This window comes from Eretmochelys imbricata, chromosome 9 (assembly GCF_965152235.1).
Source record: "Eretmochelys imbricata isolate rEreImb1 chromosome 9, rEreImb1.hap1, whole genome shotgun sequence".
Lineage (NCBI taxonomy): Eukaryota > Metazoa > Chordata > Testudines > Cheloniidae > Eretmochelys > Eretmochelys imbricata.
In genome coordinates, this window is record NC_135580.1 from 100608546 (window position 1) to 100680634 (window position 72089).

The following is a 72089-nucleotide window of genomic DNA, read 5'->3' on the forward strand; positions in this document are numbered from 1 at the left end:
GCTCAAAGCAGGACCAATTCCCAGTTAAATCATCCCAGCCAGGGCTTTGTCAAGCCTGACCTTAAAAACCTCTAAGGAAGGAGATTTCACCACCTCCCTAGGTAACGCATTCCAGTGTTTCACCACCCTCTTAGTGAAAAAGTTTTTCCTAATATCCAATCTAAACCTCCCCCACTGCAACTTGAGACCATTACTCCTCGTTCTGTCATCTGCTACCATTGAGAACAGTCTAGAGCCATCCTCTATGGAACCCCCCTTTCAGGTAGTTGAAAGCAGCTATCAAATCCCCCCTCATTCTTCTCTTCTGCAGGCTAAACAATCCCAGCTCCCTCAGCCTCTCCTCATAAGTCATGTGTTCTAGACCCCTAATCATTTTTGTTGCCCTTCGCTGGACTCTCTCCAATTTATCCACATCCTTCTTGTAGTGTGGGGCCCAAAACTGGACACAGTACTCCAGATGAGGCCTCACCAATGTCGAATAGAGGGGAACGATCACGTCCCTCGATCTGCTCGCTATGCCCCTACTTATACATCCCAAAATGCCATTGGCCTTCTTGGCAACAAGGGCACACTGCTGACTCATATCCAGCTTCTCGTCCACTGTCACCCCTAGGTCCTTTTCCGCAGAACTGCTGCCGAGCCATTCGGTCCCTAGTCTGTAGCGGTGCATTGGATTCTTCCATCCTAAGTGCAGGACCCTGCACTTATCCTTGTTGAACCTCATCAGATTTCTTTTGGCCCAATCCTCCAATTTGTCTAGGTCCTTCTGTATCCTATCCCTCCCCTCCAGCGTATCTACCACTCCTCCCAGTTTAGTATCATCCGCAAATTTGCTGAGAGTGCAATCCACACCATCCTCCAGATCATTTATGAAGATATTGAACAAAACCGGCCCCAGGACCGACCCCTGGGGCACTCCACTTGATACCGGCTGCCAACTAGACATGGAGCCATTGATCACTACCCGTTGAGCCCGACAATCTAGCCAGCTTTCTACCCACCTTATAGTGCATTCATCCAGCCCATACTTCCTTAACTTGCTGACAAGAATACTGTGGGAGACCGTGTCAAAAGCTTTGCTAAAGTCAAGAAACAATACATCCACTGCTTTCCCTTCATCCACAGAACCAGTAATCTCATCATAAAAGGCGATTAGATTAGTCAGGCATGACCTTCCCTTGGTGAATCCATGCTGGCTGTTCCTGATCACTTTCCTCTCATGCAAGTGCTTCAGGATTGATTCTTTGAGGACCTGCTCCATGATTTTTCCAGGGACTGAGGTGAGGCTGACTGGCCTGTAGTTCCCAGGATCCTCCTTCTTCCCTTTTTTAAAGATTGGCACTACATTAGCCTTTTTCCAGTCATCCAGGACTTCCCCGGTTCGCCACTGGCCCAATCCTTGGCCCAGCCTTGTTGGGGTTACGAGGACTCTGCCAGACAGGAGAGAGGAAGGGGAGTCTTCAAGGGCAGGGAGGCCACTGGGTAAAGGAAGTGGGAGCGAGGACTCAGATCCTTTTGCTAGGCCACTTCAGCGAGGAAGTGCAGAAGCCAGGAAAGTTCCCCACAAGAGCGGGACTATTCCCCCGCTTACACATAGGTGACAGGGTGTATTACGGTGTATAGGCTGGGTTTGCTGCACTGCCCATTATGTCGCATTTGTTTGTAATTTCCCATCTGTCTGTACCTATCAGCTGTCTCTTGTCTGCTTGGATGGTAAGCTTTTAGGGGAAGAGCCTTTGTACTGTGTTTATACAGCACGTAACACAGGGGGGTCCTGGTCCGTGCCTGGGGCCCCTAGATGCTGCAGTGATATAAATAAATAATGATCGTAATAACGTGTGAGGCAGGGAGGTTGTGTTTGACTGAAGCATCAAGTCTTGGCCACACCTGGTTAAAGGTGATCAGGCACAGGGCAGTGGTTAGCCCAGGGCATTACCTCCCGAGTACCTACGTAAACCAACATTTACTCCTCTGACAATAACAATGAGTCCAGTCTAGCAAAACGTGTCCCTGGGCTGCCCAAGTCGCGTAAACACACATATGAAGCCACCGCAAAGGCTGGTTTATCTAAGGAAAAGCTTGGTTTGTCTGCCGGAAAGTAAAAGACTCAGCTTCCTGGACTGGACCCATCTGCCTCTGTTCATCCACCCCAAAGCAATGCAGTGTGCCTTGGAGTAGGTGAGGGGATTTCCCCAGCTATGTCTGCTAAGAGAGCACACATTACAACCTCCCTGGGCAGCCCCCATGCTTTGCCAGCCTCCTGAAGTATTGCTGAGGAGGGCTTTAACTTTTCTTTGCATCTGCGTTGTCATCACTGTTTATAAAACAAGTTTCCAAGGGAAGCTAAATTAGGAGCTGAGAAAAATAATAAAGAACAATGTAATCAGATGTAAGAGGGAGATCGTTTCATTACCTGAACCAAGGCTCATTATTCACCATTTCTCTGGGAAGAGCTGATAAACTCAAACTAATGAGTCTTAGCCCAAAGAACCAAAGAGGGACTATCTACTTCAATACTGTAGCATACCAAGCAGGGAGCAGATTTTGTGGGTAGTGTAGCTTCCCGTACAAAGTGAAACAGCAGTGAAAAAAGCCGAACCAATATTATCTTCTGTTACTAGAGTAATACAGTGAAATTATAGAAGTATCTTACAGATACAGTAGTTACCCTTACAGAATCCCCATTCACCAACAGGTAGTAGACATGGGGGTGAGTTGCTATCAGGGCACTTCACCTTCCTGTTTTAAAGTTGTGTAGTGACAAAACCACAAGGAGGGGGATGATTTCATACTTTTTTTTGGGAGTCCAGAGCATCTGGTAAGATTACATCTGTATAAATATCCAAAATATAATAGATACACTCACTGTCATATTTTCTATATAGTCCTTCTGCCAGATGTCGGCAGTAGCAATAAGGAGCAGTTTCAAATATTGAGGGGGACCCTCTTCAAACCACAAACACCTCTAGCCTGAGCCCCACTCAGCATTTCTAGGATGACTAAATACCTTCCCTACGCACCCTGTAGAGACAATACTTCCCCACTCTCAATCATTGTACAAAACACGGCTAACTTCACTGGAGGACTGGTTACTCAATATCAGCTTGGGAAAACACAGCAACAGTCTAAGAGAATGACAAGTAAATCACTCCTCCATGGTAACTTGTACAGTTATTGGTTGACTCTGTTCCCCATCCACCAGTTTAACCATCCAAGAAACAAAATGCCCTTTACAGTGTCATTTCCCCTTCCCCGTTCCCAGCCCCTTCCCCTTAACTCCACTCGCGGTTAGGTGTCAATGATAGCATAGGCCCTGAGATCACTCAGGCAGGCCTATCTCCAGTTTTCTAGATAGTGCAGCTTGGTCCTGGCCTGAGGCTTCACCACCTTTTATGGCTGTATAGTTGAAGCTTTATTTGGATGCTGGCTAGAAAGGACTCTGGTGTTGTCTCCCATCAAAGAGTCTTCCCCGTGATGCAGGGCCCTTGTTAAATGGAAACCAGTACCATCTAGGACCCTTGTACAAAATCTTTGCCACAAGCTAGGAGCTCTTTTTTCTAACCAATTCTGAGTTTTGTGCACAGTTATGGTGACTCCCAAAGCATCAATGGAGGAATTCTGGGTGGGAGGCTTATGCAAATGAAGCTCTCTCTGTAGCTGTACTTCTCCCTTTTCACCAATAGATGGAGGCAGAGCACGCCTTTCCCTCTGGAGCTTCTGTTCCTCTGGAGTTCTGGGTAAATAGCTTATGCAGATGAACCAGCTCTGTGGCCATCCTTACCCCTGTTCAGCAACAGATGGACAGGACCTCTCTGCTCCCATCCCTCTAGAGCTTCTGGCTCCAGGGCTTACCCCTATACTGTTCCCATTCTCATTTTCACTGAAGACAGCAGTGTACAATCCCCAACATCACTTAATTAGCCCCCAGAATGTTTGCAGAAGTTGCAGAATGTCAGGCCCCTTTCAGCTGCACTGGTGTGCACCGAAAAAATACAAAGAGTGCTTAAGGCTTTACTCTACTGATCCACTCACCCTTATTTTTTTCCTTCTCCAAAGCATTTGCTCATGCAGGATATTCTCCAGTGACAGATTCCCAGGAATCCCTCAGAAAGTTCACATCGTATTTCCCCACTGGATTAGAATGAAATGAGAAACCCTAGAATCATAGAATGTCAGGGTTGGAAGGGACCTCAGGAGGTCATCTAGTCCAACCCCCTGCTCAAAGCAGGACCAATCCCCAACTAAATCATCCCAGCCAGGGCTTTGTCAAGCCAGGCCTTTAAAACCTCTAAGGAAGGAGATTCCCCCACCTCCCTAGGTAACGCATTCCAGTGTTTCAGCACCCTCCTAGTGAAAAAGTTTTTCCTAATATCCAACCTAAACCTCTCCCTCGACAACTTGAGACCATTGCTCCTCGTTCTGTCATCTGCTACCACTGAGAACCATCTAGATCCATCCTCTTTGGAACCCCCTTTCAGGTAGTTGAAAGCAGCTATCAAATTCCCCCTCATTCTTCTCTTCTGCAGACTAAACAATCCCAGTTCCCTCAGCCTCTCCTTATAAGTCATGTGTTCCAGCCCCCTGATCATTTTTGTTGCCCTCTGCTGCACTCTTTCCAATTTTTCCACATCCTTCTTGCAGTGTGGGGCCCAAAACTGGACCCAGTATTCCAGATGAGGCCTCACCAATGTCGAATAGAGGGGAACAATCACGTCCCTCGATCTGCTGGCAATGCTCCGACTTACACAGCCCTAAGTGCTCTTAGCCTTCTTGGCAACAAGGGCACACTGTTGACTCATATCCAGCTTCTCGTTCACTGTAACCCCTAGGTCCTTTTCTGCAGAACAGCTGTCTAGCCATTCGGTCCCTAGTCTGTAGCGGTGCATGGGATTCTTCCGTCCTAAGAATAGAGTAGAGGAAAAACTTAGTGGATTCCACAGCCCAGCAAAGGTTTCAGTAGCATTAGCAGGAGGTAGCACTGCCAAATGCATAGTCTGCATGAAATTCTCTTCTCGTGCAAGTGGAGGCAGTTTCACTGGCTTCCGTGGCGTTTTGCACACCGGCTCTGGCATGGCAGTCTTCTTTGCACTGACCCACTGGCGAAATCCCATTGTTCTCAATGGAAGGGCTGAAAAACAGAGCCCAAAATGTCTGAATTCTCAAAGTGGAATTTAATATTAGAAATGTCTTGGTTGAATAAAAAAAGGGAAACTGAATGAGCAGATGGTGGTTTAGCCCAGATGGAAATGATGGTTTATTCTACTAAACTATACTCGTAAATTAATTTAGAAAATAAAGACAATATAAGGGAGACAAAAAATCCTAACCTCCAGGATAGCAAGAGTGGAACTCAGCAGCTGGAACTGTGGAGACAGCCTGGACATAGACTGACTTCCAAGCACGAGAGCTGGGAACCAAGAAGTTCAGTTCAAGCCACCTTCTTCATGAGAGTAGTTCTATTGTCATCAGGGGCTCTGTTTGCATGATTAAAGTTGGGCAGAGTTCAACCCTGTTTCCTAGCTCCTTTCTTGACAGGGACCAGGATTCTGTCCTGGTAGAATTCCAACACCAGGGGGAGTGAAGGCAAATGTTTGACGTCTAGGACAATAAAAGGAGAAATAAAGATACATCCATTTCACTAAAAATAGGCTTTTCAAGTGAAAACGTTACAGTGAGTTGAGAACGTAGACTATTTGCAGATGTAACCCTTCTGCCAGGTGGAGCCAGCAGCAACCAGGGCGGGTTCAATATCTAGGGGTTCCTTTTCAACAACACAACACAGAACCGGCTCAAGCCCCCGTCCAGTCACCTGGAAAAATTACACCCCATCCCTGGGAATCTCTGAGAGGCAATACTTCCCTACTCACAAGCGCAGAGTCTGAGTGTAGAACAGAAACTTTTAATGAAAGGAGGGAAGTCACCCAACATTAATTAGGGAAAATGCCACAAGCGGGATTCATAATCATAGAACTGTGATCAGGACACCCACCCTCCAGGGCGTGGGGCAGAGCCTTCTGCCCCCTGTTCTTGAGTTCTACAACCGAAAATTCCTTTTCTGTGCCCCTCTGCTCCCTCTCCACACCCAACTCACAGGGGTTGTCCTGGGTCAGAGAGGATCCAGGGTTCAGAGACGCATCTGTGTGAGTTCCCCTCCCACCCGGGGAAGAAGACCACTTGCTTGCTTTGCCATCTGAGCGCTTGTTTTGGCTGGGTGTCCCGCCAGCCGCTGCTCCTCACCGCCCAGCCATCTTGCCAACCACTGTTCCTCCCTGCCTGGCCGCGCTGCCAGCCGCTGCTCCTCGCTGCCTGGCCGCTGCTCCTTGCTGCCTCACCAACCACTTGTTCACCAGACATCAGTCACCTTCTGCTGCTGTGACCACTACACATCCGTCTCTTAGTCATTTTCAGCTCTTTGCAGGCTGGGTAGAAACACAGCCCCACCACAACGGAATTCCGCTCTGATTGAGCATTCAGCATAACAAAGAGGCTCCGAATGAAGCCTGTGTAGTTCTTTCTGTGAGCAGTTGGGAGGAACAGGTTAAACCAGACCAGTAGGGAGAGTCCATGTCATCTGGCTAGGATACGTATCCCTATTTATTGTCACAGGGCTCTGATATTCAAGCCCCTGGTTTAACTAGGTCCTTTCAGCTAAGGGTGACCCCCTATTTTGGGACAGGTTGAGCACAGTTTTGCCCCCCTTTATTCATACAATAAAGACAACAACATTGATAACAGCATTCCACTACCCTGGCATTCAGTACTAAAGTGATTTGTAACCCAACACCAGCCAAAGTTGATCACTTTGAGCAACAGGGCTCTATCTGCTGGATATCTAAGCAGAGTAGGTGTGTTCAGGTAAATACAGTTTGCTCCTGAAGTCTCTCCCCCTCCCAGCTAACTGTCAGGTAATAGTTCATTCTAGGGTGACCAGATGTCCGGATTTTATAGGGACAGTCTCAATTTTGGGGTCTTTTTCTTATATGGGCTCCTATTTATCTCCCACTCTCTGTCCCGATTTTTCACACCCTAGTTCATTCAGACCCTGCTTACACAGATTTTGTTTGTGATACAGAAGGAACTTCTATTACTTCTCCACGAGACAATGCTGACAACGAAGTGAGATCTGCAGAAAGTATTTTGGCTGACGGAAGTACAGAGCACAGAACGTCTCCGTTCACGTTTTTCAAAACTCCGGGGGCAGCACTGCTCTCGGAGCAGATGGAAATGCTACTTTATCCAGGGCTGGGCCTGCCAGCTCTTTCGATGAGGTTAGTGTCGCTGCGTCTCAGAGTGAGGGGGTGGAAAGCAGGATTTTGCTGATTCCCAGTATGCTGACACCTGTGATGGGCTGTGTCTTCCCCCCCGCCCCCAGGCTCCCATTCTGTTTGACTGTATTTAGTAAACCCCAGATTTAATCTGCCTCTCCAACGTTGAAAGCACAGTTGCGAGTGACTGGCATTTTGAGAGTCATGCCAGCATGTTGAACTCTGAATCCTCTAACTCATAAATCCAACATACAGGGATATTTTTCAAAAGATGCTTTTCATCCATCTGAAATCCCGAGAAGAGCAAATACAGATATGTCTGGTCTTATACTGTGTCAAACTAGCGCACTGGAGACTATAGACAAGGGTTCAGAACATGCTTTGGCTTTAGGGTACAGACCTGTCCCCTGGGGGAAAGTGGAAGGATGTATTCTGCTCCCCGCCAGCTGATGGCATTGGCCCATCTTGCTAGATGGGTCACTATTGGCCAGTCACCACCCAGCTTCATTAGGAGCAGGGACTGGCCAAGATGGCCTGCACCCTGACCTGCTTGCGGGCAGATGTAGCTAACGTCTCCTCCACCTGCTACTTAGAAACCTCTACTTCTCCCCACCACACCACAAGTCACCTAGCGTCATAGGGTTGTGGCCACTATCTTAGGACAACTGCTACATCACCCCCTAGCTCTGACCCCAGAGTGCTGGCAAGAGCTGTTACTTCTTCCCACACTTGGACAAAACTCAAACAGGAGCTGCAGGCTTTGACCGACAGGAAATCCTGGTAACTGGGAGTCTGTCCCATCCATCCAGTAGTCCCATGATACCAGGACCTAGAACCTTGGTGACGGGCCAGGACTATGGCTCTGGGGCTAATGGTAGGTCCTAGCAGCATCCTGCCCAGCACAGAAACTCCTGGGGGCCAACCTACTGCTCTCAGACAGCTGCACTTAGCCGCTGCCATTCTAGGCACATGCCCTATCCTAACCACTGTATGAAAGGAAAGAAAGAAAGAAAGAAAGATGTCACTTCCAACTTGTTGACAGAAACAAACAAAAGATTCCACCAATAAAACTAAATATTCATGGAAATTCTCCATAGTGAATAAAATACCCATTTCCTGAGCGGCTCTAAGAGGGGAGAGTCTCTCTGACTGATGCCAGGAGCCCAGTTTGACTAGTTTAGTCACCGAAGCCATGTCTAATACTGACACCTTCCTTATCAGGTGATCCCGTGCCCTTCCCAGTGTCATGTCTCCACCCTCGTTTCTGCCACTTCACGTGATCTGGAGTCTGATCCATACCCCAATAATCACCGCAAGGCCCTTCTGAATGATTTTTTAATTTGTTTAATCATTTCACACTCTAGTCGTTCACTTTAGTCAGGTGCATTACAACAGATTCCTCTAATTAGTTTAGTCTTCGTAATAACTCTGTAATATTCTACATAGTTACTAATTTCTCCCCAAACAACTCCTTCTTTGCTAATATTGCTATATCTTCCCCTTCTATATTTCTGTCTTCCCTACATAATCCATAGCTGTGACTATTTGTCCCTGACTAGCCTTTTCATTTCTTTATGTTTGTTTTTAAAGCCTTTGGATGAAATTTGACTAAAGAAAAACACTGTAGACTAAAATTCAGAAGCAAGGTAGTTAAAAGAGCTGTAGTTAGCTGAAGAGCTCTGGGTGGCTGGAGAGCTTGTCTCTCTCAGCAACAGAAGTTGGTCCAATAAAAGATATTACCTCCCCCACCTTGTGTCTCTAATGAGCAAGGTAGTAATTCACCCACGTCTAATCATGCTAGTCGTTTAACAGATGGAGGAAATCTTTCTTTTTCATGTTCTTAATGTTTTATTTCTACCTTTTTAATAAGCACCAGATACAAGTTAACTTGCAGGGCTTTGAATATTCGTGAGTGCAATAAGATATCAGCTTTTTCTGCTCACTGCAAATGGGTGTGCATACTATGGTACGTACTATGGCACTATGGTGCATACTATGGCACATGCCATATTCAAAGTTGAATTCCAACTCCTATTGTAAATGTTTTCCCAGTCTTCCAGCAAGCAATATCTCAAGTGTTGTCCAGACGTGAATTGTTTTTACAAATGTTGAGCAACAGTAGTTCAGCCATTTGCCCATGTCTGTGTGTGCAGACACATATATATTCATTGGGCATGTGTAATTTGAACTGCTGGACTGATTTTTGTTCAAACTTGACTTACTTTGTAGATCTCATTCACACAATTTGAGTTAAACACTGGCATTGGTGTCATACATCTGAAATCTACACGACACGTAGAACTGATGAGAATCAGACATTTCCCTGGGAACAGAATTGCGCTATCCTGTTAAGTGCTTTTATGAGCAAAAGAATGTCTCCACTTTGCCCACCCAGCAGAATCCTTGCCCTGCTTACCCAGAATTCTGAGTATCCTGGAGGCTGAACGCAGGGGGAACCTGGACTAATATTTTAAAAAATAATCTATAAATATGTCTGTGGTTTTAGCACAGTGTAACCAGCACAGGAGAGGCCTGAGAAATCTGGGAGTTTGAATGGGAATCTCAGGAGAAATCATGAGCTAAGGAAAGGTATAATAGAAAAAAATACCGGTGCCCCAAAATAGACTGCATGTTTGGGCTCAAACCTGTGCTGTCTGCTGCTGTCCAAATGCAGGCGGCCAAAAAAATGACTGATTGAAATTCCCAGGTTTGATTATGCTCCTTTTCCCCGCCACCTCCCAGACCATCTGGTGGCTTGCTGCGGATCCAATCCCAGGAGTGAATGTCAACAGAGCAAAGAAACAGACAAGGAAATCAATTATCAGGTCCCTTCTCCCTGCTAGGCCTGATTGCTTTTTGCCATGCACAGCCTCCAGTGCAGAAAGACAGCAGCATCTGCCTATCACCTTTTATTAGCCAGCAAACTTTAGCAGCCATTGTTGCAGGGCAATATCATATATAGTGCACCCTTTCCCTTTCTGAAGCATTGATCTTTTGGGCCATGCTTTAAGCTTCCTGTACTCGTATTTCCCCTGGAATGTTTAATACCCTTTTTTAAAAAATGCCCATGTTTACTTCCCCCTGCCTTTTGTCTCATTACTTAGAGATCATAGAATCATAGAAAAGTAGGGTTGGAAGAGACCTCAGGAGGTCATCTAGTCCAACGCCCTGCTCAAAGCAGGACCAACCCCAACTAAATCATCCCAGCCAGGCCTTGTCAAGCTGGGCCTTCAAAACCTCGAAGGATGGAGATTCCACCACCTCCCTAGGGAACCCATTCCAGTACTTCACCACTCTCCTTATGAAATAGTGTTTTCTAATATCCAACCTAGACCTCCCCCACTGCAACTTGAGACCATTACTCCTTGTCCTGTCATCTGCCACCACTGAGAACAGCCGAGCTCCATCCTCATTCGAACCCCCCTTGAGGTAGTTGAAAGATGCTATCAAATCCTCCCTCACTTTTCTCTTCTGCAGACTAAGTAAGCGCAGTTCCCTCAGCCTCTCCTCATAAATCATGTTCCCCAGCCCCCTGATCATTTTTGTTGCCCTCCACTGAACTCTCCCCAATTTGTCCACATCTTTTCTGTAGTCGGGGGCCCAAAACGGGACACAATAGTCCAAATGTGGCCTCACCAGAGCCGAATAGAGGGGAATAATCACTTCCCTCAATCTGCTGGCAGTGCTCCTACTAATACAGCCCAATATGCCATTAGCTTTCATGGCAACAAGAGCACACTGTTGACTCATATCCAGCTTCTTGTCCACTGTAACCCCTAGGTCCTTTTCTGCAGAACTGCTGCCGAGCCACTCGGTCCCTAATCTGTAGTGGTGCATGGGATTCTTCCATCCCAAGTGCAGGACTCTGCACTTGTCCATGTTGAATTTCATCAGATTTCTTTTGGCCCAATCTTCCAATTTGTCTAGGTCACTCTGGACACTATCTCTACCCTCCATCATATCTACCTCTCCCCCCAGCTTAGTGTCATCCGCGAACTTGCTGAGGGTGCAATCCAGCCCCTCATCCAGATCATTACTGAAGATGTGGAACAAAACCGGCCACAGGACAGACCCCTGGGGCATCCACTTGATACCAGCTGGCAACTAGACATTGAGCCATTGATCACTACCCCCTGAGCCCAACGATCTAGCCAGTTTTCTATCCACCTTATAGTCCGTTCATGCAATCCATATTTCTTTAACTTGCTGGCAAGAATACTGTGGGAGACTGTATCAAAAGCTTTGCTAAAGTCAAGATATATCACATCCACCGCTTTCCCCATACCACAGAGCCAGTTATCTCATCATAGAAGGCAATCATGTTGGTCAGGCATGACTTGCCCTTGGTGAATCCATGTTGACTGTTCCTGATCACCTTCCTCTCCTCCAAGTGCTTCAAAATGGATTCCACTCCATGATTTTTCCAGGGACTGAGGTGAGGCTGACTGGTCTGTAGTTCCCCAGATTCTTCTTCTTCCCTCTTTTGAAGATGGGCACTATATTTGCCTTTTTGCAATTATCTGGGACCTCCCCCAATTGCCATGAGTTTTCAGAGATAATGGCCAATGGCTCTGCAATTACATCAGCCAACTCCCTCAGCACCCTCGGATGTGTTAAATCTAGTCCCAAGGACTCGTGCATGTCCAGCTTTTCTAAATAGTCCTTAACCTGTTCTTTCACCACTGAGGGCTGCTCACCTCCAGGGCAGCAATCTGGGAGCTAATCTTGCCTGTGAAGACCAAGACAAAAAAAGCATTGAGTACTTCAGCTTTTTCCACAACATCTGTCACTAGGTTGCCTCCCCCATTCAGTAGGGGTCCCACACTTTCGCTGACCTTCTACTTGTTGCTAACATACCTTTCTTGTTACCCTTTACATTCCTTGCTAGCTATAATTCCAATTATGCTTTGGCCTTCTTGATTACACCCCTGCATGCTCGAGCAATATTTTTTTACTCCTCCCTCGTCATCTGTCCAACTTTCCACTTGGATTCCCCTCTTTCAATTTCTTGTTTTCTCTTTACCTTCCCTTCCTGGTGCTGTTATTTTATTTTGGTAGAGAGTCCCACTATATAAATCCATGATATGCCCACACCTTGAGTACTGTGTGCACTCCCGGTTGCCCCGTCTCAAAAAAAGATGTATTAGAAATGGAAAAAATACAGAGAAAGGCCACAGAAATGATGAGGGGTCTGGAACAGCTTCCACATGAGGCGAGATTAGAAAGACTGGGCCTGTTCAGCTTGGAAAAGAGACGACGAAGGGGGATTGAGAGAGGTCTATACAATCATGCCGGGTGTGGAGAATGTGAATCAGGAAGTGTTATTTACTCCTTCTCATAACACATGAACCAGGGGTCACACACTGAAAGTAATTGGCAGCAGGTTTAAAACAAACAGAAGGAAGTCCTTCACACAACACAGTCAACCTGTGGAACTCATTGCCAGCGGATGCTGTGAAGGCCAAAAGTATAACTGGGTTCAAAAAAGAATTAGATAAGTTCCTAGAGGACAGGTTCATCAATGGCTATTAGCCAGGGGTCAGGGCTCTGGGTCTCCCTAAACCTCTGACTGCCAGAAGCTGGGAGTGGAAGACAGGGGATGGATCACTTGAAAATTGCCCTGTTCCATTCACTCCCTTTGCAGTGCCTGGCACCAGCCACTGTTGGAAGACAGGATACTGGGCTAGATGGACCATTGGTCTGACCCAGTCTGGCTGTTCTTAATCCACGGGAGGGGGAAGTGAAAACCTCACAAGCTGGCACTCCCTGACGCTACGTCTATCCTGCAATCATTGGTTCAAATGGTGCTCAAGTGGCTTTATAGATTCATAGATACGAAGGTCAGAAGGGACCATTATGATCATCTAGTCTGACCTCCTGCACAACGCAGGCCACAGAATCTCACCCACCCACTTCTGCGATAAACCTCTCACCTATGTCTGAGCTATTGAAGTCCTCAACTCGTGGTTTAAAGACTTCAAGGAGCAGAGAATCCTCCAGCAAGTGACCCATGCCCCATGCTACAGAGGAAGGCGAAAAACCTCCAGGGCCTCTTCCAATCTGCCCTGGAGGAAAATTCCTTCCCGACCCCAAATATGGCAATCAGCTAAACCTTGAGCATGTGGGCAAGATTCACCAGCCAGATACTACAGAAAATTCTTTCCTGGGTAACTCAGATCCCACCCATTTAACATCCCATCACAGGCCATTAGGCCTATTTACCATGAATATTTAAAGATCAATTAATTGCCAAAATCATGTTATCCCATCATACCATCTCCTCCATAAACTTACCGAGTTTAATCTTAAAGCCAGATAGATCTTTTGCCCCCACTGCTTCCCTTGGAAGGCTGTTCCAAAATTTCACTCCTCTGATGGTTAGAAACCGTCGTCTAATTTCAAGTATAAACTTCCTTTACTCTAGCTAGCTTGGGCAGCGGAGCAGCGAAGCTCATGGCAGCGCAGAATTCAGCATGGGCTTGCACCGCAAGAGCTCCCTGGGGCTCCAGGCAGACCTGTACAGCCTGCCCTGACGTGCCAGCTGCCACGGCTTCACTGCTCTGGGACCTGAGCTGGCTCGATTCACTGCAATCACAGCCCACATTTCAGGCTAGACGTACCCTGTATTCTCCTGATTCGTCCTTTGGAGAAGGGGTTGGAGACACCTCTTACCTGCTCTCAGGACATCCACTGGAGGCCAGGGTTATCTATATGGGGCCTCCTTGTTTCCATATGCTGACCCTGGTCCTTGGCTCCCCTGGGCAATATGGTTTCTGCAGGATTTTGTTGGGTGTCCTCAAGCTGAAAGTACTACCGGTGACCCCCTCCTTGCATTCCCCTCCCCAGTTCTCTCATGCCAGAAGGTCAGGCAACGTATCCTGAGACAACAATGGCAGCTGCCCAAGGAACTCCCTGAGAGGCGGTTGCAAAGCAAGAGGGGAAAGTGACGAAGGTCCCTGCAGACCCTGGGGCTGATGCACTGCTCCCCGTGTAGGCCCGTCATAGTGGCACACGTGTGTTCCCTGTTCCCGCCAGCCTGGCTCGGCCGTGGCAGGAGAACGCTGCTCGGGATACAGCACTGATACCGCGTGATCAGGAGCTGGCCCCTCAGGGGCCTCTTGGGTAGAGCTGGTCAAAACCATGGAAAGACACCAGCTGGCCATCAGACAACGCAGGGATGTCCAAGCTGAAGCGTTCGGCGGGCGCCTTGACTTCGACAAAAGTTTATACAGAAAAAAGCTGAAATGAAACATTGCAACTTTCTCGTTTTGTTGTCAAAACGTCTCCTTTCGACAGGGCAAAACCCTCTTGTTTTGCCTTGAGCATTTCAGTTCATTTTGTTTTAACTTTCTTATGCTATTGACCTATTAACTTAAATATCACATCACACTTAGATGGCTGTTATACAATAGATGGCTTCACGTTGCGTTACGCTGTCATGACACAAAGAAAATGAAGAATACGAAACATTTCAGCGTTCCTGACTCAAAGCTGGGCCGGGGGGGGAGGGGGATTGGCACTCCGCAGGACACCGCAGCTTCTCACTCAGGTTCAGATGGAAACCAGAGCTCAAACTGGAGGAATTCCTCACTGAACGGCTAATCCATTTTCTGAGCAGCCCTATCCTGGGCACCTGGTGTCCACACTCCCAGGGCTTTAGCGCGCCTCATGTGGCTGTGAGCTCTGCTGAGCAGTGCGTGTGAGGCTGGGGGGGAGCCAGTCCCATTGGCAAGAGGAATGAGCTGTCCCCTTACTCCCAGGAGTGCTCTGACCCACGCTGCACAAGGAGCAGGGCAAAGGGCTCTGCACACTCGCTCCCCCCTGCTCCCCACTGCACACTTGTGCAAAGGCCGGGGGGGATTCCAGCCCTTCTGGTGCAGGCTGGAGAACAGCAGCGACCATTGGGACTGTACCGTTGCAACCAGATACTGGTTTCTTGCCCCAAAAGCCGCAGACAAAACTAATGTGTTCCAGCCCGAGCTGCTGAAGAGCCCATTTGCCTGCACCTAGTTGACAAATGCAGTGCAGGGAGCACAGAGCACCAGTGCAGAGAGGCCCATGGACATCAATGCATTCTGCGTAGCAGTGCGTGCAGCTCCCATCAGCGTGTCTCCATGTGCCGAACTACGCAGCTTCCCTGCAACGCCCTTTAAGCTGCCAGGAGTGTTGTGGTAGGAGACACCCCCCGCCCCCCAGAAATGGATGAGACAACTGGGGAGCTGAACACGTATTTGCTTGAATCGCTCTGCCACAAAAATGCGGCAGTTGGTGCCAGCCCCTTAGGAATGCACAGGGGCCACGCTGCCAGGTGTAGCAGCTAAAGCAAAAGCAAATGTCTGTCCATTGATCACAAGGGAAAATACCTTTGTGCCGCAGTGTATCCGGAGGGGTGGTCGGGGGCCTGCCAGCTGAGAGGGGTGCCGGGGAAGCCATTGTTTTTCGATGGCATGTTTTGCGGTAATTGCTGCCTCGTTTGCACTGAGCATTCTGCAAGGCCAGCGGGAGGGGGGCATTGCTTCGGTTTCCCTTTATTCATTGCTCCTTCCTTCTGCCCATGACTGTGTCGGGGCGGTGGGTCTCATGGCCCGGGAAGCAACGCCCCCACACACCCGTAGTAAGGTTACGTTCTAGTCACGGGCATTTTTAGTAAAAGTCAGGGACAGGTCACAGGCAGCAAACAAAAATTCAAAGCTGGTGACCTGTCCATGACTTTTACTAAAAACACCTGTGACTAAAACTTGGGCGGGGAGGATCATGGCGAATTTTCATGCATCACCCAAGTGTGAAGAAGAGCAATAGATACCATGAATCTGATTCCGGTCTCAGTGACACGAATGTAAATCGGGAGTAATGGCAATGAGGTAAAACTGCTGTGAAATGGGTGTGAGGCCAGAATCAGACCAAGAAATTTAGCTACAAGCATTTCTGCTTTCAAATGAAATCCTCAGTGAAGCCTCTCATGAACACAAAGAAGAGCGTAAGCTAGGGGCCACCTCTGAGTCTAACAGTCCGTATTAGGCGTGGCGGCAGACTCTGGAATACAACAAACAGCGTGCGTACCTTGCCATCTCTTCCCCAGCGCTGTGCCATGACACTGCATCTTAGGAGTGCACCTGAGCGAGAGAGGAAAGAGAAAAAACAGCAAACCCACACTGTCCCCTACTGGCCAAACACCAACCTGCACTGTGACTAGAGAGTAAAACACCCCACCCAAGGGCATTCCGTAGACATTAATTAGGGAAGGAAGGAAGGGGTTTTGGTCAAAAGAGGGGGGAAGGGATTTGACAAAAAATAGCTATTGACCTTATGAAAATGTTCACATCAGTCAAAAGCTTCTCACTCTACTACCAACAATCAAAACTCACATTTTCATTTGGATTCAAACCAAATGGAATCGAAGTGATGGTTCTGTTTGGTTTTTCTGCCCTTTCCCTCCCCCCTGCCCCAAAGGGAGAGAAAGAGGGGAAAGGAATTTAAAAAAAAAAACATAAAAGTATTTGGTTCAATTCAATTCAGTTTGCATCAAGAGGAAATTGTTTGTTTTCAATGATTTCTTCCAAAAGGGGGAAAAAAGATTTTGAACAAAACAAACCATTTCCTTTCTGTTTGGAATATTTTGCAAAGGAGAATTCCCATTGTTTGACCACCCCTGATGCGAGCAGGGTGCTGAGCCCAGCTTTAATGGACTGTGCCGTCCCGCAGGAGCTGTGCTGGAGATCAGCTCAATCGACTCCCGAAGAACGAGGACTGAATGGGTGAGGAGACAGCACCTGTCTCAGCTGTTAGGCCAAGGGCTGTGGTGGGGGAATCTTGGCTCCTAAAGACACGGAAGGAATTGTGCCCCACCAGGAGTGGCAGCAAGGGGCCATGCCAGCCACCAGGGCTCTGTAGTCTCGGGAGTGATTTCCCAAGAGTCCTACCTGTGAGTGGGTTTGGCCCATATGGCTTGGCCTGATTCCCCAGGCTCTAGGGAAGCTGCTTGCTGTCTCGTTTATGGGCCGCACATGGGAGGCCGAGCTGCGATAGGATCATGAAAGTGATTCAGGGAGTTCCAGCCAGGGAAGCGCTGCACGAAGAGGGTGAGGAGAGATGTCCTGGCTGCTGCAGCTGGTGGAGATCCCAGCAGTATGGCACGTTTGCGGTACACGGAGAGGGGTGTATTATCCACTTTCTCCAAAGCCCCTGTTTACCCTCTGCTGAGCCTCTGGGTCATGTTTTGGGCTGGATTCACTTTCCCCCCATTTGGGGTATGAAATTCTATTTATAGCTTAACCTCTGGATTCTTTCTCTGCTCTTTCCCTTGCCCTCCCTTTGCCAGGCACAGATCACTGCCCCTCCTCACACCTTGCCAGCTCTTCTGCTTGGTGCAAGGCAAGCTGGAGCCAGGGAGATTCTCACTCCCAGCCTCTCTCTCTGTCCCCAGCCTCCCACTGGAGAGCAGCTCCCGGACCATGGGGTTGGTGCCATGAAAACCCTGGCCCCAGAGCCTAGAGGCTGCTCTAACATATTCAAGCTAATAGCTTCCAAGGGGGCTGTTTGCCAGCCCAGGAGCAACAGTGCACTCCAGCCAAGCCTCCAGCTTGCCCCATCTCCCCAGGGCAGCTGGGATCAGGTGACACAGGACCTGACTACATGGGCTCAGTGATAGCCGTACACTTCTCCATGCTGGAGGAATTGCCAGCTAGGGAAACCAGGCTGCTATCTGGGCCCTCTGCGCTGGGTCTGGATTGCAGCTCATGACCAGGTCTGTTATGTCTGTTCCTGGCTTCCACAGTAAAACACTTCCAGGATGGGGCTTCCCTCATCCCTGCTTCAGGACACCGCAGTCTTGCTGCACTACAAAGCTGCTCTGACAATCTCAGGTAAGAACTGCTGGTGCTTTCTTCAGGTGATTTTCTACCCAGTGGGAGACAAGAGAGACCAGTTGGATCATCTGGTTCCAAAAGTTGTAAAAACTCTACATTTTATTTGCTAAAAACAGTAACACGATAGTTAATTTATCATAAAAATGCCAGTTCAAAATGTAGGTCTGTGTATACAGCACAGCCAGCCCTCAGCTCTCCGGCCCCCCTCCAGCCCAGAATTAGTAAGATACCACTGAGCGGAACCGGTACTTGATCACCCTGCCATGTTGTTTCAAAAAAAACCCCTACAGTTAACATGCGGGAAAAATAAATCCCACCCAACTTTTTAAATAATGCAAAATAGAAATCCTCTATTCTACAGGCACAAGTTTCAATTGTTCATTTAATATGATTTCTGTGTGGGGCTGGGCTTTCCAGGCAATGTCTGCATGGTCAGCATCCCTTAGCCAGACCACCCATTCCATATTTGGCAGCAAATGAATGAACAAATTCAATGCTCCGAAATCTCACGAGATTTGGTGTTTGTTCTTAAAGATACAGCTCCTGGAGTCATGTGATTATGTGCAAACCTCAGCTTTCATTTAAAAAGCAAGTAAGTTTCTAGCCCCATCAATGCCAAGAAGAGCTGAAAACTGTGAACCCTAAAGCCACAAACACCAGAAGGCAAATAAAAGAACCCAACTCTCATGGTTTTTAAGCCAATCCCATGATTTTGGGGGTCCCCACTCATGATTTTGGAGTGGTTGAGGCTGGTGTCATTGCAAATGCTGAATGGCAATTATAACCTACACTCAGGGTGAAATTCTGCTCTCCTGTGCAGATCACCAGCACAAGGTCTGGGCAACACTTAAGTCCCACCTGTGCTCTTTGTTGAAGGCTTAAGTAGCATGCAGGCCTGGTGCGGCGCCCCTGGCCAGGCGGAGCTTTGCCTTGAGTGTGGGCTCCAGAGAAGGGAAGGATGGGTAAAGCCGTGCGTGGTGCAGGAAAAACAGAAGAACCAAAAGCTGCAGGGTGAAAGTTTCTACTGCAGTGTCAGTGCTAAGGAAGCTGGGGTTGCGAGGACCAGACAAGTGAATGCTGACCGTATTTACACCATACCAAAAGGTGACCCCGGAGGAATTCCCGTGGAAACAATGATAACTCTATGGGAACTTCCCTCGCCACTTTCTATCCTCATCAGCAAGGCAGCTTGTCACCCCTCAATGTCGAGAGACACAAATGACACAGATGCACGTTTTTCTCAGCACCAATAAGGGGGAGGGATAGCTCAGTGGTTTGAGCATTGACCTGCTAAACCCAGGGTTGCGAGTTCAATCCTTGAGGGGGGCCATTTAGGGATCTGGGGCAAAAATTGGGGATGAGTCCTGCTTTGAGCAGGGGGTTGGACTAGATGACCTCCTGAGGTCCCTTCCAACCCTGATATTCTATGAAAAGCCCTGAGAAACCTGAGGAAGGCCCAGACAGCAGCAATTATTCACTTCCCCTGGGCTGCTGAGCCAGAGAGCAGCAACCTATCAGCCTGAGCTGTGCGCCAGCTCCGGAAAACAGAGCGCGCAGGGAGGTGCCTTGGGATCCTGGCTTGTTGGTACGTGCCCAGCACAGAGCCCCGCGGCCCAAGCCCTGTGCAACACATCCTCCCTTAGCAGCATCTGCAGGCCAGCTGCACTACAGACTGCTCCCAGTCCCTACGTTCTGAGAGGCTGGAGTGTATTTTCCTGCCCTCCCAGCCCGTGGGCTTGGGCTTTCCTCTCTACTTCATGCCCTGCTCCTCCCTGTACAGGCAGAGCTAACAATAAATAGTATGGCTTTCAATATTTTGAATCACTATTTTCCAACATTAAACAAAAAGAAAATACATTTGTGTTAAAAAATAATGCAGCCCAGGGCAGGCGTCTCATTGCAGCTTGTGCACGAAGCCATCCACAGTGGGGATCTCCTGGTCTCTTTCCTTGTGGGGATCTACCATGTGGCTGTACCTTTCTCCTCGGTGACATTCCAGGAAGGGTCCCCAGTTAGCAGCTGGCCGGCAGCAGCTCACAATACGCTGGGAAGCAAAAAATACAGTCCCCAAAGGGGATTTAATTTCTTTGTTGTTTCTGCTGATATTTCCTTGCAGGTTTTTATTCTCTGCACCATGCTTTATTTGGTACATTTTGCTGAACAGTGGGGAGAAATCGAAACACTGACCTCCCCGCGCCCCAAAACCCACCTCAGGTACAAAATCAAAGCAATCCAAACATTTGGTTACAAATCACAAGTGCCCAGTAAGTTCAGCTGCATTTAAAGCTCGTTCTGCAAGAGTGCCTGGGCTGATGGACTTGTGCTAGTGTAATGCCGACAGACCCCGGTCGTCAGCGGTGGGGGGCGGGGTCTCTGGAGCTTAGTGCATGAGCTAAAAGCCAGCCGGCTGCTAGCTAAGGCTACAGAGAGAGAAAATGAGTCTGCTCTAAGTGATCTCGGTGCCACTACCGAACACCACCCCCAGGAGGTGCGTGGGTTACACTAGCAGAGGTCCCTCCCCTACACATCTTGTTTGCTCTCCGCTGCTTCCCTTGCAGCTGCCCCGTGCTCACTCCATGGTGAAAGGTGACATCCGAAATAGGTGACCGTTTCCCCGTTCCTCCTCTTCCCTGTCTCCATCTTTTGTCCTGCAGCTCAATTCATCTGCATACTGCAATCCTATTTGCTGAAATTAAATGAGCTGAAGAACAAAGGGATATAAACTGGCCATCGACAAGTTTAGGCTTGAAATTAGACGAAGGTTTCTACCATCAGAGGAGTGAAGTTCTGGAGCAGCCTTCCAAGGGAAGCAGTGGGGGCAAAAAACCTAACCAGTTTCAAGCCCGAGCTCGATAAATTTGTGGAGGGATGGTATGATGAGACTGCTCGCAATGGCGTGTAGCCGACCTGCTACACACAGCAAATCTCTCCAATGGCTGGTGATGGGACACTAGATGGGGAGGGCTCCGAGTTACTCCAGAGAATTCGTTCCCAGGTATCTTGCTGCTGGGTCTCACCCACATGCGCATGGTCTCACTGATCGCCATATTTGAGATCGGGAAGGAATTTTCCCCCGGGTCAGATTGTCAGAGACCCTGGGGGCAGAGTTCCCCCTAATTTTTCCCCACTCATGTGAGGAATGAATTTTATGTGCACCAATATGGAGGCGATGTGTGACACATGACCTTCATATCGATGTGCACATAACAAAATTCACGTGGTGGGGGTGGGGCCACGGGGTTCGGAGTGTGGCGGGGGCTCAGGCCTGGGGCAGAGGGTTGGGGTGCAGCGGTGTGAGGGCTCCAGCTGGGGGTGCGGGCTCTGGGTTGGGGCCAGGGATGAGGGGCTCAGGCGTGGGGCCAGGGACGAGGGATTTGGGGTGCAGGAGGGTGCTCTGGGGCGACAGTGGGGAGAGAGGATTCTCCCCCCCGCAGAAGCACCTGGGTTGAGGGGGGAGAGGCGCCTCTTCCCGCAGAAGTAGTTCTGGGGTTGGGCTGCAGGATAGGCATCCCTTCCCCAGCCCCAGCAGGTCCGGGCCAGGGGAGGGCTGCCCTGGCCGCACCTGGGGCCGGGCCACCCCAGCTGCACCTGGGGCCACTCTGGCCACGCCTGGGTCCGGGCCGAGCGCCCCGACCGCCAGTCTGGGCCGCAGCAGAGTTGGGGCTGGGGGAGGGGCGCTGCAGCAGGTTGGGGGCCGGGCTAGGTGGGGGCCAAGGGAGGGGTGCCCCGCGCCCAGCCGCGGCAGGTCCCCAGGAGGGTTCCCTGAGCACCTGTGTGGCACTAGGTAGGCTGCTCTGTGGCCCCGCAGCTTACAGGGAACTTAGCCGGGGCGGGGGCAGGGTTTGCCTTCCTCTGCAGCCTGGGGCACAGGGTCTCTTGCAGGCTTAAACTCGTGTAAATGGTGGGTTCTCTGTCCCTTGACGTCTTTAAACCATGCTTTGAGGACGTCAGTTACTCAGCCTGAGGCTAGGGGGTCGATTACAGGAGTGGGTGGGTGAAGCTCTGTGGCCTGCAAGATGATCATGATGGTACCTTCTGGCCTTAGAGTCTAGGAGCTGGCAAATACGCCCGGGCCTGGGCACACTGCCAGCCGGACCAGGCTATTATCCAGGCACTATCCGATATATGAGAGGTACATCGATGATATTTTCATCCTCTGCACAGATGACTTAAACTCCCTCATCAATTTTCACCACAACTTCAACCACCACCAGCCGTCCACTGAACTCTTTCCAGAGCACTTCCACACTGGCATCAACTTCCTGAACATCGTGATCAGCTTCAACAATGGAACCCTTCAGACAAGTGTATACAAGACACCCACAGATCACCACACCTACTTTTGCAGATCCAGTAACCACTCCAAACACACCAAGAGATCTGTTATCTACAGCCAGGTACTCAGATACCACAGAATATTCTTCCAGGAGAAAGTCTGGAATATACACCTTAAAACATTTAAAACTGCCTTCACTATACAAGGACACTCTACCTGAGAAGTAGATCACATCATGGAACAGGTCACCAAAATCCCCAGAAAGAAACTTTCAATACAGAAATAAGACCCCCCTCCAACCGCACACCCCTCGTTGTCCCCTACCATCTCACACTGGAACCCATATGGGGTAACATCAAACAATTATACCCCCACTCAATGGGAACCCTATTTGGAAAGAAATATTTCCTGAACCCCCTCTTCTGGCCATCAAACCACCCCCCAGCCTCTCCAAGCTCATCATCACAAGCAAGCACCTCACAGACCAGAACACACCAATTAGTTGGAGCTTGGTCCTGCTTTGAGCAGGGGGTTGGACTACGTGACGTCCTGAGGTCCCTTCCAACCCTGATATTCTATGAAAGCAGCACCAGACCCTGCCAGAACAACTGATGCGAAACCTGCAGACATAGCTCCACGATACGATGATCATCACCCCCACAACACACCTTTCAAGATCCACGGTCCTACACAAGCCTATCACAACGTGTGGTGTACCTCATCCAGTGCATTAAATGCCCAATTACACCTGTGTGTGTGAAACCCGACAATCACTATGCTCTTGAATGAGCTCACACAGGAAAATGATAAAAGGCAAAAACACTCTGTCACCTGTGGGTGAGCACTTTTCCCAAAGCAATCACTCTACATCTGACCTCTTGGTCCTCGTCCTCCAGGGAAATCTGCACAACACCTTCAAAAGACGAGCCTAGGAGCTTAAATTAATCACTTTGCTAGACACTAAAAAACATGGTCTTAATAAAGACACTGGATTTATGGCTTATTACAACAATCTATACCCACTACTCCCCTCCCCTTTTTGTCCTGTGACTACAAGGGTGTTAATGGGCCATTTTACCTTGAATGGTCCCTCAGAATATGTGCTAATTACTTATGCTAAACTATCGGTTTGACCCTGTATTTAGCTCTGACACTCTCAGAACCTTTCCCAGGCCTGAAGAGCTCTGTGTATTTTGAAAGCTTGTCTCTCTCACCAAGAGAAGTTGGTCACCCACTTTGTCTCTTCCTCAATCCGAACCCTCATTAACTACAGTGGGATGGGGCCCAAGTGAAGATGCGAGCGTGACTGTAGATTTGAAATTGCATAGTTCAGCACTGGAATAACAATGGAAACAGTAAATGAGACCATGAAGATCAGGACGGACTGCATGTCTTTACCACAGGGAAACACTGACCACTGCCAAATGACTATGAAATTCCAAGGGAATTACTGATTGCCTTCGTATGACAGCCAATCGGGCCAAATTCATCTCTGCCAATGCCAGGGATTTGTTTTGATCCAACAAGTTTATCTGATTAATGTGAGAAGTCAGGGTCTGATCCTGCCCCCAGTGAAGTCACTGTAAGTGTCCCCATTAACTTCCATCAGGGCAGCGGACTCTGTGGCCCTATTGCAGATGTTCTCTTAGGCCCTCACCTGCCACAGGTTTCCTTGAGCTTTCACTATTTTTACAATTGCAACAATGGGAATCCAGATGATGCAGAAGACAATCATACACCAGCCCACAGCAGTTCCCCATGCAGGGTATTCGACTGAGCCATACTTGGGAGGTGAAAATGCGACCAAAGACCAGCATAAAATCACCTGTTAAAAAAAAGAAGAGGGAGAAAACTTGACTAAAGCTCAGACTGATTTGTACTGATTACAGAACACACAATTTACCAGTTTATCTCCAAGTGAACCTCTGCTGCTTTGACAGCAATCTAAGGTGCTTTCTGTAGACAGTCTCTGGCTTGCAGTTCAGGGTTTTGTTTCCAAATGTGGTCAGGCAATAAGCATCATCATGCATCGCCCCCTACTGACCTATAAGTATCCATTGACATGCATGCATACGCTTTCCGTATTTTTTTATATCTAAACACCCGTGTTGCTCGGAAATCCGCATAGCTCGGCAGGCACATTTCTCACACATTCGGTTTGCATGCACAGCCATGCTCTGAGGATGTGGAAGGGATGGCTCACTATACCTCTATGCGCTAGTCGAATGTTTACAGGATTGGGGCAAAGAATGCTGAGTTAAGTTCTGGAGAACATTCCTGCACAGGTAAGATATTTATATTAGGCATTTCCTCACGGGTATCCTAGAGAGATTAGAGATAATGTTGTTGCTAGAAAGGGATATGCAACAGTTGCAGGTGTGGGTTGTTGTTGTTGTTTTACATAGTGCACATATTAAAGATCAGAAGCACACGAGAGCACAAAGTAGCAATGATCTGAAAGAACCTGAAGAGTAAGGGATGTGCCGAATGTGCATTCCTTAACTCTTGAGTTGCTAGGCACTGGCCCAGTGCAGAGGAGCCACCCCGGGCTGTTTTAAATTTCAGCCCCAGTTGCAATGGCCCGGCACTGCCAGAGCACAGGGCACCAGTCACGTGTCCTGTGCCCAGGGCGGGACGCTTCGCAGGGATGGCATCTGAGTTGCCACAATGGCTCACCACCACCCATGTTTCTTCCACGTGTGGAGACTCCTCAGCTGGCCTGTTACACTGGCTTTAAAACAGGCTCAAAGGGGCCAAAGATGCAGCCCCAAATCTCTACATGGAAACTGTTCAACCTGGAATGAATATGTTCTTGGCCAAAAACTCAAAAGTAGTTCAACCGTGGTACTTACACATAAGAGAACAGGGGTAATGAAGAACCAGCATGCTCTCCACCACAGCCAGAACCACCAGCTCTTCTTTCCAATCATCATTTCAATGTCTTGGATAAATCTGTTTCCTCCTGTTGAAAGATGGCCAAAGAGTGCACTGTAAGATTGGGGTCTAGAACATGGGTTTTATGATGTACAGAAAGCAAGTATAAGGAGCTTTACAAAGCATGGATGCATTGCTCCTTATAATTATCAGTTCATGGAGGATAGGTCCAGAAATGGCTATTTGCCAGGATGGGCAGTGATGAAACCCCATGCTCTGAGCGTCCCTAGCCTCTGAGTGCCAGAAGCCGGGAGTGGACAACAGGGTATGGATCACTCAGTGATTGCCCTGTTCTGTTCATTCCCTTTGAAGCATCTGGCATTAGCCACTTCAGAAGACAGGATACTGGATGGACCTTTGATCTGACCCAGTATGGCCATTCTTATGCTCTAATGATTTGGAACAGGAGATATTTTTAACCATTGAGATATTATGCAAATTTTTCTGTAGCATGTTTTGTTTTTATGACTGTGATATGACCAGGATTATTTGCATTGCCACAGCTTGATTTTCCAGTGTCAGTGATTTACCATAAATCCAGCTAATGCCCATTATTTCCAGGACCGCTGCAAAAAGGATCCCCCATCCAGCACAGAAATGATCCACTAGGTTAACCCAGTAAATTCCTGCCTGCAAAACAAACAATAAAGAGCTAGCTTTTCACCCAGTGCTAGTAACCTTTTGCATGGCAATACGAGGAATTCATGCCAGCTGAATTCAACCTCAGTCTGGGTTTTTGTTTAAAACCCCCATTTTCCAGGGGTAGATCTCATTCATTGCACATTACTTCATTTCAATATTTATATTTACACAGACAAGTGCATTTTATGGCATACTACTGATCACTATTGTAATAACAAAGCACATGTAAAAACACACATGAGGGGACAGCAGGGTTTGAACCTGAGACCCTGAGTGCCATAACATCAGCTTTTCTGGATGGAGCTAAAGGAGTAACACTAGCAATATGCTGAATATGCTGCTGAAGTTGACTTTTATCCTCTGTTATGCACCAGCCACTAGAGGGGGACAAAGACCCAGAAGTTCCTCGTGTGGGCTACACACAAATATGAACACACCTATAAAATAGTATGATAGGAAATAAGTGGAGGGGGAATTACTGAATATTATCCCATAGCTCTAGCCACGGGTTCATTAGGGTTAACTTCTTTTGGGGCAGCAATTTTCTCATTGTAATTACATATGTAAAACTATCTTTTTGGATATGGCCCTTAAAAATCACTCTTGACATCTTAAAAAGCAATCATCCCAAGGAAGTACATTCAGTGAACTGAAAAAATACAATCACTATATTTTAGGGGCTAACCTGACTAGCTGAAGAAGCTTTTTAGCTACTGATTTTCTGTGAGCTGAATATACCAGTTCTAGAGAGCTGCCGTCTTCGGTAATCAATTCTGAATGATAAAACTATCAATATCCACTTGCAGTTCCTACGCTGCTGCAGGCATGGTGGATAAATGTTCAAGATTACACAAATTAATCTCCTGAACTGAAGAAAAAAATTAAATCAACGGCTGAGACACTAAAAGAACAGCTCACAAATTATCAGCTGACAAAGACTCCCATTTAAAAAATTATAGTCATTTCAGAGGACTGGATTCTGCAAATACTGCCATTAGGACTTCTTGTATGCATAAATTAAGCATGTCCATAGGTGTTTGCAGAACTGGGGGCATGGAGGTCACCTCTCTCAGAACAAACACACACAGGACTATGCTGCTAGCAGGGATTTTCTTGTCACACTGGGAAATGGTGTATTGTCTTGTACAAATCCTCCCACCAGCTGAATCATAATTAAACCCATTGCCAACAAAGAGTTAATGTTATACCTGAGTGACACAGAGGAGACCAAGAAAAAACAGAAGCGTGCACAATCCCAAGGTTACAGGAACCCTCATCTTTTTCATCACCTTGGGGTACATATCTTGTATGGTGGTTGTCACTGTTTCTGCAGAGGAAGAAAGAATTTTACTTGTTGGACATGGGCAGCAAAATGAAGAAATGCAGCTAACTCTATCCGGGAAGCATTTTGTTATTTTAAGAGGAACGGTGTGAATACCTGATTTTTTCGTTCACTGGCTGTTCTGAAAATAAATAGCTAAATAAATTAAAAATTGTCGACTTGAATCCACTTGAAATGAAAATTTTTCAACATGTTCAGCAAATTGAAAAGTTGGAAAAAATCATTCTGCATTGAACAAAACATTTTGTTCAACCTGAAATGTTCAAGCATTTTTTAAATTTCTTCAAAATAAAATTGAAGGAAATTTCTAAATAACATGTAATTGAAAATTGAAAAATTAAAATGTTTCATCTGGAAAATGTCAAAGTGAAATATTTGATTTTTGGAAGGGTTTGTGTGGGGGATGTCACTGAAACAATTCAATTAAATTAACACAAATTCTTTAAATGTTTTGGTTAATCCAAATCTGCGGGTTTTTTTGGGTGGAAAAATCAGCTGACAAATTTGACTCAGCTCTAATGTCACGTCTTACTCACCTATGGAAGCAAACTGAGAGTCAAGCCCCAACAGTAAAAGCATGAAGAAAAATAAAAAGGACCAAAGAGGGGCAACTGGTAACTTGGAGAGAGCCGATGGATAGGCAACAAATGCCAAATCAAACCCTGAAATAGGGGAGGAGAAGATACGTTATCATCGTGACCCGCTCAGTGCAAAATTGACTCATTTCTCTTAAACTTAAATAATGGGAAATTATATCAGAATTTGGAATACAAAAAGTGAGGTGTTAAAGTCAATGGAAGTTTTGCTATTGGCTATAACCAAAGCAGGATGTAGCCTGAAATTGTTGAACCAAACTCCGCCAAAGCTTTTAGCTGTGGCTGAATAGGATTGCGGAAATACGAACCACATTTCATTACTTTCATTCAGATTTGAATAGGCTAATATTTCAGGCAGATCCTGAACGAGAAAGAATTCAAATAGCCAAATGGGAAGGTTTAGGTTCTTAAATAGATGAGAGGTGAAATTCCCCCTGGTGAGAAGGTCTGGTCTTCCCAAAGGCCTGTGTGCTACTTTAGAACCACTTAAGCCCTATTTTGAGCATTAAACTGTGCAAAGGCCTTGTGTATGGGGTGAATTTCATCTATAATTTGGAAGATTTACTAACATGTTTGATACAACAGGACAAATAGAATCAATATCAAGCCTGTATTTTCATTTTTTAAAATGTCCTCTTCTATTACCTTACGTATCAATCTGTGACTGCTCCTGCCCGTCAGCTGAGATACACTTGATACATAGGGTGGGATTTTCAATAGCACCTGAGTGACTTAGGAGCAGAAGTTCCATTGACTTATGGTGGACAGCATGAAGTCAACTAGTGATGGAAAACGAGGACAAAACGTCCTCCTTCTTTCTGAAAGTGCTTGGCACCAATAAACGACGGTCAGAGCAGCTGAGATTAAACAGGTTTAGAAAACAACTCAAGAGTGTGACAGACAAGAAGTCTTTGTGATGAATACTGAGACTATCAAACAAACCTGAGTCTACAACTTCAGAGACGGGTCTGTCTGCCAGGAAAGCCATATGTCCCAAAACGGAGAATATCGCAAATCCCGCAAACACGCTGGTGATGCAGTTTACTAAACAAACAGCAATGGCATCGGAATAGCAGTTGTTATGGAACTTATTGTAAGAGGAGAGAGCGACCAGGCCCCCCCAGGCCACTGACAGGGAGAAGAATATCTGAGTAGCTGCATCTTTCCAAACCTAAACCAGAAATAATTTGGAGGTAGGTTATTATATTATTTACCCCCAAATACTTGTTCTAACCCATTAGGAGTGTCCTGTAAGGGATGCTGCATTTTTAAAAAAATGTTATGAGAATTTTAGTGAGAAGTGCCATATATCAATGAACCCAGGGAGTGAAGTTTCCTATCCAAAGGGCATGAAGGCTGGTCTTGTGCTTAAGGCACTAGACCAGAACCCAGGAGATCTTGATTCAATTCTTACCTCGGCCATTGACCTCCTGTGTGACCTTGGGCAAAGTCACCTAAATGTTCTGCATCTCAGTTTCCCAATAGGTAAGACCGGTGGGGATAGTACTTTCCTACTGCACAGGAGCGAGGAGAGATTAAATTCACTGAGGTGTCTGGGAGATGCTGAGATATGAACGCCATAGAAATACCAATGTAGAAATAAAACAGACAGCAGAGGCTGGCAACGGTGGAAGCTCCCACACACGTTGTCCCACCCATGCTCCTCAGACTGGGACCTGGGAGAATTGCCTCTATGACTGGGGAGGTAGTCCCTGGTTACACCAATGTTTCAGGTGATGTGCAGCAGACACCCATCCACTGAGAACCAAACTGCACTGGACACCAACCCGCAATAACATGGCAACAGCCATCACTGTGACAGAGGTGAGATCTGAATGGACAGCCAAGTGTGAAAGGCTCTAAGTGCTGTTCCCAGCCCTGGCCAGCCTTTATTATAGCACGCTAGGAAGAACCACACCTGAGCTTTGGTCTTAAAATAGGAGCTGAGGTTGGAGAGAACCTCACAGAAGATCCATGCTAGGAGCAAGTCTCCTCCCTTGCTCCCCACCCCCTATTCTGTCCTGATCTAACTTCCAGTGGAAGGCATAGTTTTAGGTGACCAGTCTAAAATTGAAGCTCAAACACTCATGAAACCTGCAGATAAAATGCCCTGAAATTCATGCCAACCAAAGCAGGCGGCCCTAATACTCACTCTCACGGTGAGACCTTTATCACCAGGCCACAGGGTATGTCCATGTTTAGCGAGTAAAGTTACACACTCCAGAAAAACAGAGGATGGTAACACAGAAACCTCAGCTGTAGCTGTGATAGCAGGCAACCCTACCCAGACCCCTCTTTATTCAAATGATGCAGTGGACTTGCCCTTCTTCTGGATAAATGAGCTCTAGGTGGGATAGAGGGTTTCACTGTAATTGTGGGTTTCTGGAAGGCATGATCCAATTTTAGATAATCCCTGGAAGGGAGGGATAAGAGGAGTCTGGCTGGTTAAGAAGGAAGCTATTGTATTCTGGAAACCAAGTCACATGCAAGCCTTTATAGGCTTTGAGATTGTGTAATTACCCGCAAGCAAATATTTTATGCATTCAGAACCACCCCTGAGCCTCACCTCTCCCTCCATCAGCTTTGTGATATTGGACTGTGTTCCAATGTAATACTCAATGCCGTCCCGAGCCCCTTCCAAGGTGGCACCTCTGACAAGCAGGATAACGAGGACCACATAGGGAAAGACAGCTGTAAAATAAACCACCTGCCAAGAGAAATGGAGGGAGAGGCATTAGGCTTGGGGGGAAATGCTACGTAAAAATGACCTGGGCCTGAGCCAAACAAACCATTTACTGGATTCAGCTTGGGGCTGGGAAAGTCGGGATTCAAGTCTGGACGTGACCCTTCCCTCATTCTTCTCTACAAATTACCAGTCTGGATTCACAAACTGGGCACAACAGGGGCAAACAAACCTCGTCCAACCTGTCCCGGTGAGCACCTCAGGACCTGCCCAAGCCAGCTGGCTGGCAGCGGCGTATTTACTGAAAACGTTGAACGAAACCATGGGAGCAGATTCAGTTACTGAGCAAAGGGAGCTGTACGCTCTTTGGGGCAGGGACTATCTGTTTTCCTGCAGTTGTACAGCGCATGGCACAATGGGGTGACAGGCTGTAAAGGGGGGCTCCTATGCGCTAGCATAGTACAAACAAACAAAACAAACAACCAACAACTCCGGAGGTGGTGCTCATTGCAGGTTTCACTGTCGTTTACGTCCGTAATTGAGCCAGGTTGGCTGGTTCCGCCTTGCTCCAGCATTGCATCATGCTGTAGGATTGCACCCCAACACACTGGCTGCACTGGCATCAAGAGCCTCCTTCTAATGGCCCAAGGGACACTCCTGCTCTCCCGCTGGCAGAGAAGGGCCTATAGGCCAAAAGACCCCTAGGAATAGGGAGGAACTAGAGTCTGGAATGGAAGCCGCTGTGGCCTAAAGAGACAGGAGAAGGGGACAGAAAATTGTGTTGCGGAGAAGAGTTAGAGGCAGAGAAAAGTGATGGGGGAGCAAGGAGAGAAGGAGACAGACATCATGGGAGGAAAGGAAAGAACATCGAGTTAGCTAGGAGCAGGAAGGCAGAGATCCAGGGGGGCAGACGGAGACAGATATGGGGGCAAGGAACCGGAGGAGCCAGGGAGACGAAGAAACATATGGGAGCAAAGAGAAGAATGAGAGCAGAATCGGGAGTTAAGAAACTGGGCAAGGGGGCCAGGCCGCACGTAGAAAAATGAGTTAACAGTCGCCCCCTGCCTGAAAGCGGGAGAGGAGCCCTCTTTAGCTGCAGCGGATCCGCCGGCGATCATGGCCTGGGGAGAGGGGGATTTTCAGGCTGGTCAGGGAGCCTGGCTGGATGGGAGGACTTGGGGTTACGAAGGAAAGATCTGTGTGCACTGGTCAGAGGCATGCCTGCAGCATGCCCCACGCTAGCTTTCAGCAAGCCTGCTCGAATAATACCGGCAGAGACGCTGCGGCAGGCCGGGCTAGCCGCTTGAGTGCATACCCACGGCCATGGGGGCTTGTACAGCCCAGGCTGCTGCGGCTTCTCTGTTATGTTACAGGAGCGAGCTAGCTCAAAGCCAGCATCTGCAGGTACTGCTGTCACACCTCTAACTACAGTGTAGACATCGCCTGAGGACTAACGAGGCCGATCCAGCAGGCTTTTCCCCTCTGGCTGGAGCACTGATGTGCGGTGATGTGTCTCTGTCCAGAAGAGCTGCAGGGCCTGGACTCACAGCCCGAGTCACAAGAGACTGGGGGCTTTCCCAGGACTTCAGTGGGCCTCACGCCTAGTCCCTGACTACAGCATAGGGGGTTCCCACTGACAGAGACAGGACTTGATAGTGCAGCAGCAAGCGGCGTGTGCATAACTATCCACAGGATCGGGCCCATGCGTTCAGGCTAAACATCATGCATGTGCATACTGTGTGTGCTCAGTGTGTGCGTGCTCAGTGTGTGCGTGCTCAGTGTGTGCGTGCTCAGTGTGTGCACCGTGCATGCTTCACAAAAGACCAGGCTATAACAGGAACTCAACCGATGTCTCTCACACGATCATAAAAAGCCCCAATAGCATCATTCCTGGTGGAATAAGGGACCACTGAGCTTAGGTCAGGGTGGCAGAATCGGGCCCCATGTGCTTTATATGTGTCATGTAAAATATGAGCAAACAGCAGCAGCAAAGTCAGAAATCGCCTGTGTTCTGGGCCAGAGAATCAGGGCCTACCCCACCAGGTGCTGAGCTGCCATTGAAGTTGGGATCATCTCCCGGCAGGATCAGTCCCAGAAATCTAGCATGGGTTCCTCCTGACTTACCTTTCCTGAAGATTTTATCCCTTTAAATAATGCAGCTCCGACTATCACCCAGGACAGGAGCAGGCAGAGGGCCAAGTACCAGACAATTTCACCCGTCTCACCCAGCCCGCTGGAGCGGCGAAGGGCCACTTTACTGAAAGCACAGAACATCGTGATCAGCATCGCGTCACTTGCAACAGGGCGTGGCAGCTGCTAGCATGAAGAGTCCCACTGATTATCCAGAGCTACTCTGGAGAGGGGATGCTCATGTCTGTCTAGCTGGTGATGTCACACCCATGCGTCAACTTCCATTGGTGCACAGCCTGTCAGCCCCACTCTGCCCCCGCCTCCTAGCAGGGCTCTTAAATGTATCCTTTTAAACATCTGCTGATTTCAAGCAAGTACTTAAATTCCATTGACTTCCTGGGTAGCAGGCCAGGCTGGGAGTGATGGGAAAGCTGGTTTCTTTGCAGGCTTCAAAGAGAAACCAGTGCTTTCCTTTCAACCCTGCCTCGGATTGACGCTCAGTAGGTGTATAGACACGACTGTGCTGTTTTTAAAACGATAACTTTACCGCACCGAGCCAGCTCGGGCTATGAACTAAAAGGACGAGCCCAGCACTGGCTGACAGGAGTTGGAGGAAAACACCTCTCCAATGAACTGACTAGTCTTTCCACCCATTGCCAGCTCAAATACCATTATAAAAGTGGAAGTAGGTAGATTCCAATTTAGGGCCAGATTTTCTTCATCAGAGTTACTGTCCTTAGCTGATATAAATAACTGTAAAGAAAGTGAAGGTGCAAGTGGCCAGTGGGGTAATGCTAGGAGAAAAACACTTTTGTGTTATGGGCTTTTAGTACAGCTCCAGGTGCCTGGTTGACAGACACCATAGAAAAACCTGAAATAGCGAAGGCAAGAGTGGTTCTGAAAGATTTGTATTGTAACAGCAACAAACCAAGCTAAGGTGAGCACTAATTCACTAGTGATACTCTTCCAGGGTGTCTGGAGCCGTACAGCTTCTGCCCCCACCCACACACAAGGCATGAACTGAAGGCATGCTAATGCATACTCCGGCAAGGCTTATTACTCTAGTAATCATCAGACAGCAGTGAATCATACACCTAAGTGTGTGGTATGCAGGTGAAACACCTGCACATTATGAACACTAACCTGCCTTGGAAAGTGTTCTGTAATGACAGGTATATGAAAGGATGAATATTTTCAACATCGTAAAGAACATGCCTTTTGTTTGGGAGTTTAAGGGGAGAAAACTTCCTTAATTTTATTATTTATTTCTTAGTTATCAATTTGTTCTTATGCTTCTCTGTGACTTGTGTTACATTTGTCACCCTGATTCAGTATTTAATGTTTTCCTGGACAGAACTGCTCACTTCAGTTTGCAGTCCCATGAGCTTGGCCCAAAGCAGTTTCTGGAAAGTGGTATGAGTTCCCGAGAGGGCTCCTCCAAACCCCATCCAGTGCATACTGATTTTGGCAATATGGCAGTGGTATACTTACTTCCAGTACTGCTCACTGGGAGGCTGCACTTCTTTATACGTTGAGGTGCCATTGAGACAGGTTAGATTGTTGCTGGCGACAAACGAGTAGTTTGTGTGAATGACTGTCCCGTCTGCTAAGGTCGTATTGCAATCACGCACTAAAAGAGACAGGGTTGTTAATGTGCAGTGGTGAAATTAGAAACAGACTTTGATTACAGTGAGGGCCTTTTTCGAGCTGTTATCGCTACAGTTTGTATTCTTGTGGTAACTACAAACAGGCCCCCGCCACCACTTTCAGATGTGGATTTGGCTCCATATCCAAACACTCCCAGGTCTGATGTGTTCAGCTCTGGGAACCTGGCTGGCCTAATGTAAAGATAGGAAATGTTTGCAAAAATCAGATCTAGGTACAGTTAGGATTTCAAACTCTTTGATAATCTAAGGGCCAGATCCAGTATTTCAGTTCACACTCATCTATAGCAATCCCATATCATACTGATCAGGACAGACTGGCATTATTCCTAATTCTCTTTAAAATGTACTGCAAATCTCTTGGCTACAATTTAAGCCAAACAAGAGTTGATCAAAGCATTAAAGATCACTATCAGCATGAGGATTTATTTGACATGAAACTCTGGTGAAATTTTAGTGCAGTACTGTGGGGCAATTTGTCTGACTTTTATACCAATCCAGCACACTTTTAATATGGGGTGAAACATTTGTACTGGTCTTTTAAATGAGTATCTCCTTGAAATTTATAAATGTAAAATTGTTAAATAACACGTCAGAACTGCAGTCTATGATAAATTATTAAACTTAACTGTGGGGTGGGAAATCTCAATGTTAAAATATAATTACAGTTTTTAAATCATGCATGCACACAGCCAATCAATAGCCTGGAAATATTATCTAAAGACATGATGAAACATGAAGCCAATGCCCATCCAACACATGGTGTTAACAAAGCCACACATATAGGATAAAGGATTTTGGAAGAACCTCAGGTGAATGCACTACGTAGGCATTTCTTTTGCATTAGGAAGGCCATTTCTTTGTCATGAAGCACTAATGAAATTGCAGTGTGGTATTTTTGGTGATTTTATACTAGTCTAGAAATCTGTTATTCTAAGGAAGAAGGAAAGATGGGCAGAAAGGCAGAGAGGAAGATTCATTCTAGTTCCCAACAGATCATATGGGCAAATGCGACAGGCAGACAGAAAGAAGATCAGTCCAGGTGTCAACAGATTGTCAAGGTAAAGTAGACAGCAGCATCATGGCCAACTAACTATCCCACTACTGCCCTTTTTAATGTATTTTGTTTATTACTGGGAAACAGAAGCAATGGAATTATTCCTAGTAATAGTGTGGATTATTTAAAAGTACCGTACCTACAGGTGTTTTGCTGCAATTTTCATCTGCCCACGCAAAGCAGTCTGACCACGGCAGCACACTTTGGAAGGAGGCAAACAAATAGTAGAGGGCATATGCAATGATAACATTGTAATAGACCGTCACCAAGGCGGTGATGACCACCATCGTGATTCCCACTCCTAGAAAAGAGAGAGTGAAAGTTTCATCATCCAACCCAAACAGAGGATAAAGAAAATGTGAATCATCAACTTCAGTGAACTCCACATTTCTCTACTCTTCCTCCACATTGCCTAGAAATTATTTTACTATCCACTGGATTGCATAGTATTGCTGGGTATATACACCAGGCAAAGACAATTCCCTGTGAATAAACCCTGGGCATATCTCAATTCCCTGCACATGTACAATGAACATGGTTCATTTCAAAGCACTCTTCATTCACTGCCAGGTTTTGAGAGGAGTTCCACACATGCACAGAGAGGAAGCAGTGAAGGCTGGTGTGACATCAGAAAGTGACCAGACAAAAGTGACATGCAAACACAAGGTAGAGCGAGTTTACTGCAGAGCAAAGTTCACGATGGATCTTATACCATGTGATGTAGGCAGAGCTCTCTTGAGGAGATCCCATGACGGAGTGTGGTACTTGACCTTCAAACTCAAAGTGGTAGAACTTTGTAATGTTTAAAAACCCAGATACCTATTTGTATTGTCCCTGTTGCATCCTGATCTATTGGAATCAGGCTAGAGAAGAGACAGAATTAGAGGACACAAATATATACATGTTCCATTTCAATGTTGAAAAAAGCTGCCTGTCTACCCGGAAGGAGGGTGCACCTTGGGATTTACAGGTTGCAATAAACAAAAAAAGCCTCAGCCTTGCTGCAGAGCTGGCAGGGGAGACACACTACGTTTTAACAGCTGGAGGGAACGTAGTCACCCAATCCCGATGCTACATACCTCCTTGAAAATGTAGGGGGGGGAAGGGTCAGTGCAGCGCAGCAGCAGGAAGAAAGTAACTCAGCCCGCAGTCAGGGGTCTAGTACAGGAGTGGGTGGGTGAGGTTCTGTGGCCTGCGAGGTGCAGAAGGTCAGACCAGAAAATCACAAGGATCCCTTCTGGCCTTAAAGTCTACGAGCCTGTAATGTTAGTGTGTGGAGTGGCCAAACGGAGGACGAAGATGCTATGGTGAAGAGGGCAGAGTAAGAACAGAACAGAATACAACATCCGCGCCAAGGCAGTCTAGGCCAAAGAGAGGAGACCAGATTTCACTGGTTCAGATACCAAAGGGAGTCCAGTGCTGAAGAGAAAATTCGGACATGGCTGATTTCTATAGGCACAGTATGGCTAAAGTCTGCAAAGACGTTCCACTTCTGTGTGTAAATAAACTAACAACTTAACCTTACTGATCTTTCTTAGCAGTAAGACTAAGATCATTAAGGCTAATCTATTAGGTTATTTACATCATTTTAAAGATAAATATAAACTTGATAAAGTAAGGGAGAGTCTTCTGCATTCCACACTGAGTTAGGGGGAAAATGCACCATGCTAGTCCAAGAGTACACATTAGTGTTAAAGAACCAGGGCAGCCCAGCTAGGGAGGGGAGGAGATCAGATCCGAGACTACCAGGAAAGAAGGAAACAGTGGCAATAGACTGTGAGCGGGGAGAAAGGGGGATGTACTACATGATTCTCTGTAGCCAATACAAGGAGCAATGAATCATGTGCTAAAGGGAACCATGTCCAGCTCTTTGCAGCTGAAGAAAGGACTGGTGAAGAAGACAGAAAGGAGGGAAAAGGGAGGCTGCATCGCTAAAAGAAACATGTTAAATATAGGGGTGGAAAATATCTGTGCTAGTTAAATGAAAAAGCACAACATCAGTGGGGAGAATTACCTTCATTCCTTTTATCCTGGACAGTAACAAGCTTAGAGATGGGCTGAAGCCACAAAATTAGGGACTGGATCCAGATTTTGAATATCCCAAATGAGGGTTTGAATCCAGGGTTTGGGCCAGCCATGTAGGAAAATCAGAGCTGTTTGTGAATTCTGGGTGAGGTTTTAGATTTTCTGTATCCCTGAAGTTCAATGGATTTTTGTCTGGGTGTCTCGAAAAAAAATGAAAGGAAACTTATACAAAACTGGGGCTGATGGCATCATTTGTAGAGATCTCATTGCGATTGCTAGTTGCATCAGTGAATGAAAGACAGCATAAACTAGTGGTTTGCAAGGACATTGCAGCTTTCTCTTTGTCAAAAGGAACTTTTTGAGTTTGAGGTCAACCTACCAAACCTTTTCCAATGATCTTGGGGAGTATATATGACATACACGTTTACACACACACAGCCCTGGCTATCTCCATAGACCCAACTGCCTTTGGGTTGGATCCATCCTTCTTTTCATTTAGTGCAGATTTTGGAAGCTTGTGTGCAGTGCCTTGTTGTTTCTGGTGAGTTTTGAGGCAGAAATTGGTAAGGAACAGTAAATGCCTGGATATAATTCCTTTTTGTTGTCTACTAATATACAGGATCAGTAAAGGCAAATAAAGCTCTTAATATGATTAAAAATGTAATTTCCTTTCCTATCTTAATGCAGCTGGGTGGTGAGGAGGGCATGCAGGCCCAGTGATGCCCTCGTTCATATCCATCCTTGTTGGAGAAGAATGGATGCAAATAGGGCAGAATTTGCCCCGTGATCCTGATTCCCATAGGTGCGGGATGTCTCTGATTGCAGCAGGCTCAGTGCCCCACAGACCACACTGCTGGAATAGAGGCCCAGGTGCATAGGTGCATAAAATGGTTCTTTACACGTGCAGGAGCCAATATGAGCAGCTAAATGCAGGATTTGCATGTCCCATGCAGACCCCTATATAGCATATAGAGTGAGAAGACATAGCCAGTAAATGAAAACAATAAACTTACATTGGCGCTCTGGAGAATTGCTGCTTCTGATGTATCACATATAGCGCCATGAATTCAATTTCCTCCCCTACAGTACATACAAGCCCTCTTAGTTTGGCCATCCATGAAATGGCATGACACACCGTGTGCTCTAGAGTCTAATTTATGACACTAGCCAGAAGCATTATGGTGAAATTATTAATCCACTTTTGACTATTAGCAGCAACAAAAGAAGATCTATACATAAGAAACTAATGTCACTGACCTTGTAAAATTGGTAATATTCTCCACACAGAAACCGGCCCCAAACTGGCAAACTGCCCCAAGGAACATTCCAAAAAAAATAAAGGTAAACCAGCTAACGCCAGCATAACTGTGTAGGGTATTAGAAAGGCACCTGGGGAAAATAGAAAAACCTATTATACCTGCACAATTCTTCTCCTTCTTGTGTAGCCATATATGCAAATATACCAAAGTGGTTTTTATTTTGTACAGAATATACAGATTGCTTTTTTTAAAAGGACTGTGTTCCATAAAATCAAATAGTATTTGCAGAGGAAAGGGATAATTACTCATTGGAGGTCTGATCCAGGTTCCATTAAAGGTAACTTTAATAACATAAGCACGTCTGTTTTGTAAAATAAAGTTCTCATGTATTTCTTTTTTTCTTTCTTTCTTTCCTTCCTTCTTTCACAATGATAGATTCTTACCAACAACAGGATGCACTATTGTCTATCCAGAGATGTTTGCTTGTGTCACATAGATCCCAGATATACCTTCACGCATGACTACAAATTGTGCCTATGGCCACAACTGAAAATATGTTTCACAGGAAAACATCAGCAGGTCAGAAAGATGCTGAAGTGGCTCTATCTCTGAATAACTTATTTAAAAGTCTAAGATCAAGGCACAGTACGAAAGCCCTACCTCAGGGCTGAAATGGTGGGCGCTTAAGATTTTGAATAAAAGGGAATAGATGTACTTGCATAACATATATGTGAAAGTTTTAAAATTATCTAGTTTCCCCCACCTGCTTTTTACTTTCAGTAATTGCTTACAGGAACACTGGAACATAGTTCAGCCCAAAATTTAGATTTTATAATTCAAAAATAAACATTTTACAAAACCAAATATTAATAAAAATTTATTTTAATCTTAATCATTTAAGCAAAATAAAACGTGCACCACATTGCACTCACAAATCAGGTACTTAGACTTCCACATTACGTCAGTTGTACCTGCAAATCAATGCAGGCACAAAACTGCATCCACAGGTATTTGCACCGTGGGTTTGCACATACGCATAGAAAGGTTGAATTATCAAAAAACTGACCTCATCTCTTTTTTATTTCTATAGGTGCCAAGCAAATGTATAGTGCTATATAAATCCTGGTGATTAGAGTCTGCTGACTGTACTTACTTGGCTGGGGCTGCTCGGCATGAATGAGACACTACCCATGTGAGTAGAAATAGCGGAGTCTGGCCCATAATATATAAACAACAGGAATTCAGAACAAATCTTTACCACTCATTTTAGACCCTGCACAATACCACCAGCTGCTTCCCCTCTTCACCAATGCCGCGGAATGTATCGTTCTATGCCACCACAGGCGCAAAGTGCTGAGCCAGCTTGCTAGGCTCTGGAACTTAGAACGGACAAATTTTTATGGCACAACTTTCCTTTTGTGAAAAGAAGGATGAAAAAAACCCTGTCCAACACATACTGCTGCCAGGAAGCCAGAGACAATATTTGGCTGCATATACTCTTGATTTTGTTTGCATTCTACGGTAGCTTATGTTTTTTAATTTACAACAGAAATGAACTGTTTCTTCTTTGTACTTAGTGGTGATTTGCAACTCTCTGTTAGAATGGCTAGAACATGGAAATGTTAGTCATTTGTTTCATATGGTTGGCTGACTCCTTTCTGATACAGAGCCTCAGCTGGTCACTTGCATGAATGCTTTCCTAAATTCCACATTAAACTGGGGTCAGGGACATAGGTGCTGGAAATAGGGATTTTGGGGGTACTGCCGCATCCCCTGGCTTGAAGTGCTTTCCATCATATACAGGGTTTGAAGTTTGGTTCAATGGCTCTCAGCACCCGCACTGTACAAATTGTTCCAGCACCCCTCATTACTGAGATCTATTGTACTATGAGAAGGACCAGTATTTCATATTTGCTGTACTGCATAAGTGTGAGAGAGAATCAGCACCCAGGAAGTGATCTGATATTCATGCATGTGCAGCTGTTTATCTATTTTTTCTCTTCACCCACAGAGGGGTTTAAGATAAACTAGGGACCCAGTTTGGCAAGATATTTAAGCACGTGCTTAACCTTAAGCATGTAACCCCACTGAATTCAAGCAAACTAAACATGTTTAAAGTTAAGCAAATGCATACATGCCTTGTTGAAGGCACCTTGCCTTACAGGCAGAAGGGTACAAAAAATAGTCCCAATGAAATATTTTTAAATTCTAAAATATTCCTCATATAACTGTTTTGTTCCATATATATTGTTCCATGGTGCAGTGTGATAAACTGATTTTATTAGCATTCATTTTGGATTAGAATTCTCCTTCATCACTCATGAGGAATGCAACCAGGTCAAACACATGCCAATAAAAGATGTATGCCAAGAATGCCACTGTGTATTCCATACATCTCTCTCTCCAATGTATGTATGTAAAATTTCATACTCGGGCCGTGTTGCACTTACACAACAACACCCATTGACCTTAAATGGGAGTTGGACTTGGCCCTAAGGCCTTTAGGGCTTTTCCCACCTGAAATAGAATCTCTGACCTCCATAAATCACAGGACAGGCCAAAGTTTGTCTATCCTGCCTCTGCATTCAGCCAAGTGATTCACCAGAGATTTGTCAGGTAAAGCCAGCCACACGGTTCTGTGAAGGAGCTGCCAAGGCACACATGGAATATAACCTTCTGGTGAACAGATTAGAGACCTTTATTTTTAGTCTTTGTTTGGGGGTAAACTATTTTTAATCCAAGTAAAAAAGGGGATGTCACTTTAAAATAGGCCCTTTTAAATAAATAGGCATTGAGCATCATTTAGTGTGGGACAGTTTCTAATTGGAGTGCAGCATTGTGAAGTCTAGATAAGTGTAACCTTCAACATTTACACCAGAAACAGCCATTAACAACAAACAGAACAGGCTCTAAGTCAGGGGTTCTCAAACTTCACTGCACCGTGACCCCCTTCTGGGAACAAAAATTATTACACGACCCCAGGAGGGGGGAACGAATCCCCCCACTCACTGCCCTGGGTGGGGGGGTGGGGAGGGGAGAGTCAAAGCCAAAGCCCAGGGGCTTCAGCCTCAGGCAAGGGGCCTGTAACCTGAGCCCTGCCACCTGGGCCTGAAACTCTTGGGCTTTGGCCCTGAGCATTGGGGTTCAGGCTTCAGCCCTGGGCTCCAGCAAGACTAAGCCAGCCCTGGCGATCCCATTAAAACAGGGTCCCGACCTACTTTGGGGTCCTGACCCACAGTTTGAGAGACCCATAGTTTGAGAATCGTTGCTCTAAATAGTTGTTTCTACAATCACAAAAAGTTGTGTCATTTATTTCAGGTCACATCACAATTATTTTTCTCTGTGTACTTCAGTCTAATGATTTCAGCTTTAAAGCCTGTCCTGCAACTCTTACTCACATGAGTAACCCTTTCCCAAATGACTAGTCCCATTGCACTGACAATAGTGAAGCAGGGGTGTCTCAAGGCCCCAGAGCACTTAGGTAGATGTAGAAGCAGTGATGAGCTGCCAAAATCTTAACAATGGGTTCCCTCCTCACCCCACGAGGCAGTTGTTGCCCACCCCCGTCCCCCAGGGCCTTCTGCCCCATCCAACCCCCCCGCATTCCTTGATGCCCCCTCCAGGACCCCTGATCCATCCACCCCCCTCCCCTGTCCCCTGACTGCCCCCAGAACTGGGCAGGAGGGTCTCGTGGGCCACCGTAGTGGGTGCCCACCCCACCCCTAAGAGCCAGAGGCACCTGCCGGGAGGCAAGGTGGGGAGTCCCGGCGATGCTTACCTGGGGCAGCTCCCAGGAAGCATCCGGAAGGTCCCTCTGGTTCCTAGGGGCGGGGGAGTGTAGCTGGAGGGGGAGCGGCCGCTCCCCCCACTGATCACATCAAAAGTGGGTGCCTTAGGCGCCGACTCCCTGGGTGCTCCGGGCCTGGAGCACCCACGGGGAAAATTGGTGGGTGCAGAGCCCTCACCGGCAGCTCCCCGCCCCGCGCCTGGCCGCAGCTCACCTCCGCTCCACCTCCTCCGCTGAGCCCACCGCCCCGCTCTGCTTCTCCGCGCCCCCCCGCCCCCCCCCGGCTTCCCGCGAATCAGCTGTTCGGCAGGAAGCCGGGGCGGGCTGAGAAGCAGGCCACGGCTTCCCGCTCAGGCCGAGGGTGGCGGAGGTGAGCTGGGGCGGGGAACGGTTCCCCTGCGTGTGCCCCCCCCCCCGCCCAGGTTACCTGCTGCGGTGCGGGCAGCCCTCCTCGTGCCCCCCGCCCCAGCTCACCTCCGCTCTGCCTCCCTTCTTCTGGGCCAGCCCCGGCTTCCCGCGCGAACGGCTGATTCGCAGGAAGCCTGGGGGGGTGGAGAAGCAGAGCCGGGCGGTGCGTTCAGGGGAGGAGGCGGAGCGGAGGCGAGCTGGGGTCGGGGGTGGGGCGGGGAGCTGCCGGTGGGGGCTCTGCAGCCACCAGATTTTCCCCTTGGGTGCTCCAGGGCTGGAGCACCCGTGGAGTCGGCGCCTAAGCCACCACTTTGGGCCGGTTCAATTTAGAAGCCCTGTTAGAACCAGTTCTCCCTCGCGGAACAACCGGCTCTAAAAGGGCTTCTAGATTTAACAACCGGCTCCAGCTCCCCGCTGTGTAGAAGCACATGAGCATTCAAACTAACTTGAATCTTTACACACGTGGCCAGACCGCTCAGGGCCAAAGACCAAGAGTTTCAGGCCCAGGTGGCAGGGCTCAGGTTACAGGCCCCCTTACACACGTGCTTAAGTACTTTGCGGGATTGAGGCCTCAGGAATTACCAAATGCTGAGAATATTGCTGTCTGGTTGGTTACCCATCCCTGGCAGTAGATTAGGTCCCCAGAGCACTGGAATGGGAGACCTAGATTCTGGTTTGGGTTCTGCCACCAGCTCATTGAATAAGTCTGAATCAGTTACAGCCTCTCTGTACCTCGTTTTCCCATCTGTCTGATTCCCATCTGTCTGATTCCCATCTTATTCTCCTGGCTTGGAGAGCCTCAGATGGACGTTGCTAATTCAGTGCTAACTAGGTTTAAAATTTTATTAAAGCTAATGTTAAAATTATATAATACACAGGTTGAGAAAAGTGTCTGTCTATCTGGTCATAGTGCAGGGGTGGGCAAACTACAGTCCTCCAGGAGTTTTAATCTGTCTCTCAAGCTCCCACTGGGGAGTGGGGTCCGGGGCTTGCCACACTCTGTGTGGCTCCCAGAAGCAGCGGGATGTTCTCTCTCCGGCTCCTACGTGTAGAGGCAGCCATGGGGCTCCGCATGCTGCCCCAGCCCCAAGTGCTGGCCCCACAGCTCCCATTGGCCGAGAACTGCAGCCAGTAGGAGCTGCAGAGGCAGCGCCTCCGGACAGGGCAGATCTGCCTGGCTGCACCTCTGCTTAGGAGCTGTAGCGGAGATATGCCACTGCTTGAGGTAAGTGCCACGCAGAGCCTGCACCCCTGACCCTCTCCCGTGCCCCAACCCCCTGCCCCAGCCCTGATTCTCCTTTCTGCCCTCTGAACCCCTTGGCCCCAGCCCAGAGCAGCCTCCTGCACCCCTCATTCCCAGCCCCACCCCAGAGCCCACACCCCCAGCTAGAGCCCTCACCCACCCCTGAACCCCAACCCCCTGCCCCAACCTGGAGCCCCTTCCTGCACCCTGAACTCCTCATTTCTGGCCCCACCTCAGAGCCCTCACCCCCCCTGCACTCCAACCCCCAATTTCATGAGCATTCATGGCCTGCCATACAATTCCCATACCCAGATGTGGCCCTTGGGCAAAAAAGTTTGCCCACTCCGGTACAGTGCTTAGTTTATCCACAAATACAAAGTTTGATTAAAAACTTGTAAGATACACATACTGCATGATCTGCAATAACCCAAATTTAGATAAACTGTATCGTTAAATTTAGATATTAGAATCTAAATACTCAGGTACATCACTCATGAAAAGTTATACAGAGAGTTGGCTGTAGACAGCAAATATAGAAATGAGTGTAGATGGTCCCTCAGTCATTGAGCATTTAGGATGGGTTGTCCCTTAGTAGACATAATCCATCAGAGAAGTATTTCGAAAGGTTTCGGAGTAGCAGCCGTGTTAATCTGTACTGGCAAAAAGAACAGGAGGACTTGTGGCACCTTAGAGACTAACCAATTTATCTGAACATAAGCTTTGGTGAGCTACAGGATGCATCCGATGTAGTGAGCTGTAGCTCAGGAAAGCTTATGCTCAAATAAATTGGTTAGTCTCTAAGGTGCCCCAAGTCCTCCTGTTCTTTTTAGAAGTATTTCAGTTACTTTCCTGATAGGGAAGGAGTTTGGAACAGATACTTCACATTTCCCGTCCATTCCTAATACCCTGATCCACTGCTAACTCCAGATGGGCCCACCCCACCTTTCCCGGGGTTCGGGTTTTGGTTTAGCCGACTATAAAGGCTGGTGCCAGCTGGAACATTCATTCCACCGGGAATCCCAACCTCTCCAAAAGCTCGGGGTTGAGACTGCTGGCTAACACACAGCATCTGACCCGAGCCGGGGACAGCCCAGGTGCTGCAGGAGAATAAAAAGGTAATTCCATGAATTCCGCGTCCGTGCCCGGCGGGGAAGCAGAGAGGACGCTGCTGCCTTCGCTGAGGTGTGTAGCCCAGACGGGGCAAAACTTACCCCCTCCGTTCTGGTAAGTCAGGTAGGGGAACCGCCACACGTTCCCCAGCCCCACGGCGTAGCCCACCATGGAGAGCAGATAGTCCGCTTTGCTCGACCAGTTACCGCGCTCCGAGTTCTCGTCGCTCTGCCCCGCGGGGGCATCTTTCCCCTTCGACAGCGTGAAGTCCTGCGGGGGGAGAGGGGGCCGCCGTGGCCCGGGGGGGGGGTCTGATCACCCGCGCCCAGGGCCCCCGCGGCTCCAGCCGGGCGCTGGAGAATCTGACCCGGAACGTGGCGCCCAGGGGGGAGAGATGGAGCCCCGGCCCCGGGCAGCAGCCGGGGCTTCGGGGGGACACCCGGCTCGCCGGGGCCGCTGGCTGGCTCGGGGCTCCTGCCTAGAGGTCCCGGCCCCCGGCTGCGCCTGCCCAGGGGCCCCGAGCGCCCCCCTGCACCTGCCCAGGGGCCCCGAGCGCCCCCCTGCACCTGCCCAGGGCCCCCCCCCCGAGCCCCCCTGCACCTGCCCGGGGCCCCCCCCCCCGCGCCCCCCTGCACCTGCCCGGGGGCCCCGAGCCCCCCCCCGCCCCACCTGCCCAGGGCCCCCCCCCGCGCCCCCCTGCACCTGCCCAGGGGCCCCCCCCGCAGCGCTACGCCTGCCCAGGGGCCCCCCCCCCGCGCCCCCCTGCCCCTGCCCAGGGGCCCCGAGCCCCCCCCGCCCCACCTGCCCAGGGCCCCCCCGCCGCGCCTGCCCGGCCCCCACCTTCTTTGTCCCGCAGCAGAGGCAGGCGGGCGGCGTCAGTCTCCCCATGAGCCCGGCTCCCTGCGCTCCCCTGCCCGAGTGAGCGGCGGCCGCGGGGCCGGGCCCTTTATCCGCCCCCCGCCCCCGTGGGGCTGCCCGGCAGTGACGAGCGCGGCGGGACCCGGGCGGGGCCGCGGCAGGTTGGACACCTCCCGGGCCGGCTCCCGGCGCCAGGGCGGGGCCGTGTCTTCGGCAGGTAAATCACCTGCCAGCTCCCCCCCCCCCCCGCTAATCATCCATCCGCGCCTCCCCCCCGTCCTCCCACTGCCAGATCTCCCCATCCAACCCCCCATCCTCCCACCTGCCAGCCCCCCCCCACATCCTCCTCCCTGCCAGACCCCCATCCTCCCACCTGCCAGCCCCCCCCCACATCCTCCTCCCTGCCAGACCCCCCATCCTCCCACCTGCCAGCCCCCCCACATCCTCCCCCCTGCCAGACCCCCCATCCTCCCACCTGCCAGCCCCCCCCCGCACATCCATCGCTCCCCGCTAATCATCCATCCGCGCCTCCCCCCCATCCTCCCACCTGCCAGATCTCCCCATCCAACCCCCCTATCCTCCCACCTGCCAGCCCCCCCATCCTCCCACCTGCCAGCCCCCCCACATCCTCCTCCCTGCCAGACCCCCCCCACATCCTCCTCCCTGCCAGACCCCCCATCCTCCCACCTGCCAGACCCCCCCCACATCCTCCTCCCTGCCAGACCCCCCATCCTCGCACCTGCCAGACCCCCCCCCCGCACATCCATCGCTCCCCGCTAATCATCCATCCGCGCCTCCCCCCCGTTCTCCCACCTGCCAGATCTCCCCATCCAACCCCCCCATCCTCCCACCTGCCAGCCCCCCCCACATCCTCCTCCCTGCCAGACCCCCCATCCTCCCACCTGCCAGCCCCCCCCACATCCTCCTCCCTGCCAGACCCCCCCCATCCTCCCACCTGCCAGCCCCCCCCACATCCTCCTCCCTGCCAGACCCCCCCATCCTCCTCCCTGCCAGACCCCCCCCGCACATCCATCACTCCCCGCTAATCATCCATCCGCGCCTCCCCCCGTCCTCCCACCTGCCAGATCTCCCCATCCAACCCCCCCATCCTCCCACCTGCCAGCCCCCCCATCCTCCCACCTGCCAGCCCCCCCATCCTCCTCCCTGCCAGACCCCCCCCGCACATCCATCGCTCCCCGCTAATCATCCATCCGCGCCTCCCCCCCGTCCTCCCACCTGCCAGATCTCCCCATCCAACCCCCCCATCCTCCCACCTGCCAGCCCCCCCCACATCCTCCTCCCTGCCAGACCCCCCATCCTCCCACCTGCCAGCCCCCCCCACATCCTCCTCCCTGCCAGACCCCCCCCATCCTCCCACCTGCCAGCCCCCCCCATCCTCCTCCCTGCCAGACCCCCCCATCCTCCTCCCTGCCAGACCCCCCCCGCACATCCATCGCTCCCCGCTAATCATCCATCCGCGCCTCCCCCCGTCCTCCCACCTGCCAGATCTCCCCATCCAACCCCCCCATCCTCCCACCTGCCAGCCCCCCCATCCTCCTCCCTGCCAGACCCCCCCCGCACATCCATCGCTCCCCGCTAATCATCCATCCGCGCCTCCCCCCCGTCCTCCCACCTGCCAGATCTCCCCATCCAACCCCCCCATCCTCCCACCTGCCAGCCCCCCATCCTCCTCCCTGCCAGACCCCCCCCCGCACATCCATCGCTCCCCGCTAATCATCCATCCGCGCCTCCCCCCCGTCCTCCCACCTGCCAGATCTCCCCATCCAACCCCCCCATCCTCCCACCTGCCAGCCCCCCCATCCTCCTCCCTGCCAGACCCCCCCCGCACATCCATCGCTCCCCGCTAATCATCCATCCGCGCCTCCCCCCCGTTCTCCCACCTGCCAGATCTCCCCATCCAACCCCCCCATCCTCCCACCTGCCAGCCCCCCCCACATCCTCCCCCCTGCCAGACCCCCCCCACATCCTCCCCCCTGCCAGACCCCCCCACACATCCTCCTCCCTGCCAGACCCCCCATCCTCCCACCTGCCAGACCCCCCCCGCACATCCATCGCTCCCCGCTAATCATCCATCCGCGCCTCCCCCCCGTTCTCCCACCTGCCAGATCTCCCCATCCAACCCCCCCATCCTCCCACCTGCCAGCCCCCCCCACATCCTCCCCCCTGCCAGACCCCCCCCACATCCTCCCCCCTGCCAGACCCCCCCACACATCCTCCTCCCTGCCAGACCCCCCATCCTCCCACCTGCCAGACCCCCCCCGCACATCCATCGCTCCCCGCTAATCATCCATCCGCGCCTCCCCCCGTCCTCCCACCTGCCAGATCTCCCCATCCAACCCCCCCATCCTCCCACCTGCCAGCCCCCCCACATCCTCCTACCTGCCAGACCCCCCCCGCACAGCCATCGCTCCCCGCTAATCATCCATCCACTCCCCACACACACATCCTCCTACTTGCCAGCCCCCCGCATATCTATCCGCCCGCCCCCCGCCCTGCACATCCTCCTGCCAGCATCTCCCCGCACATCCAGCCAGCCCCCCCCACAATCATCCTCCCCCCGGCCAGACACCTCCCCAGTAATCCCCCCACTTACCTACCCCTCACCACACACACATCCTCCTACCCTCATAGTGGCACCATTTCAGATTGGGGGAGATGCAACTTTAACCATGATTTCAGAGACTCCTTGGGCACCTGATAACTCTTGGGGTTATTTTTGTTTGTTTGGGGGCAGGGGTCTTTGTTTTTTGCAAACAACAACTGGGGTGCTCCTGTCAGATAATTTCTAATTCCTATATAAAAAAAGAAAATGAAATAAATATTAGACCCACGCAGTGCTAAACCTAACGCATTGGGACATCTTGTGTCAGTCCACAGAAGGGACACTGGTCAGGTTTAACAGTGTTAATGTATCGTCTCACTTTGTCACTAACGCTGAACACGACTGTTGGAACAATTGTAGAAGAATCTAGATGACTTTCTGGCACTTGTTTGCAATTCATCCAGCTTGGAACAGAGCCTTTAACTTTTTGAAACATCCAACTAGGGCAAGGCCCCATGTGTTTACTTATCCTGCACCTGCCTGGGGGGTGTTACCCCACTACAAATAACAGACTAGAAACTGGCTTTAAACAGGAGTGAAACGGACACTTTCAAGTCACTCTCATAGTGTTGCCAATCCCCAGTGTTCAAAAATCATGACTCAGGCCCACCAAAAATCACGAGACTGCCTCTGAGCTCATGAGATTATGTAAAAATAACAGAATTGGTGTTCTTTCTATTTGCCTTCTGCTTTTTGAGCCTTTAGGGTGCACTGGGGTCACATTTTGAAGCTTTCTCCACAGCCACAAGGGCTGGAAACTTCATTTTTCTTTAAGAACGAAGGCTGAAATCATCACAGATGTTGCGACTTCAGGAGCTAGGGTTTTAAGGAAAACAATAATTATCATGAGACTCATGACAAAATCATCAGAGGTGGCAACACTGCATGAGTTTCACTTCTGTTTAAAGGCTCGTTACTTTCCAGAAGGGTCTTATACACAACCCTACAGAGACTGAGTTTCAGTTTTCACAGGAGAATATTTTAAACCAACCACCAAGAAAATTCAACGACATCCACCCTGCACATCCATCCTCCTAACTACCCCCCATCCGACACATCCATCCTCCGAACTATGCCCCCACTTGACACATTCATCCTTCTCCCGAAACATCCATCTTCCCACCTACTTGCTCGCCATCCCCCACACATCCTCCCCACCTGCAGATCCATCCTCCTACCCATGTACCTACCTACCCCTAGACACCACCCCACATCCATCCTCCTACCTGCCATCCATCCTCCCCCCGCACATCCATCCTCCTAACTACCCTCCACCTGACACATCCATTCTCCCCCAGCACATCCATCCTCCTAACTACCCTCCCCTCCTGCACATCCATCCTCCCTCCCGGCACATCCATCTTCCTAACCACTCCCACCCCCAGCACATCCTCCGTCCCCCTGCAATCCATTCTCCTAATTACCCCTCACCCGACACATCCATCCTCCTAACTACCCCCTCCCCCAGCACATCCACCCTCCCCCCGACACATCCATCCTCCGAACTACCTCCCTCGACACATCCATTCACCCTCCGCCCTCCCACACATCCATCCTCCTAACTACCCCCACCTGACACATCCATCCTCCTACTTGCCATCCATCCTCCACCCGCACATGCATCCTCCTAACTACCCACCACCTGACACATCCATCCTCCCCATTCCTGTAAATCTATCCTCCTAACTACCCCCACCCCAACACATCCCCCCTCCAATCCATCCTCCTAATTACCTCTCACCCGACACATCCATCCTCCTAACTACCCCCTCCCCCAGCACATCCATCCTCCCAACTACCCCCCACCCGGACACATCCATCCTCCTAACTACCCCCCTCAACACACCCATTCACCTTCCGCCCTCCCGCACATCCATCCTCCTAATTACCCCCACCCCCAACACATCTCCCCCTCCCCCCCTGCACATCCATCCTCCTAATTACCCCCCACCCGACACATCCATCCTGCACATCCATCCTCCTAACTACCCCCACCCCCAACACATCCATCCTCCCAACTAACCCCCACCCGGACACATCCATCCTCCTAACTACCCCCCACCCGACACATCCATCCTGCACATCCATCCTCCTAACTACCCCCTCCCCCAACACATCCATCCTCCCAACTAACCCCCACCCGGACACATCCATCCTCCTAACTACCCCCCACCCGACACATCCATCCTGCACATCCATCCTCCTAACTACCCCCTCCCCCAGCACATCCACCCTCCCCCCACGACACATCCATCCTCCAAACTACCCCCCCCCCCACACACACACACCGCATCCACCTAACCTGCCGGCCCGCTGCCCCTGCTCTTCGTGCTCCCAAACCATTGACCAGATATGGAAATTCCAACGCCTAAACTAAACTTCCTAGGAGCCCTTTGTAATTTCCTCACTGAGGGAGTCACCAGCCAGAGAGGCATGGTGGAGTGTGGCCTTTTCCGAGAGGGCCAGGTGGGATCACTTATCAATCGTGCTAGAGAACAGACCATAAAAGCAGAGTCACCTGTAGGCCAGGAATCCGAGTGGCAATGGGTGGGAAAGGGCTCTCGCTTTACATGCGGTGAGTGTGGATTTCACAACGAGCCCTTTCTGGACAAGAAATAGCAAACTGGCCAGAGCACCCGCACGCTTCCTGCAGGAGAGACCCCGTCCCTGGCAAGGGGACTCGGGTGGGGACTGACTGATGGCTTCATTGCTTCCATTTCCAACTCTAGGGCCCATTTTCTTTTGCAGTGCCAGTTTGTGCCACCCATATTCACGGTGAGCAGCACCCTTCTTCACAGGTCTGTGTGGCTCCTTATGGAGTGAGGAGCTGCTTGGCACAAGCAAGCAGGGCACAATCCAGCCACTCGTCAAAGGCGTATTTGGTACATTGCGGGGAGGGGGAGGATAGTGTGTGAAAGGTAACGGGATTGTATTGGGTTCTGTTGGATCATCCTGTAAAGTAGGATGTGTGTTAGCTATGAGACATGTGTGTTAGTTTGCTGGAAAAATGCCAATCTACAGTACCTGCTGAAAGAGATGCAACCAGAGTTGTCGGGCTGTATGACACACTGGCTTTGGTGAAGGCATTTCTTTGGGCTTCCATCTTCCCTCTGAATTCTGAGTTCGAACAAATTCAGCCTGAAAGAAAATGCAAATCTCACCTATGCACTAGAGAAACCCATACATCAGCCCAGATTCTCTCAGACTTGGCCCCACGTTTGCTGGGATCGAACATGAACTTTAGCGGAGCTTTTGACAAACTGGATTCCGAGCTGTGAGTGTGAAATTACCTATGAAACAAGGGGAGTTGGCCTGGCTTATGGGGGATTTCTTGACCATTTGCATAGTCCGAGTCATCAGTTCTTCACAGCCGGGGTGAAAACTGTTTGTTTGAACAACGTTACAGTAGTGCCGAGTTTTCTTCAGAACTACGGTTTAATGATTTAGAAGACAGCTCCTGTTCCTGGGGGCGTGCTTAGTTTGAAACGAAACTAGAAAAAAAAAACAACCCAACCTGTTAGCCGCAACCTCTCCCTTCTCATTAAGGTTAAGTGCATGTTGTAATGTTACTGGGGTATTTTCTTTTCATGTAACTAGAGACAACTACAGTACAGTGACCCTTAAGGTACCACACCTGGGACGTAGTCTCTTCCTGACACTTGACTGTTCATTTTTATGCACTTCCAGTACTTAAAAGAATCAGTACTTAGTACAAATATATTGCAGGGCCCATCGAAGGAGAGCTTCCAAGCGCGTGGCTTTGCTCTACCTTGTGATGGGATACATTGCTGAAAGGCACAGCTGTTTGATTTGCATTTCCTATAGTCGGACTCCTCCAACATTGGGGGGGGGGGATTTTCCCCTCACACTTGAGCTAACCATTGACTTCATTACAGTGTAATAATTACCCCTGTTGATTGCTAAGCCAGTTACCACTGGAATTCCTGATCCAGCAACACAACAGTAATGAGCAGCTTGATCCCACCTGCACAAAGTGGGGTTTTCAGAAGCACTTCAGTGAGTCGGGGCACAAGCCCCATTGAGTTTGCTAAGTACATCAAAGAGTTCAAATTCTCCTTTCAGATACATGAGTGATTTCACTGGGAGTTCAGTGTGGCTGTGGATTAACACCACCACATCTGCAGGAGTGGGGGAGAGACACATTCAATGTGTGTTAAAGAAACTGGTGAGACAAAGTCAACTGCTTCCTCTCCTGTACGAAGCTGTATGTCACCTGGGACACCAACACATACCCAATGCACTCAACGCACACAACACTGTGACCAAATATGCATTTCCCACAAGGGGACAAGACAAAATGAGGTGCAGCGGAGCAAGGCAGGGCTCTGCGTCTGCTGCTGCCAGTGGGTAGGACCTAAAGGAGACCTGAGGAAGTTCTTCCCTCAGCGCAAAGTCAGCCTGTGGAACTCCTTGCCTGAGGAGGTTGGGAAGGCTAGGACTATAACAGGGTTTAAAAGAGAACTGGATACATTCATGGAGGTTAAGTCCATTAATGGCTATTGGCCAGGATGGGTAAGGAATGGTGTCCCTAACCTCTGTTTGTCAGAGGGTGGAGATGGATGGCAGGAGAGAGATCACTTGATCATGACCTGTTAGCTTCACTCCCTCTGGGGCACCTGGCATTGCTACTGTCAGTAGACACGATATTGGGCTGGATGGACCTTTGGTCTGACCCAGTCTGGCCGTGCTTATGTTAGGAGGGACAGATCTGGCATAGCCTTTACCCAGAGGCAGGTGGAAGGAGCCATTTCAAGGCTATGCACACCACGGGAGGGAATCCAGATGAGGACTATGTAATCCGGAGGAACAACAGGCATTTGGCAACCAACACAGAGTGAATGCAGAAAGACACGAGCTGCCTCCATGCCAACAGACATGGCTGAGAAATGGGAGTAAGCCATACACATCTATGCCCCCGTGCGAGCAGCCAGACAAGAGTGCACGCTCGCACGAGCAGAACACTGCTGCTCTTGGAAAGGGGTGACAACACATGCACATGCCCAGCCTTTGTGGACAGGCAGTTGGCTGGACCAGGCAATGACCAACCAGAAGCCTGCAGGGTAACCCAGCCCAGGATGTCATCCCCGCTGCAAAATGCAAGGGCCTTGGAAAAACTTCAGGGCTCCAAAAGAAAATGAACATTGCACTCCCACTCACAAAGTAGCCAGTTACACCTACTGGCAAAGGCCCAGGCATAGGAACCAGACCCATAGCTGCAGGAGCCCTAAGTGCAGCCTGGCAGAACACAGCCCACACTGCGCACAGAGGAGTAGGGGCCCCCACTCGGGATACCCTGCTCCGCCCCGGGAACGGCACAATCCATGCACTCAGTGCGTACGAATGGTCATGAACGGGATGTCGCCGTCGTCACGTGAAAAGCACAAAGAGCCTTGGACAGAGCTTGCCGGTCAGCTGGTCCAGAACCGTCTGTGGGGAGAGGGGCGTAGCCTGTCCTCCCGCGGACAGAGGGACTGACCACAACAACACTAGCAGCGTCATTGTTCCCACTTCAGCACAATACTTCTACAATGGCTGCCCCGTCACTGCATGTGCCCACTGGCAAAACAGGCGGCAGCCGCAATCTCCGTGTGAAAAGCCAGACTGATCCCAAGGAAGGGAGCATGAGTCATTCAATCGGTCATCAGCAGCACCAGGCTAGTGCTGCTCAGAGGTCGCAGACTATCGCTCGCGCTATACTTCCAGATTAATAGCGCGGAAGGGACCACCAGTGTCAGCTAGTGTGACCTCCTGCATCACGCAGGCCAGAGAAGGTCACCCAGTATTTCCTGCACTAGAGGGAATGTGAACGTTATCGGTCCCAATTGCGTGTGTTTGAACTAGAGCATGTTGTTTAGAAAGACAGCCAGTCTTGAGTTAAAGATCCCAACCGATGAGACATTAGCCACACCCCTTGGTAGGGCCTTGTGAGGGCTGGTTCCCCTTCTGGTTAAAAAGTTGGGTGTCATATGGCGCCCGCAGTGGTACAATCCAAGCACCCCGCAAACATTCATGATCTAACCACCCAGCACCCCAGCAAGACAGGGGAATATTTTATCCTCATTTTACAGATGAGGAATGGAGACACAGAGAGACCAAGAGCTAGTTTTCCAAGGTGTTTAGGCACCCAGAGATGCTGAGAGGCACCTAGTGAGAGTTTCAAAAGCTCCTAGGTGCCAAACTGTTATTGGTTTCAGTGGACATTTGGTTCTTAGGGGCATCTGAAAATTTCTCTAGGCACCTACCTGCTCCTTTCCCCACCTAGCCTGAAGGGACCTGCCAAGTCTCAGGGGTCTGTGGCACAGCCTGGAATTGACCTCAGGAACCGATGCCTAGTTGATTTGCATGTGGAGTGGGGTCTGATCCACTCTCTGGTGAACAGTGCCAGCCTGACACCCAGTCTGTGACCACGGTAACAGCCGACATGCCTGCCAGCTCTACGACTATGGATGGTATGGGGGTATCCGAACTATGCAATCCCAGCCTGGTCCCTTAATCACACCACCAGCCCGTCCCTTGCCACGTGTGCATGTTCCCTGATTTCCATGAATGGCATTGACCTCCTTGACGTCCTGCACAGTGGGCAAAGTGGCCACATCCTGCAGCCCTCCTGGGTGAGGTCATTCCGGCAGACTCAGCCGGAGGCTGAATGACGCGATCGCAGAGGCTGGGAACTTGCGGGAGCCATTCACTGGTGAGTGCATTTCAGGGGGAGCTGACAGCAGGGAGGCAGTTGGGGATTCCGTGTTTGCTTTCAGTGCTCCAGGAGCGCCCACCGCCCTGCTCAGCCTGCTCACGTGGATCCTAGCAATGCTGTGTGTTGGGAGGTACACAAGGCAATGCCTGGCAAGGCTGTAATGGCCATCGCTGAGTCCCAATTAACTGTGGCGCTAAGAGATGCTCTGTATTTTTCATGAGTTCATGGTCATTCTCTGTCCTTAGGTAGTAGGAGGTGTCTGGAATAGAGCCAGAGCCTTCACCACCTACTTAAAACCAACCTGACACTTCCCAGGTAACCCACGAAGAGTAACACAGGGTGGGTGTCATGTAAACCCAGTTACTCCACCCTGTGAGCAACTATTGCATTCCAGACCAGCTGCAAACAGCAGGGAAGCACATCTGGAAGAGCTGGCAAGAGGGGATGATACCAAGGGTCTGTCCACACTGCAATTAGATGCACAGGGCTGGCCCATGCAAGCTGACTCAGGCTCGCAGTACTCGGGCTAAGGGGCTGTTTCATTGCAGTGTAGACATCTGGACTTGGGCTGGAGCCTGGGCTCTAGGACCTTGCAAGGCAGGCGGGTCCCAGCACTTAGGCAACAGCCCGAGCCTGACCATCTACATTGCAATTAAAAAGCCCCTTAGCCAGAGCCCCATGAGCCCAAGTCAGCTGCCATGGGCCATCCAGGGGTGTCTAATTACAGTGTAGAAATGCCCTAACTGGACTTCATGTTCAGAGGACATGTGTTATTGTGGAGAGGTCATCATAGGATAAACAAGGGCACAGCCTATGCAAATTGCACAACTGAGGCATAAAAACAATGAGCTCTCACTGCAGGAGGAAACAGGGAGAAGGAAGCAGCTTCTTAGGGGGTTGTAATAAACTATAGTGAGGGTGAGAAATGATCATGAGAAAATCCTGCTGCCTACATCCTGCAGTTTCTATAGGACTGTTCCCATGAGTAAACAAGTGGGCTTTGGGTCTGATCATGCTCCCAATGTTGTCATTCACTTCAAGAAGACGAGTTCCTGCTTGCAATCAAAGCCTCTGCCAATGCAAGGCTAGGGATACTGGAAGGGTTATAACTGACCAACTGCCCCCCTTCCTGCCCCAGGATTTCTGCAGCTTTTTCCCCATGGCCACATTTATTGTTTGTGCACTGGAGCTGATCAGAAAATGGAATTTCCATCCTTGGGGAAATCCCAGCATTTGGAAAGTTGTTTTTGTCCTAAACTGGGACTTCGAAATTTTTGTGGAATAGAAATTCACAAAAAGTTTGATTCAGAAAGTTCAGAAGAACTTTATCAAAGCATTTCATTTTTCTAATACGGTACATGAAAACAAGAAGGTTGGAATGAAATGAATTGAGCAAGTCAAAGCGAAATACTCCATTTCTATTTTGAATCTTTATGACACATTCCAGCAAAACCCGTAGCGTAAGATGTAATGGCATTGTCCAATGGAAAACTGCTCCAACAACTTAATTTATTTTTTTACCAGCTCTACTGTACATTGTAGGCAGAGGAGGTCCTGAAACATAAGACCTTGTATCAGAGGCCCAGTATGAGGCCTAAGGCCTAAGCTAAAGTAACGGTCAAGACTTTGCTGATATAAAACGAAGTTAAGCTGTGAGCAAGAGGGAGGCCCTGCTCACAGAATCTGGCATGAAGAGGGCTGATGCTGCAAACACACACATACCTAAAAGGTCCCGGGCACAAGTGATGTAAACACGTGCCAGGATGGTACCACAACACTCCAGCACAAGCACATTCCCGTCAGATAACAGGAACATGCTGACTCATCCCAAAGATAGGGTTAAAAGGATAATATGATGGATAGGGTTGTTTTAATTGAACCAACATGTACAAGGTAATAGGGGGCACCCTGACATGCAGAGTGATGTGTAACTCAATACGTCAGGAGTGATGTGTAACTTGTTTGTACCTGTGTATAAGAACGCATCCCTGGGGAGTTGTCTTGGTCTGGCCTAGGGGGCAGTGGTAAATCCCGCCACTGACCGAGCCGGTCCATTGTCAAGGAGTACATATGTACTAGCAGAACTGTAGACATCTGATCCGGGGAGCTGGAGACTGTGTTTCGTTTGGCAATAAACCTGGCCGGGTGCCTTTGTACCTTATCGGAGTCTGTGGTCATTGTAGGTTCTCTCGGGGTCTGCTGTGTCTGCTATCCGCGGAGAGCCGGGGCAGCTCACAGGGGGAACACATGCCTGCAGCCGACTGTTGTCAATATTGAACAGAGCAGAGCACCACACCAGTGATGCCTGACAACATGCATTATCTGCAATACAGTTTTCTAGGCAGCTGTCTTGACTTAACCCCCAGCACTAGTTCTCCAGCGAGATCTTTCTTCATTGTAACGTTCTCTGGGGCTATGTGTACACTAGGAGCTAGGGGGTATGATTCCCCTGCTGCTGTGCAGATATTTGCACTAGTTCTCATCAAGCTAGCGTGCGTCTAAACAGGAGTGTAGCCACGGTCGTCTGATATCTTCCTTAGGCATTAGACACAGACCCTGGGCCCTGCTCTTCTCTCAGGTATTTCAGAGTTGGCCCTGTGTAACTGAGGTAGAACTGTCTCCATCACTTTCAGAAGCTGGATGCAATAGCTCTGGTCTAACTGTCAAACATACAAACCTCTCTACCAAGAGAGGTCTCTCTCAGGGTTTTCGAGGAATAAACACACTTTTTCCCCTTTCTGAAACAAACTTTCACTATCAACTTTTAAAGAATTGAAATAAACTTTAAAAAAAGCCTCGAGCCCCCTCTTCCTGACCTTTTATTTATATAAGCCACCAAGTATGTTCCACCTGTTTTTCCTTGAGCAAGTGAAACGTTCTGTGCAAATGTGCAGTTCAGGAGCGTCTCATTAACCCAACATAACAAGTTCGACTAATACAAGGGAGGAGTTAAAATTGCATGAAAAATACAAACTGGGAATTACAAACCTAAACTCTGTGGCAATGCACACAATTCGTGACTAGCCTAATGGGAGTGGAAATGTTTCAGAGCTACGAAAAACGGGAACAAGGGAGTCATTCTTCACAGAAATATAACAGAGTATGAATATTCAGTCATATAATGACTGGAGTGTCAATTATTGAGAGTGCCCAGATGAGTCCCCCAGCCCTTGCTAACAGTGACATATTTCAATTATTAGCAAATTCTTCCCCATTGAATCAGTCTCATGTCATTTTCCTCAGTAAAATCTGAGTGCTACTGCATATGGAAACCACCCATATCCCATTAGTTACGTGAAAACGGCTTTGAAAAGAAGGCAGATGTGAACAACAAGCCTTGTGGACAAGAGAGAGGAGCAATAGATGTGAGATATCTCAGTTTTAGTAAGGCTTTCAATACTGTCTCACATGACCTCATGAGCAAACTAGGGAAATACAGTCTAGACAAACTATAAGATGGATGCACAACTGATTGAAAAATCATATTCAGAGAGTAGTTATCAATGGTTCACAATGGAAGGGCCTCGAATGGGGTTCTGCAGGGATCTGTCCTGGGTCTGGTTTTATCCAATATCTTCATCAATGGTTTGGATAATGGCATACAGAGTACACTTATAAAATTTGCAGATAATACCAACCTGGGAGGGGTTGCAAGTGCTTTGGAGGACAGGATTAGAATTCAAAATGATCTTGAGAAATTGGAGAAATGATCTGAAGCAAATAGGATGAAATTCAATAAGGACATGCAAAGTACTCCATGAAGAAGGAACAATCAGTTGCACACATACACAATGGGAAATGACTGTCTAGGAAGGAGTACTGTGGAAAAGGATCTGGGGGCTGTGAGTGGATCACAAGCTAAATATGAGTCAACAGTGTAACACAGTTGCAAAAAAAAAAAAAAGCAAACATCATTCTGGAATGTATTAACAGGAGTGTTGTAAGCAAGGCACGAGTAGTAATTCTTCCGCTCTATTCGTCACTGATAAGGACACAATACTCAACTGGAGTATTGTGTCCAGTTCCAGGCAACACACTTTGGGAAAAGTGTGGACAAATTGTAAAAAGTCCAGAGGAGAGCAACAAAAATGACTAAAGGTCTAGAAAACCTGGCCTACAAGGAAAGATTAAAAAATTAGGTTTGCTTAGTCTGGAGAAGAGAAGACTGACGGGACGATTACAGTCTTCAAGTACTTAAAAGGTTGTTAGAAAGAGTACGGTGATAAATAGTTCTCCTTATCTATGAGGACAGGACAAAAACTAATGGGCTTAAATTGTAGCAAGGGAGGCTTAGGTTAGACATTAGGAAAATCTTCCTATCAGGGTAGTTAAGCACTGGAACAAACTACCTGGAGAGGTTATGGAATCTCTGTCTTTTGAGGGTTTTAAGAGCAGCTTGGACAAACACCTTCCAAGGATGGTCTTGAAAATCCTTGGTCCTGCCTCAGTGCAGGGGACTGGACTAGATGACCTGTTGAGGTATCTTCCAGTCCTACATTACTATGGAAAGAGAAGGGCTGTCTATCACATAGCAAGTGTTTCAGCTGATCTGACATACTAAAACACCCTCATTACATGATCTTACAGGGCACTATATTCATGCTTGTTCTCCACCAACAGCATAAAAACCAGGCTGTAACCAATAGCCTGTATTGCCTTGGCTAGTCTTTATGCTTTTATCTTATGTAACTGACAGCAACTTCTGTCCACACTTCTCTTTGTGTGATACCTACTCACGTTTGGGAGCAATTACTTACAAAATATTCCCATCCAAGTCAACGGCACTGCTCGTCTGAGCAAGAGTTGACCAAGGTGAGTAAGGGTTGCACAATCTAGCTCTTCAGTAAAATAAAATTCAGAAATAAAATGCCAGAGGCAGGAATCAGCCATTAATACCCACTGCATGGTACAATATTTATCCCTTTCTCACCCCTCAGTCACCAGGATTATGGACAAGTCTGTGGAAAAAAAAAATCATTCAGATAGACCTCCAGAGGTGCCTAGGCCTCACGGGTACCCCTCTCTACATAGGTGAATATCCAATCCTAGGTGCAAAAATTCCCCTTGCCCCCAGCAATGTCGGAGGTGCAAGGGGCCTGCTGGAGGAGAGAAGTTTGTTGTTCTCCCTCCCACCCCTGCATTCCATCACAAACAATCAGAAGGGTGTTTAAAAAACAGGGGGAACCATCTTTCCACAAACTCTGAAACCATCAGCATGTCTAACACAAGCACCTGCGTTCTGTACCATGGTCCGGATTCACCCAGAGAAACCGCAGGGCACGCCCCAGTGACTCCTGAGGACAGAATTTGGCTGACTGTGGCAGTGATCACAGGGGAAGAACTAAAAGTAGCACAATGGCATTTTGTAATTGCAAAGATGAGGTAGATGTGCCATCCGAAATAAGGGTTTGTACTTCCCTTCCTGTAGGCTCCTGTTATCTAATCTATCTAGCGAGGGGACTTAATCCTCCAACACAGTAGAATCTGAGTGCCTTCCACACGAAGTCCCTAGCAGACTTCATGGAGCCGCGGTATAGAAAACGTGAGGGGATAAATACATCCTTGATGTATCATCCCTTTCTCTCCAGCGGAGTTAAATCAGAGATGAATTTGCCAGAAGCTGTTTGTAATTCATCACCACAATTAATAGTGTCTATGCCTCTTCTTAAATATAATTTTATTTTCTGCACTTTCTGTGGGACAAACGAGTGGGCAGACCTTTATTGCATGCTCTGTCTGTGAGGAATTACACACATCCATGTACACAGATAAATGACAACTTTGTTTTTATTTGACTGCTGATAAGAAAAGAGATTAATACACACAATTCCGCTACAATTGGCAGAAAAAAAATATGAAAATATTGGAATAAATTCTCTGGTATGCTGGGCTTCTTTGCACTGTTCTAGCGACACAGGCCAGCAATAACTCTGGTGAGAATGGCTAATTAACTGGGTTACAGCTGCTTTGCATTGCCAGCCTTCAGTAAAACAGCTGGATATGTAATCTGGCCCATTATTGTTACTCCACAGGATCGGACTACAGATTCCCCCATGCCCCAGTTGAAGAGATTTTATTTGCTTGTTGAAGTTGTGTTTGCTTTTGCATTGCAACATTTCCTCAAATCAGTCATTGTTACCTTTGGGTTGTCCAAGTGATTTCCACTGTCACGGGACACATCTTCAGAAATTCAGGTCCTTTCACATTCCTGGGGGTGATTATCCAAATCTTCTGACACCAATCCAAACCCAGAACATTTTGGAACATCAGCCTTTGTGCAATAATTAATTTGTCCATATTATCTCAACCCAATAATCCTGTCATTTGCTACCTCTCCACATTGCGGATGACATCTGGCCCTTCCTTGGCTGACATGCCCAGAAGAAACATTTGCAAGATAGTATTGTAATGCAGCTTGATGGAGTGTGGACATCGTCCTGGAATGACGTAGCCAGGGAACACATGAAGCTACTGCCACATACCTCATGGAGGGGCCACCCAGACCACAGCAACATGGTTCAGTAAAAAGGGGGCTTTGACAGTGCCCAGACCAATCAGCACATCAACTGAAGCATTGGCCAACAGAAGACCAGCCACACAAGATGCTCCAACTCATCATAGACATCCATTAGTCGTGAATGGGGGGGAGAGCGGTAATTCCCTACTCTTGGTGAAGTGGGCATTCTTCATGCCTGGATTCTTCTTTAAAGAACTGCTTTAAACCTGGGCTAAAGTACGAGGTTTGGCCCCTGTAGTTCAAGGTCTTGGGTACAAGTCTGCTGACCTAGGGCACCTGAAACTGGTTTTTGTTGCCATGTGGACAGGGCTTTACAAAAGGTGTCTGAGTTCTGGTAGACCCTGCTAGGCCATCTCAGTTCACAGTACGCAGTCCCAACATGGCAAGCGTCTGCAGAGTGGTTACTTCCAAAGCAGAAACTTGACAGCAAGATTGGGCTTGCTAACATTCAACTGACCCCTGTCAATGTGCAGTCTGCATTCCAAATCAGCGCTGGTAGGCATGTCTGTGGTATTGTAACCTTCCAGAATATGCACCTTTTAAAAATGTATTCAACCAAGGGAAACCCAGCCACTTGCACTGATTTAAGTGTCTGATCATTTACAATGCTCCGCTTCCACTAGAAAGATGTAGATTCAGAAGTCATAAGACATCTACTTGATATAGCCCATCCCTTGCAAAGCACATATGAACTGGTTTCTGGAAGCATAGTGCAAAAACACTGCACCACTGCTATTTAATCAGTTCCATGTATCATGATTATGAAGGTTTAATGGTGTACAGACAGCACCGTGTTTAACTGAATCTTGTATACACAGAGCATTCCAGTCTGAAGGGCACTGCAAAGATGTGTGGGATTTCTTGCAAACAGAGACAGGAGGCTTTGAAACATGTCATCTCAAGGTGGAAGAATAATGTTAGATATCTTCACTTAGAATTATAGATAATCATACATGGCAAATGATATTGCTGGAAATCCTTCAGGAAGAGCTACTATGTGTTACAAGACATCTGACAAGAGGCTGTAGATCAATTTGACACAAACATTTGATGGTTAATTTTCATTTTAACCCTGTAAATGGTTCAGGTCCAAAGTTCTGAGTTCATTAATTGTACCTTTGCAGAATTAGATCAATTAACCTCAGACCATTTGGCTCTGTTACGGTATTTGGCATTAGCATCTCATTTGAACGTGCCATTATTTAATTGTTTGTATTACTGTAGTACCTAGTAGCTCTAGTCATGACCCAGGACCCCATTGTGTTAGGTGCCATACATGGGTACACACTGTCTCAAGTTATTTTTTCTTATGGCGTATAGGAGGAAGAGAGCTTGAGACATAAGCCCTTGTATCAGAGGCCTGGTATGAGGCAGGACCTGCTCACAGAAAGTGGCAAGAACAGGGCTGATATTGCAGAAATATACATTCCTAAGAAGTGCTAGGCACAGAGTACTCATGCAAACACATCCCGATATCAAGTGGTACCAGAACATCCCACTATCAAGGATGGTACAAAAAACATTCCCCAAGAATAACAGGAACGCACTGACCGCTCCTAAAAGATAAGGTCAGGATGACAGTATATAACTTGTTCGTATCAGGGTATAAAGACGGATCTCAGAGGGAGCATCTTCGTCCAGCCAAGGGGGAAATGGAAAGTCCCGCCATTCACTGAGCTGTGTCCAGTGTCATGGGCATACATGTCTTAGTATTCTCATAGAGTCTGCCAGGTGCTATTACCATGCTTTGTCAACAATTAACCTGGCCGGGTGCCTTTGTACCTTAAAGGATCTTGTGGACATTGGGCAGTTGCTCGAGGTCTGCTGTGCTGGCTGTCTGTGCAGAGCTGGGGCAGCACGCAGAACAAACATACACATGCAGCTGAACATCTAACCACACTGGTGACCCCGACGACTGATCTGGTAAGTAAATGAGCTGTCCTCTGTAGGAATCTCGATCTAACATGACAGAAAACCACGAGCTAGAAACCCCCTGAACCCCGCCCTGCAAATCCTCACAGAGTGTAATAAGGTATGGACATGCTGGGTTGCTAGCAAAAAAGGTCCACATGAATTTTAAAGATATAGTGGGGAAGGAACGTGGAAAGAAATCTGTAAGGCTAAGGCAAAACATTTTAGCCTTAAAAGTAATATATTGCAAACTATAACCACGGCTGTTAAATGGTTAACACAACATGCCACAAAATTCACAAATGCTGTTGGGAAGACATGATGTTGCTGTTAGCTTTTGTTATGCAATGTTCTGTGCAGAGGAAGCTGTTTGAGAAGCAGGAGAGATTCTGCTCAGTGTCTTGGTCTCTGATTTGAGTCAGTGCTCAGGCTGGAGTTACTCACTGCAAACTGGTGCTGGGCTGAAATTCTGGAGAGAAGAGATTACACTACAGGCTGTTTGTTCCCCATTGGGCTGGTGTATGTGTGTAAAGAAAACAAGTGACACTTAGAAATACCTAGACTTCACATCACTGATACCTCCTCCACTGGAAAGCCAACCTGCAAGGGTACCAATATCTGCTCAGCAGAGGGTCACACTAGTTCCAGAAATGGACACTTGTGTCAGAAGAAAAGACAACACTACAGCGTGACTATTTCTAGCAAGGGGTTAATTTTGATTGGCTGACATTTCTCTTTTATATGCTTAAGTGCTTCCAATTAGCTGGCTGTATCCCACACACAAAATTGTTTTGCTGGCTAAGTTGCAATTTTTGTGTCCGAGCAAACTTGCTAACTAGTATTATGATGTGCTGAGCAAATAGAGCGGGGAAAAAAATCTGATCTTGGTATAAAGACAATGGGACTGATTAACAGACAGCATCAGGTTTGCCTTTGCATTAGAATGGTTTGTTCATGCTGCACACCATGAACTGATGGAAACAAAGACATTTTCACATTTGCAATCTTACCGGGAATCACAAAGAGGGCGACTTCATTCCTGGACAGATATTTGCCCATTGAAGACTAGAGGAATAGTCATGGCAACAATCTCATCAGCAACTTGGCTACGTTTGTCTTGTTGGTTTTTTAGTAAGTTAGGCATTTCCGGGTACAGGGTACATGGCTGCTACTGGCAATAAATGTGTTGCTACATACATGTGTAGGTATGTAAAGAAGATGCAGATTTCTGCAAGGAAATTTGCAGAGACATCCAGTCTGTAACTCCTAAGATGTTTGCATTCAGGTTTCAGTTCTAGCCCACCTCCATTCAACACCTAGGTAACATGTTACCCAAACCAGGACTAGGTAACATCACAGGGAGCCTGAATATTTGACGAGCATTATTCAAATGAGTAGCATTGCCTGATCTATTCATTGTGCATTAATTATACTGATCACTTAAGAGTTCCCAGCAACACTCTGAGGTTTGAGAGGTTGCCGTCGAAAGGTCAGGTATTATTAGAATTACTGTTCCGTTGGGAACCCCGACATGTTGCGTTGCAACACTCGCACTTAGAAAACGCTTCTGAATCTGCAATAGTTTTATTAACACAGTTAAGCAAGATCACAAACAATCCAATCCAACAAAGTCGGTAGAGGCAATACACGCAACGGAATACCCATATACTCACAGGTTTCAGAGTAACAGCCGTGTTAGTCTGTATTCGCAAAAAGAAAAGGAGGACTTGTGGCACCTTAGAGACTAACCAATTTATTTGAGTATGAGCTTTCGTGAGCTACAGCTCACTTCATCGGATGCATACCGTGGAAACTGCAGCAGACTTTATATATACACAGAGAATATGAAACAATACCTCCTCCCACCCCACTGTCCTGCTGGTAATAGCTTATCTAAAGTGAGCATCAGGTTAGGCCATTTCCAGCACAAATCCAGGTTTTCTCACCCTCCACCCCCCCACACAAATTCACTCTCCTGCTGGTGATAGCCCATCCAAAGTGACAACTCTTTACACAATGTGCATGATAATGAAGTTAGGCCATTTCCTGCACAAATCCAGGTTCTCTCACTCCCTCACCCCCCTCCAAAAACCCACCCCCATACACACACAGACTCACTCTCCTGCTGGTAATAGCTCATCCAAACTGACCACTCTCCAAGTTTAAAACCAAGTTAAACCAGAACATCTGGGGGGGGGTGTAGGAAAAAACAAGAGGAAATAGGCTACCTTGCATAATGACTTAGCCACTCCCAGTCTCTATTTAAGCCTAAATTAATAGTATCCAATTTGCAAATGAATTCCAATTCAGCAGTTTCTCGCTGGAGTCTGGATTTGAAGTTTCTTTGTTTTAAGATAGCGACCTTCATGTCTGTGATTGCGTGACCAGAGAGATTGAAGTGTTCTCCGACTGGTTTATGAATGTTATAATTCTTGACATCTGATTTGTGTCCATTTATTCTTTTACGTAGAGACTGTCCAGTTTGACCAATGTACATGGCAGAGGGGCATTGCTGGCACATGATGGCATAAATCACATTGGTGGATGTGCAGGTGAACGAGCCTCTGATAGTGTGGCTGATGTTATTAGGCCCTGTGATGGTGTCCCCTGAATAGATATGTTGGCACAATTGGCAACGGGCTTTGTTGCAAGGATAAGTTCCTGGGTTAGTGGTTCTGTTGTGTGGTATGTGGTTGTTGGTGAGTATTTGCTTCAGGTTGCGGGGCTGTCTGTAGGCAAGGACTGGCCTGTCTCCCGAGATTTGTGAGAGTGTTGGGTCATCCTTTAGGATAGGTTGTAGATCCTTAATAATGCGTTGGAGGGGTTTTAGTTGGGGGCTGAAGGTGACGGCTAGTGGAGTTCTGTTATTTTCTTTGTTAGGCCTGTCCTGTAGTAGGTAACTTCTGGGAACTCTTCTGGCTCTATCAATCTGTTTCTTTACTTCCGCAGGTGGGTATTGTAGTTGTAAGAAAGCTTGACAGAGATCTTGTAGGTGTTTGTCTCTGTCTGAGGGGTTGGAGCAAATGCGGTTGTATCGCAGAGCTTGGCTGTAGACGATGGATCGTGTGGTGTGGTCAGGGTGAAAGCTGGAGGCATGCAGGTAGGAATAGCGGTCAGTAGGTTTCCGGTATAGGGTGGTGTTTATGTGACCATCGTTTATTAGCACTGTAGTGTCCAGGAAGTGGATCTCTTGTGTGGACTGGACCAGGCTGAGGTTGGTGGTGGGATGGAAATTGTTGAAATCATGGTGGAATTCTTCAAGGGCTTCTTTTCCATGGGTCCAGATGATGAAGATGTCATCAATATAGCGCAAGTAGAGTAGGGGCTTTAGGGGACGAGAGCTGAGGAAGCGTTGTTCTAAATCAGCCATAAAAATGTTGGCATACTGTGGGGCCATGCGGGTACCCATAGCAGTGCCGCTGATCTGAAGGTATACATTGTCCCCAAATGTGAAATAGTTATGGGTAAGGACAAAGTCACAAAGTTCAGCCACCAGGTTAGCCATGACATTATCGGGGATAGTGTTCCTGACGGCTTGTAGTCCATCTTTGTGTGGAATGTTGGTGTAGAGGGCTTCTACATCCATAGTGGCCAGGATGGTGTTTTCAGGAAGATCACCAATGGATTGTAGTTTCCTCAGGAAGTCAGTGGTGTCTCGAAGGTAGCTGGGAGTGCTGGTAGCGTAAGGCCTGAGGAGGGAGTCTACATAGCCAGACAATCCTGCTGTCAGGGTGCCAATGCCTGAGATGATGGGGCGCCCAGGAGTTCCAGGTTTATGGATCTTGGGTAGTAGATAGAATATCCCAGGTCGGGGTTCCAGGGGTGTGTCTGTGCGGATTTGATCTTGTGCTTTTTCAGGAAGTTTCTTGAGCAAATGCTGTAGTTGTTTTTGGTAACTCTCAGTGGGATCATAGGGTAATGGCTTGTAGAAACTCGTGTTGGAGAGCTGCCGAGCAGCCTCTTGTTCATATTCCGACCTATTCATGATGACAACAGCACCTCCTTTGTCAGCCTTTTTGATTATGATGTCAGAGTTGTTTCTGAGGCTGTGGATGGCATTGTGTTCCGCACGGCTGAGGTTATGGGGCAAGTGATGCTGCTTTTCCACAATTTCAGCCCGTGCATGTCGGCGGAAGCACTCTATGTAGAAGTCCAGTCTGCTGTTTCGACCTTCAGGAGGAGTCCACCTAGAATCCTTCTTTCTGTAGTGTTGGTAGGGAGACCTCTGTGGATTAGTATGTTGTTCAGAGGTATTTTGGAAATATTCCTTGAGTCGGAGACGTCGAAAATAGGATTCTAGGTCACCACAGAACTGTATCATGTTCGTGGGGGTGGAGGGGCAGAAGGAGAGGCCCCGAGATAGAACAGCTGCTTCTGCTGGGCTGAGAGTATAGTTGGATAGGTTAACAATATTGCTAGGTGGGTTGAGGGAACCATTGCTGTGGCCCCTTGTAGCATGTAGTAGTTTAGAAAGTTTAGTGTCCTTTTTCTTTTGTAGAGAAGCAAAGTGTGCGTTGTAAATGGCTTGTCTAGTTTTAGTAAAATCCAGCCACCATCCCTTGCAAAAGGACCCAAAGCGTCAGTCACCCTCAGCATCCCAGTGGTCATCATCCTGGCATCTGCCAAGGCACGCGGGCCGGAAGACAGCTTTTATGATATGTAATAGTGGCGCTCACGATATCTCTGCCTATTCAGTAGGCCTTTTTCTGATCTGTATTTCCTCAAGCTAATGTCCGGGCTCCTCTCTCCCATAGGTTTCGAATCCTTCTATCTCAGGTTTATTAGCATATACATCCATTAGTTACCATAGCAATCTTGTGGTCAGACATCTACTGATGTTCCTAATTTAAAAATACCTCAAAGTGATATAAACTGACATTTTGTGGTTACAGGTCAGCAGTTTAGTCATCACAGCATTCTAATTGGGATATCTTATGAGCTAGGGTTATTTCTGGTTAGCTGCTTATGCTAAGACTTCTTCGGCCTGGTTTAGCTAACCTATTGTTGCCCAGGCCTGAGGCCTGTAAGCTCTTTGCTTTACTGGCTTAATTTACACCTGTGCCTTATCTAGCAAATACCTATGCACATAGGCTAGAGTACGGACCTCTATTTTAGTCTTTTTTGCTTAACAAGACAACAGACTGATAGCGCAAGAAGGCAAATGCCATATCACATACCAAACAAGATAGGCTAACACTCAGACATAAAATGAATATGCAAAGGACAATGGCAGGAGATGGCAAAAATTACTAATTCCCCACAATTGCTCCATAACCAGCATGAGATTTGGACTCCACCCATGACTGCCAACAACCTGCTCTGCTGGATGGAATATCAGGAATTCTGAGCTGCAAATTCATCAAGATTTTAAACAGATTCAGGAAGCTTTGGTGGACTGGATGCCTGCAGAAGGGTTTATTTCGGTCGGCGGGATCTCAGTAAGGTGGTGAGACGAACTAAAGCCGTACAGACACAAGAGAGAAGAGGAGGACATGCCTTGGAGATAATCTGAGGATTAAGTTTACATGGAGGTCCCAAACGGAGTAAGGACAATGTGTGTAGTGTATAAACCCCTTCATACACATCAAGTTGTATTCAATGGTTTGAAAAACCTCTGTTCCTCTCAGGGTGATGAAGCGGGGCTGGTAAGTCTAAAGTTTTGACATTGCCGATGCATTAAGGTAAATTCTTTTGAGTAATCGCTAAGGGTGATTTTCCCATTAGAAAGAAAATGAGGTAAAGTGTATTTCAGAAAACCTGAGTTACGTGCAGGCTCTCTTCCTTGTTCTAGTCCATGGCTCGTTCATGGTGAGAAGGGAATGTGGTACAGTACGTGAAGCTGTGATTATTTTGCTTTTAAGAGCTCGAATTTACGTAAATCCACATTTCTCAGGTTTCCCTGGGCTGAGATATTAATAGGGATTCTGGCGGTTTTTGTGCTCCTATCGATTTCCTGGAATCTGGTCTCTCTTGATATAACCCTGAGCTGTGAGCTAGGCTTTCAGTCCATTCTGCTGCAGATGCTGTGAGCATGGCTGGTTTGTTTCTCGCTAAGAAACAGAATTTTAAAAAATGAAAGTAATTTTGCGTGGATGTTATTTGTCCTCTTGGGTTTTTTATTTTGATTCTTTCGAGACTATGTGCAAAGGCAAACACTAACCCAAGTTTCAGTGTTAATGAGAGACACCAGAGAGAACAGGATAATGACGTTCTAGAAGGACCAGAACAGTTCTAGAGGGAGCAGAATATTCTAGAAGCTCGTGGAATGGCATTTCAGCCAAAGGACTTTACCTCCACATTGGGTTAGAAAAGTGAAAAGACGACGCTCATTCCTTCGTTAATGGGTGAGTCGTTACACAGCAGTGAGATCACCCATGATCTGGGCTCTGCCTTCTATCCTGTTTGCGGGTCATGAGCAGTTAGGCACGAAGCCCAGGCGTGCTGGTTAGGGACAGAGCTGTGGCCTCCGCATTATGGCCTTGCTCCCGCACAGAGCAGGTATGGAGCATTGCTTGTAGTGCACACGCAGTTCCTGAATGCCCGGGAGGAATAAAGCTCCTTCACTGGCCTCAGAGCAGCCCTCGAGCCAGGTCCTGCTGAACTTTCCCAGAGTGTAAACCAGCCTGTCAGTGCAGAATACCAGCTCCCAGGGTCATGTCCCAGCCCAGCCTGCTGTGAACAACTGTTAGCGGGGTCTGCAAGCAAGACCTGCCAAACCCAGGGTTCAATCCCTCTATTGCTCCCAGGCATTGGAAGCTCCACACACAGGGTCCCTTCCTCAGATACTGCCCCATTCACACAGCTACAAGACCTTAAAGCACTGAAGGAAACCTCAACACATCACATGTGCTTTGGATCCACAGTGAAAGACACTGGACTCTTTGCTAGCCTGTATAGCAACGCCTCCTTTGAGGAGGCGGTCTCAAAAGTACAATTTCTTCAGCACTACGGAAGACATCACTCAGTCTACCTGACCTCATCAGCTCCAGCTCAGTGGCTGAGCTCCATTCCCTGAACACAGCGACTGAGAACCTGGTGAAGAGTCATCTCTCAACAGCTCATCACCTCCTCCTGTGTCGTGGACCTTTCCCATTTTGGTTGCAGACCAGGATGCAAGGCTGGTGGCACCTAATGCTGATCTTCATGCTCCTGGATCATTCCAACACATTTAACATTGCCAACCATGAGATGGTGCTGGTGCACCCCAGGGACCTGGCAGGGATGAAGGTAAGTGCATGGAGCTTGTTCACACCTTTCCTCTCAGAACAGTCCCTGAGCAGGGTAAAGGGCACAAGGGCACCTCCACCCATAGATTCCTCAAGACTTGGGGTTCTGTGGGGCTCTGTCCTCTCTCCCATAAACTCTAACACAGACCGCATTCCTATAACTCAAACATTCACCTGCAATTTCTTTTGCATTTTGCCAAAAAGTTTGTTATTTTTGGACTTCCATTCAATAGGCAATTTGTGGGACCATCCATGTACTGGGCAGGGCATCTCCCAGGTGGTGGAGGGGCAGGAAAACCCAGAGAGGCTACTTCTCTGAATGGCTGCAGCAGCCCTCTACAGTCCCAACAGAGCCCTGTCATGAGGGAGAACCAGATGGTCCATGCCACAGCCAGGCTTCCAGCCTTGCTCCAACCCCAGCTGCAAAAGTTGCAATTTCTCATGTCCTGGGAGCCAGTGCAGAATTGGGCTTGGGCCACATAGGGGGCTGCACTCCATGTGCAGTCCCTAAATCCATCCCCTAGTTTGTGCAGTCATGTTGCATTGGTTCCACTGTGGGAGCAGGCTATGGGAACAGGGAGATGGAGCCCTCTGTGCCCATAGAGAGAGGGGCAAGACTTGTCCGTAAATTACTAGACTGATGTTGTTTGAATGGGAAGCTGTTTGGAGCTGAGCAACTTACTCTGAGGAGAGATGACTGCAATAGCGTCTTGTCTTTTCTAGGTTAGGCCTTTAACGTCCACTTAGAATAGTGCAGCTGGATTTGTGGAGCATTACTGTGGAAATCTCAGTGCTCCATAGGGCCCGGCTGAGTGAATGAGCCCTACACCAAAAATATGTGAACTGAAGTCCAACATAAAACCCTACGATCAGTAACAAACCCTCAGTTATTTCAATCACTTTCAGTTAGAGATGCCACATCCTTGGGAGGGAACATGGCCTAGTGGATGGAA

General features: G+C 48.4%; 1 protein-coding gene across 1 annotated transcript; it reads right to left on the reverse strand.

The window, feature by feature from the left end:
* Positions 1–20024: 20024 nt before the first annotated feature.
* Positions 20025–46174, reverse strand: SLC6A14 (solute carrier family 6 member 14). Its single transcript, XM_077826385.1, has 14 exons — positions 46127–46174; positions 45388–45556; positions 38737–38868; positions 35594–35755; positions 34225–34363; positions 32728–32860; positions 30487–30627; positions 28863–29091; positions 27861–27986; positions 27191–27309; positions 25871–25970; positions 25259–25368; positions 24064–24231; positions 20025–20174 (listed from the first exon to the last, which is right to left on the reverse strand). The coding sequence occupies exons 1-14, from the start codon at positions 46172–46174 to the stop codon at positions 20025–20027; spliced, it is 1926 nt and encodes a 641-aa protein (XP_077682511.1).
* Positions 46175–72089: the final 25915 nt, after the last annotated feature.

Bases quoted from the DNA above. Each gene is read 5' to 3' on its own strand.
- SLC6A14 (XM_077826385.1), bottom strand. From the start codon at position 46,174: ATGGGGAGACTGACGCCGCCCGCCTGCCTCTGCTGCGGGACAAAGAAG. The intron at 27,310-27,860 runs GTGAGTAAGACG...CTTCCTCTGCAG, and splicing joins CTCTCAGTTTGCTTCCATAG to AAACAGTGACAACCACCATA. The intron at 20,175-24,063 runs GTGAGGGCCTAA...TTTGCTTCCCAG, and splicing joins CTCAAGGAAACCTGTGGCAG to CGTATTGTGAGCTGCTGCCG.